Raw genomic sequence first — 69,860 nt, 5'->3', positions numbered from 1 at the left:
TCCTTGTTAGGGAACCCTGTTCCCGAGGCTGGCCTCTCTGAACAGGACCCAAACCCTATGACAGTATGATCCAGTTCTTTGTGCCACAGCAGACAACACTAGCTCTTTGTCTCCCCAGACTGGACAGGATGATGGGAAAGCGCCAGGCTGGGTGTTCGTCCTTCTTGTAGGGCTGGGGATGGGCCTGGGCCTGTGACTTTGGGAGCAAGTGAGAAGCAGTTTTCACTATAGCTCCTAGGATCTCCTGGGAGCGACACTCTGAGGTCCCCTTTTTTTGGCATCTGGGGTAAGGGAGGGAGACTGTGATGAAGCCCACTCACAGATCCTTTCTCCTGGCCTATACCCCGCTTGGAAGCCTGGGAGCTGGGTTCCTTGCTCATCTTAACCTTTCTGTGTGGTGAGGGCTTAGCCCTGCCTTACTCTGGGTATCTCCTTCCCCAGTCCACCCATGAGAACATGCGCCTGCCCCAAAGGACTGAGAGGCAGTGGGTAGCAGAATGAATAGGGAGCTCTGAGAGAGGGATGCACCCCTACTCTTTGGATGAGGGCCAGGGACAAATGATGGACAAAGGGACCCTCTGTGCCTCCTTAGTTTCTGCTCTCCATCATGGGAAGAAAGTGGAGACAAATCCTAAACCTGTAATTGGCAGCCTAGAGATAGGAGAGCAATATGGCTTGGCTCCTGGAACATTCTTTTCTTTTGGCCTTTCCTTGGTTGAGCAAAAGACCCCTCTCTATGTGTCCCCTCCTCCCCCAGCCACCTGTTGCTTCAGTTGGCTCCCCTTGTCATTCTTAGGACCTGGGGTGCAGAGGGAGAGGGACCCCTTCCAACTCCCTCCTTCATCCCCAGCCCTTAAAACTCTGCTCAGAGGTCCATGGCAGGGATCTGGGGGTCATTCTGTGAAGACCCTTGCTCTGCTCTTAGGTTCCTTCCTTGAGGTTGGTTTCTCACTGGCCAGGGCAGCTCCTCGGGCTACAGCTTCAGCCTTTCTCTCTGGGGCATGATGGCAGCAGAAGGGAGGAGAGTGGCTGGCTTGATTCCTACTCTTCCTCCCAACCCCCTCTCCCCCCTTCCCATCAGGAATCTTGGGTGATGTTTAACTCCATACCAGATCAGAGGGCAGCAGGAACGCAGGAGGGGGTGGTCAGCCACGAGGGAGGTTTGCCAAGGGCATTTTATTCATGGTCTGCAGTGGAGTATTACAGAGCTGAGGAGGCCCATCCCTCCTGACCCCACTTGCTTGGGTCTTGGGGAAAGGAGGGGACAGGAGCTCCCAATGTCGCAGAAATCAGAGGGATCGGAGAGAGCTGCATGGAGGGGCAGGAGAGAGAGGGGAGACCTTAGACTGATGAAGGACAAGGGCCCCAGCGAAGAAGGGAGTTGCCCTGAGACTCGGGGAACAAAACAACTCCTGACCCTTCCCCAACTTAGACTCTTAATTTCCCGTCTCATGTGGGCAGGTATAGGGTCTTTCAAATGATGGAAATCTATGGAAACCTTATTCTCTTTCTCCCTCAAAAAAGTTGAGATTAAGAATGTCTCCTTAATCTGATTAGCAATTTGGTGGGAGGGGGCACTCTGCCTCAATTTTCCCCTTCCCCACATTCGCTTTTTCCCTGCGATGCCCTCCACCTCCTTGGGTGCAACTCCGTTCCTTCAGATCGTTCTACAATTTAAAGCTGTTTCCAGCCAGGGGAAGGAGCAAAGCCAGAAGGGAGGTAGATAAGAGGTGAGATGGAGTTTGGGGGACACACCCCCACTTCACATCTTCCTCTCCCATTAAGGAGGATCCAAGGGCCACACTGCTTTGAAGTTCTGCAGATTGTGGGACACGGGACTTTCCTCTACAATGTAGGGTTCCTGCCTCTCTGAGGAGAAGCCCTCTCTGGGATCCATCGTGGGATCAGGCTTCACCTCCAGCCCCTCGGGCCTCAGGCTTGGGAGCCAGAGCCTCTCCCCAGCCCCCTGCGCCAGCCCGGCCAACAGAGGAAGGCCAGGAATATACCGGGCCCCTGGGGCCCCTGCAGCCCCTGCGGGTTCTGGGAGCAGGGTGTCCGGCATGGAGGACCCTGGGAAGTGCTGCCCTGCGGGGACAGGGGGCAAAAAAGGCCCTGAGAGGTGGGGCCAGTCAGAGGGGACAGGGGGTGGCAGGGGAGGGGTGAAGGAGGCAAAACGGGGAAGCTCGTCTTGGGGGCTCCCCAAATGGCAGCAAGGGCTGAGCCGGCAGTGGGCAGGGGCAGAGCCAAGTCCTAGAGAGGGAGAGAGAGAGAGAGAGAGAGACAGAGAGAGAGAGACAGAGAGAGAGAGAGGGTCAGTGAGTCCCCACCGCTGGAGATGTCTCCTTTCTCTGCCCACTTCCCATTTCTTTCTTTTTTTTTTTTTTTGCGGTACGCGGGCCTCTCACTGTTGTGGCCTCTCCCGTTGCAGAGCACAGGCTCTGGACACGCAGGCTCAATGGCCATGGTTCATGGGCCCAGTCGCCCCGCGGCACGTGGGATCCTCCCGGACCGGGGCACGAACCCATGTGCCCTGCATCGGCAGGCGGACTCTCAACCACTGCGCCACCAGGGAAGCCCTCCCATTTCTTTTTGCTCCTGCTTGAAACCTTCTCTCCCCACCTGTGCACCTTCCTTTTTTCTTTGCTTCACATCTTATCGTAAATGTCATCTCCTTGGGGAAGCCTCTGAGCCTTCCCAGCCTAGGTGAGAGCCCCTGGACTCCCCCCTCATCCTTCCTGGTACTCTCCTCCAGGGCCCTGTTGCTTAGAATCAGGAGTCATTTGTGTGATTATTAATATCTGTGTTCCCAACACTGTGGTGGCAGGAACTGTGTCTGTTTTATTCTGGATCCCGGGATCCAACCCAGCCTGGCATGTATTAAGTGCTCAATAAAAATGTGTTGGATGAATGAATGAGGATATTCTTTGCCATAACTCAATGGATCCATTCTTCACTCTCCTCGTCCCTGTAGCAAAGGACTTTAGTTCTATTCTAGCTGGGCAAAGATCTAGTTGTGTGACCCTGGGTCATTTAAATTCTCAGTCCTCAGTTCCTTCATCCATAAACCCCCTGCTCCTAGCTAAGATCAAACAGCATCATGGGGCCTGCTGAGCTGTGAGGCCAAGCATGTGGGGTGAGCCCCAGCCTTCCCCTTCTCTGGCTGGCTCTGGCCTATAGCTCTCCTCCTCCAAGAAGCCCTCCCTCCTTCCATTCCTTCCAAATCTGCCCTGTTTCCCCAGGATCCTGCAATAGAGACTCCTAGCCTGGGATCTCTGGGGATGATTATATAGAACTTCACACCACTTTCTATAGTTCAAAAAACCTAACTCCAGTTCCACATTTTTTCTTAGCAAGTATCAACCCAAGGTGATGACATCAGCAAGGCTATAGTTAGTAAAAACTGGAAAAACAACTTAGTTGTTACTTAATTCATCCGATTTATTTGGTAGGAACAATATTTCTGATGTTGGATCTGTGAAAGGGGAAAGTAGTGAAAATGATCCTTCGTGAGGAAGAGCGTGGAGACCCCTGCAAGAATGTACTTTCTCCTAAGTCACTGTCCTTTTCTTGGGTCCTTAGATGACGTGGAGACTGCTGTCTTCCCCCAGGAAGGTGTGTCCCCTGGGGCTCCTGGGGGCAGTGTCCCCCCTCAGGGCCCCACAGCTGAGTAGGCATGTGGAGAAGATGGTTCTAAGAGTCCTCCTACCCCTCCCCGCCCCTTCCCAGCTCTGGTCCTGCAGCTTCTGTCCCTGGCTCAGTAGTCCTGGCCGCTCTTCTGCCCAGAAGCTGCTTCCTCTCTTGACACCAAACGCTGTGAGTGAGGGTGGAGTGAAGGGCTGGCACACCCTTCTGGAATCCCGATCCAGAAGTGGGCATGTGGCTGCTGCTAGGCTCCCAGAGACCTGAAGCGGCTTAGGGTGCCCCAGGACCCAAGCACAGGCAGGGCCTGGGCACCCGCAGAGGGCAGGCAGGTGCAAAATACCTCAGGCCAAGCGGGGGCTCGCCAGGGAATATTTTTTGATTTCCCCCTCATAGTTTCCCAAAGAGTGCAGCTCTGTGCCCAAGGCATTCCCAGAACTGGGAAGGGGTGGGTGTGAGTGGAAGAACAGAGAGGTGTTCAGGTGCTGTCTTGCTGCAGGCTGCCAGACTTGTGGCCCTACGAGTCCTAGCAGGTCTTGGGCCGCCCTACGCCCACAGCTTTGGCTGCGCTCGTGAGGACCCAGAGCCAGGTGCCCTGCATTCTCTGTGAGGTGGGACCTCTGGGCTCTCAGCTGCACTTGGGTGGGGTGAGGGCCATGGGTCTTTGTTCCATGAAATTGCCAGAAGTGGAGGGATAGGTCTTGGGCCTCTGCAGAAGAGCCTTGTGTTGGTCAAGTGTCTCTGTTGATCTTTTTCGCAGAAAATCTGACTTTGCCTCTTCCCAGCTTACAGTCCTGGAAGAACTGGCCTCTGCCTGCATTTTTGCCGTGTCCCCCTCCATCGCCATGTGCTGTCACACTGGCTTCCTCCCGGTTCCTCTTTCCTGCCCCAGGACCTTTGCACACCTTATTCTCTCTGCTTGCCATGCTCTCCTCTCTCCCTCTGAACTAAGCCGGCACCGATTTACATTTTGGGTCTCAGCTCAAATGTCACTTTGTCAAGGAAGTCTTCCCGGCTGCACCCTGAACTTCCCTGTAGCAGTTAGCACAATTATCATTACTTATCTACTTGTTGGATTATTAACTGAATGTCCGCAAACCCCCTCTTGTCTACAAGCTCTATAAAGGCAGTCTTGCTCACATTGGCACCCCTGGCCCTAGGACAGGGCTTGGCACATTCAACAGGAGCCCACGAGCTATCTGTTGAAAGAAGAAATGAGTGAATAAGGGAATGAATGGGTGAACTTTATCTTCCCAATCTCTCTTCAGTTGGGCCTCCTTCTCCACCCATGGCCCTTGCCTTGGTTCTGTCCCCATCGTCCTCTGCCTAGATGAGCTTCAAAGCCTCCAACATCAGTTGTATGCCTCTCCCACCACAAACTCTACATCAACCCAAGTCGCCTTTGCAAAATGAACATCTGGATGTGCCTCTCCCTCTGGGTCCCTCCTGTCCACGGATCAAGTCCAAGCCCCCTCAGCATGGCTTCAGAGGCCCTCTGTGACCAGACGCCTGTCTGCCTCGCCAGCCTCGTCTCTCACCCGCCTCCTTGTTCCCACTCCCATCACGCACCTTAGTCTCACCATGTAAGCTGCCAGCAGATCTTCAGACTTACTACACTCACTTGCAGCTTTTTACTTCACAAATGCTGTTCCCTCTGCCTGGGCCTCTTTCTCCATCTTCTTCACCTGCTCAGGTGTAGCCTCCTCCAGGAAGCCCCCACTCATCTGCATTCCCATAGCACCTCGTGCTTCCCAGAATCTCAGCACTGGTCACTGACCATCCTCCCATCTCTGTTCCCTACTGATCTCCGAGCATCTTGAGAGCCATCTTTCATCTCTGGGTCCACACACTTAGTAAATAGCTGGTGAGCAATAAATGTTTGTTGAATGAATACATGACTTATCCTTTGACTCATGCCCCCTCACCCATGTGCTCAATCAAAAGGGTCCTCCCGGGGGCTCCCCTGGTGGCGCAGTGGTTGAGAGTCCGCCTGCCGATGCAGGGGACACGGGTTCGTGCCCCGATCCGGGAAGATCCCACATGCCGCGGAGCGGCTGGGCCCGTGAGCCATGGCCGCTGAGCCTGTGCGTCCGGAGCCTGTGCTTTGCAGTGGGAGAGGCCACGACAGTGAGAGGCCCGCGTACCGCCAAAAGAAAAAAAAAAGGGTCCTTCCGTCCTCTGCTTAAGATTCCCTGGGCCCACCCCAGTCCTGAGCACTCACGGTGGACAATGCTGCCGCTTCCCTTCTTGTCCCTGGAGGCCTCTGGTGGTCCTTGAGGGGTCCGCTGTCCAGCCAGCTGCTCTGCCATGGCCCAATGGGTGGACAGCCTGCTATGCAGGAGCTGGGGAGTGAGGAGAGCAGGCTCAGGGGTTGAATGGACCCTCCCTGGCGTGTATTCCCCAGTATACATTGTTTGTTTTAATGACCAGTCATTACAATAATGAAATACTCTCATAATGGTTGCTAAGTCAGCACTGCCCACATGTCCTGGGCCCTCCCCTGAGACCCCGCCACCTCCTTCCCTGTGATCCTGGCACAGAAGGAGTTGCCCTCTCTCATAGGCAGGTGCTCTACTGTAGGGATCGTTAAGTATGTAGGGGTGGTTCAGAGTATCACCCCCACCCCTGGGACACTCAGGGACTAAGGATGCAGGGGGAGAAGAACATTGAAAGCTGATGGGCCCCTGAGGCAGAGAGGCAGGTTCCGGTGGAGCTCTGGGGATGGGACCAGCTTTCATGCCTACCTCACTCTGTACACCCATGGGCACCAGGGCTGGTCGAAACAGAGCAGGGGCCCCCAGCAGCAAGTGGAGGGATGGCGGTGCCCACGACTCCCACAGAGGGTAGTTGACGACGATGAGCTTGCTGAAGTTGAACTTGTAAGTGAACCTTTTGCCTTTGGTCTTGTGCAGGATCCTCTTATTGTAGTAATATCTGGAGATTCCAAGGTTGAGAATAAAGGGTTGGCCCAGTGGCAGGGAGGATGCAGTCAGGGACGCAGCCACATCCCCCGTCCCCAAGCTGCCAAGGCAAACCCCAAGCTGCTCCTGGATAACCACTGGACATCTCACCACACTCCAGAGCATTTCCCAAGCCTTGGAGGGGCAGGAATCTGACAGGGGTGCCAGAAACCACGGCGCTTTCCTTTGAACTCTCCCCTGTCTGGCCACGTCGGCTGCCTCCTCTCACCTGAGGGCCCGGCTCAGCTTGTCATAATTCATCTGTGGTTTGCACTTCCTGCGGCCCCAGAGGCGGGCCACCTCGTCTGGATCCTTGATGACAAACTCCCCGTACTCTCCCTGCTGCCAGGCGATGACATGGCGGAACTCCTCCTTCTGCAGCAGCTCCAGGATGAAGTACCATAGCTGGATCTGCCGGGAGCCCGGGGACGACTCGGCTTTGCAGGCCCAGTCGGGGAAGGCCAGGCCTGGGGTGGAGAGGGGAGTGAGCGCCGCCCCACTGCTCCCGAGGCCTCTGGGGCACTGCTGGAGCACAGCTGGGACACCTGGCGGAGGCTCACCTGAGATCCAGAAGTGACGGGAGGTGATGGCAGGGATGCCCTCATCCAGGCAGCCGCAGTGCATTGTCCATTCCGGGGGGGCAAGAGCTGTGTCTGGGTCTTGGGGGGAAATGGTCCCCTCTTAGGAGGAAGCGAAAGAAGGCAGGAGAGAAGGAGGTGAAAGAGGAAGGAAAGAGAGAAGAGGGAAGAGACTAGGGGAGGAAAGGGAGACTGAGGCAGGGGAGCAGGGTCTGAGGCAGGAAGCTCCCCCCAGCCAGGCTGGGCCCAGCCTACTCTGGGGACCTCCTCACTGGCCAGGGGCTGACCCAGGGCTTTGGGCTTGAGGCTGAACCGCTTTATAGATGGGGAGGAATGCAGAGGGTCCTAGGTCCTGCCGCCGCTGGGGGATTTAGACAATGACACCTTTTCTCAGGCCTTAACAGGATGGGGGTTTTTCCCAGGAGGAGACAAGTGAAAATGTAATTAATCGCTGGCTCTTTCTAAACCTTGAGTGTTGGCAGATACACGAACCCGCACTTTTATAGTACTTAGAACAATTTTACATTTGAGAAGAGGAGGGATTTTTGTGCGTTTTATTCACTGAGGAGTCTCGAGTGCCTAGCAGAGCGCCTGGCATGTCATGGATGTTCAAGAAATGATTGTTGGTAGAATCAATGAATGGTGATGAAGTTATCAAGGGTGTCACTATGTGTTTAATATCTGTCTTCCCCTTCAGAGTGTCAGCTCCCTGCGTTCAGGAACCCTGGCTGTCTTCTTCCCTGCTGGCTCCCCGGAACCCATCCTAGCCCAGGGCCTTGTACTCACAGGGGCTCTATAAATATTTGTTGAATTAATGAACCATGGGCAAGGAAGATGGAATCTTGCTGGTTCCCAATTTGGCTTGGGGGTGGGATGGGGATGGGCCTTGAGATGGGGGGAAGACTGGGGAACGAGCCCCACTAAGATAAACTTGCCTGATGCAGGGAGGGGAAGAGAGGAAATGTCTAAGTCACAAAGCCTTCCGGATGGAACTGAGGATGGTGCGAAAAGCTGGCTTCTACTGTCACTAGCGCAAGATGAACTGATAGGCCAGAGGATGAGGAGGGATGGGAGAATGAGAGGCCTGCTCCTGGGGCTGGGCCCAGGCGCAGCGGACTGCTTGCGCACAGGGGACCGGCTCACACCACCTGGGCTCTGGGTTTCCATCTCTGATGCAGTTGGCATGAGGCGAGCGTTGTTCTCAACCAGAACTTATTAGACCGTCAGGTCTGGAGGCATGTGGGGGCTTACCTGGAGTAGCCTCCACACTTTCCAGATGAGGCTCAGAGAGGGAAAGCGACTTGACGATGATGTATGGCCGTCCCACCCTCCACTCCTAATTCACGGCAGTTTTTCATATACCGTGCTGCCTTAAGACTTGAAACAAATCATCTGTAGCCGTGCTTCTCCAACTCTAATGTGCATAGGAGTCACCTGAGGATCTCTTTGAAATGCAGATTCTAATTCAGTGGGACTTGGTGGAACCTAAGATTCTGCATTCCTAACAAGCTCCTAGGTGATGCCAGCGCTGCTGGTACGTGGGCTGTACTTTGAGTAGCAAGAATCCATGGGAAACAGCATTAAGGAGCTGTGGGTGTTGGAAAGTCAAGGAATCCCGAGGAATCCCAAGAACAAGGTCCTACTGGATAGCACAGGGAACTATATTCAATATCCTGTGATAAACCATAATGGGAAAGAATAGGAAAAAGAATATATATATGTATAACTGAATCACTTTGCTGTACAGCGGCAATTAACACAACATTGTAAATCAACTATACTTCAATAAAATAAAATAAAATTAAATTAAAAAGTCAAGGAATTCCAACCCTGCCCTCCTTCCCCCCACACTAAGAGGTCACTGGGTCTCTTGCTCTCCTTTTCCCAAGGAACACTCAGCTCCAGGTGGGCCAGTGGACAAACCTACAGCCCGCTGGGGGCAGGTGTGTCCAGGGGTACCCAATCTGGCCCCAGCAGAGAGCATCTCTGGAAATTAAGGCAGACAGGGCTATGAGTAGGTCTGTGCCCACTCTGAATCTGGGTGAATAGGTTTTCCCACCCATCCATCTGTCTCTAAACTGATAGCTGATATTCTGGAATCTTCTCTCCTTCTTTTCCTCCCCTGAAGCAGATGCCCCTACTCCTCTCCCACCTTCCTTTCCTGCTCTGTCCATTGGGAGGTTCCTCCTTTGTCTAACCTCCAGATGATTGGGATGTCTCCTACCTCATCTTAGGAAAATGGGTGGGAAAATAGGGGGAGCAGAAGTGAGAGATTCCAAAGGAGGACTGTTCCTTGGAGGAAGCAGATAGAATTCCTAGGGCTGCAGTGCCTCCTGCTGGATCTGATGATGTTTCCTGGTCTGGAGGGTTTGAGACCTCAGGGTAGATTTAGAATCTGGCAAGAAGAGAACAATAAACCCAACGCAGAGCAGACACTCAGGGCACTCTGCACTGTGCTGAGAAATTGACACACCCTGAACCTCACAGGAAGTATCAGATGAGGTGGAGCTCAGAGGGGTTGACTGACTTCTCTAAGGTCATACAGCTCTTAAGTGAAAGAGTGGAAAGCAAGAACTTAATACAAAATACAAAATTTATAATATTCAGCCACCTAGGTAGGCTACCAAACCCTCTCTCCTGCTCCCTCAAAGAACAAAATCTAAAATATGAAGCCAAATATGACGCGCAGGCTCAGTGGCCATGGCCCACGGGCCCAGTCGCTCCGCGGCATGTGGGATCTTCCCGGACCGGGGCACGAACCCGCGTCCCCTGCATCGGCAGGCGGACTCTCAACCACTGCCCCACCAGGGAAGCCCCTGATTACTATTAATAGGATTAATCCCCTTGGCCCACACAAGCGCTCATTACGACACATGTAGGTTTTAGGTAATTATTTAAGAAAAGCAATAGCGATAACGATGATAAAAAAGAGAGCCTTAACCTAGATGTTGGAGCCAAAAGAAATGTCCCAAGCAGATTTTAGGTTTTAAGACTTTAGTGAATATGAGCTGGGCCCCTATCATGAACCCAGCATTGGGCTTGACTTTTTTTTTCTTATGTTACTTCATTGAATCTTCACAACCCTTCGTGGTGGGTATTATTATCTCTGTTTTGCAAGCTGAGGAAATTGAGGTTCAAAAGATTGGAAGACTTGCATAAGATCCCAGGGCAAGTGGTGGAGCCTGATGCAAACAGGTCTGACTCCAGGCTCTGAGCTGTAATTAGTCAATCAGGGCAGAAAAGTTGAGGATGAAACTTGGGAGCAGAGGCAAGGCTTAGGAGGCCCTGGGTCCTGAAGGAGGTGCTCCAGTCTAAACCTGAGAGGTGGGCTCTTGGCCAGAAAAGTGATCAACAGTGGGGGTCGGGGGGAAGCCAGAGGACCATCAGATGGGCAGAGTGGAATACAGAGAGGTGAGGAGGACAGGAACACGCCCAGGATAAACAAAGGTCAGAGCTCAAGACAGGGCTGCCTCTATGCAAAGTAGAAACTTGCATCCTAAGTCACCGTGTCGTTGGCCCTTCTAAACTGCTAAAGGGATTGTCCCCATAATCTGATTGATCGGACACAGCGAAGTCTTCTCAGTGACTGCTTGATGGATGAGCGGGAAAACGGACTGTTTATAAATTCAAAGGCGGCCAGAAAGAGGGCAAGAGGGTCGGCGAGGAAGAGAGTGAATCAGAGAGAATGAGACAGAGAAATAGCATCGCGGAAATCGGGGATGCTGTGGACACAGGTGAGGTTCAGATACAGCCCTGGGAGACTGAAAGATCAGAGTGGAGAAACCAGCCCTGAGGGGCAATGAGGGAAACACAGAGATGGCAGTGTGGGGGGATGTGTGCGTAATATTTTCTGCTTCTTAGCGTCGAGCAAACTGCTCATCCCCGCCCCGCCTCCGACCAAATCCCCAGTCTGATTAGAAGCCTCTGGTCTCTCCCCTTGATCTCAACCCCAAGTGGAGAGCGGTTAGTCCTGAGACCTCCCTTAATGCTATTAGCGAAAGCGGCTTAGGATGGAGAGCAGGACCAGCTGGGGGCCTCAGAAGGGCAAAGCCAACACCTCTTCCTTGGGGAATTTGGGGGAAGGGCAGGGATCGATGTCCTTCTTCACCAAGGGCATCTTGTCCCTTCTTCTGCCAAACCCAGACAGCCTAGGGCAGAGAGGAGCCCTTCTGGACGCTCCCTGGCTGGGAATCTGGCCAGCTAAACTCCATCTCCCTCCCGCAGCCTCAGCTCTTGCTGCCATCAGCCCATACCTGGGAGAGGCGCCTCCCTCTCTGCCACTGCCCCAGCGGGGTCCACCCTACTTCCCCTGAATCCCTCCTTCCTCCTCCTCAGCCCTGAGCCCCCTCTCCAGGCTCCCTCTCAACCTGCTCCCATTGCCAGTGCCCCCTCATCGGGTCTCAGATATTTATCGCCTCTTTACCCCGCCCCCACCCCTCCAGCCCCTTGCAGACTTGTCTCTGGCTCTTGTCTCTGTGGTCCCTGGGGGCCGTGGGATTTTAAAAGGTTTGTGTTACTCCATGGAGTCGAAATCCAAACCCAGACAGCCCCATGCTCCACCCCCAGCCCTGGCAGGAAGGGCAGTTAAAAGTCATGGGGAAAGTCACAGACCCCCCCCCCCAAGGACCCAGGGGTTGGGGAATAGGAATTGGGGTGTCAGGAGACCAGCTTCCAGCCTCACACCCACTGCTCCCTTGGTCTGGCCCCGCCAAGTCTCTGTTTCACTTTGCTTGACCTTTAATCTTCAACTGTTTCCTCCTTTCTTACAGTTTCTCTCCTCTCCCCTCTCAAGTCTTATTCTTCCTTGTTTCCACTTCCCGAACCAGGCTTCTCTTGTCTTACTTCCCTAGCTCCTTTCACTTTCCTTTTTCTCTGTTGTCCATCCTTTTCTGTCTCAGTTTCTGTTGATCTCTCCATTCCTGTCTTTACGTCTTATGTCTACAGATCATACTGTCTCCTGTCTACAAATCAAGTGATCTGTCTGTCTTGCCTCCCCCTGTGCCCGTTTTCCTCCTTAGAGGGTGTCCCTGCCTCACCACCTCTCACCCAGCCTGCCCTCTGTTGTGCTGTCTCTGTCACTCTCTCTCTTGGTCACTTTCTGTCTTACCTCTTTCTGTCTTTCTCCTGCCCTCCTGTCTCTCACCTATGCTTCAGAGATGGAAACTAAAGCCCAGGCCCCCAGCTTCCCGACCCAGGCTCCTCCAGTGCCCCTGTCCTCCCCCCAGCCTTCCAGCGGCCCCTTGCCCTCTCTCCCAGCACAAATTCAGTGTCAGTTCCTTTCATCTCCTTCCCATCAGCTGGGCCCCAGGGGATCCCCTTGACTGGACACCCCCCGATCCTTCCCTTCATCTCCCCACCCAGGGGACAAGAAATCCCCCCCAGTAGGTGGCTGGGGAGTCTGGCCAGCTTCAAGGAAGTGAAAGCTCTCAGCCCAGTGCTGAGCTGGGATGAGCCGGCAGGCCCGTCTGGGGCTGAGTAACAGGACGGACGAGGAATGCAGCAGGCAGCGGGCCTCCCAGGGCGCTCTCACCAGCTGGGGGCCTCTGACGCTGTCTCACTCAGTCGCCAGCCCTCAATGCCATGTCCGCTTCCAGCTTCCGCCTCAACCCTGGCCCTCGTACCCAATCTTACCATGAACCCTGAATTCAACTTCCACTAAGGGCCAAACCGGACTCGAGACTCCATCCATGTGCCCTGGACTCTCCCCACGGGGCCCCACTGCCCTCGAGCAGGGTCAGAAAGGGGTTGGAGGTGGAGTGGCAGCGGCACCACCTTCTTCCCAGTGCTTGCTCTCTTGTCTGTTGGGAAGGAGGGTAAGACCTTTCTCTGCCATGGGAGCATCGCCGTCTGTGCCTCTCCAGCCTCACACAGCCCACCTCCGCCCCAGCTGTCACAGGGGTGCGCCTGACACGGGGCACCCAAGCTCTTAGATTTCGGGCTTCTTGGACCTCGTTCTTTGGGAAGAAGCCAGGAGTCTGAGGAAGTGAGGGAAGCGGATGGATGGGGCAGAATCCCTTCAGTCCATCAGAGATGTCACTTCATCCCAGCCCGGCGCAGGTGGGAGCACAACCTTAACTCTGCCCTCCCTGGGACCACCTCCTACTCCTTCCCATGCCCACGCTGTGATGCCCACCCCCTCAGTGTCAGTCCTCCCCCCACTACCCTTCAACCTGGCCACACGGATGGCAGCAGCGAGCTCTCTGAGCCGCTGAAGTCCCTGTAGGTACAGACAACAGGGCACGGGGATGGCTGAGACTCATTCATTCAGCCCCGAGAGCCTGACTTGGCCCCATTTATCGCAGGAGTCTTCTCTGCCCCAGTGAGCCGACATCTGACCCCAGCTGTGCCCCATCTGGGGAGAAGAGCCTGGTGCCACGCCAGACCTGCTGCCTTTCTGGGGTCCCTGCCTCTCTCTGCCCTGACTGCCCTACGCCTGCCTCTGCGCTGTCCCACACCTGGATGGAAGAGCCTGGCCCCTCCTAGGCAGCTTCAGTGTGGCCCTCGGGCTCTCATGTTCACCCCGTGCCTGTGTCTCCTTTCTTTTCCTCTTCCCAGTTGCTCTGCGACTGGCTCCACAGCTGGGGTAGGGGTGGGGGAGGAGAAGGGCTGTCCCTCTGGCCAGCCCCAGCGGCAGACCCGCCACCAGAGCCCCTTACCTTGGTGCAGTAGCTTCTCCGGGCTCCATCCAGCGGCTCCTTCTGGCGCACTCCTCGCCCAGCGACCCCTCGCTCATCACGCGCTGAGTTAGGGTTACTTAAAATGAGAGCGGGATCTCCAAGCTCCCAGGGGAGCTGATGTGGTTTTTCAGACAATAGCATTAACCCTTCGGAGGCCAGTGGCACCACGGCCCTGAGCCCCCTTCACCTCTGTGGGCGGGTAGGGTGGGAGGGAGGGTCTTCCACTGGGTCCTTTGCATCCAGAGCCTTCCTCTGGAGCAGATGGCTCCTGAAACATCTGACCAACAGGGAGACTGGTGAGAGGGCTACACCCGCTTCAGTTTTAGGAAAAGGGACACTGACCTGCCGGGAAGTCCTTCCAGCTGTCTACTCTTCCCACTATAAGTCAGCCCTGCTCTCATAGAACGTCCTGTGGAGATGAGTCCAGGCCTGGACAAGAACCCCCTCTTCATAACCTCTGACTCTTAACACTACCTCACTCCCTGTTTTCCCCTCGGAGTCCCAGGTCCCACCTCCGCTCACATACTGGTGTTGAACCCTCATAATCTGTAACTTTCCTCTTAGTCTCAAATACTACAATGAAACCAATAGTTTACCCAGTCACCTTTTCTCTAAGGTTTTTAAAGCACTTATTATGTCTCTTTCCTCTTAGGGCTCTAGAAAACAGATTTTTCCTTTTCTTTGTAGATACTACTCAAAGTTAGACAGCAAGAAGAACTGCCCACTAAGTCATAAACCAGACAGGAGAAAGTAACTGCAGGGGCATCAGACACCCTGCTAAATAAATAGCAGGAAGAAGATAAGGTGGTAGAATTCCGGAATACACGGGGGAGGGCATGGAGAATTTAGGTAACTGACCTCAGGGGAAACTAGAGGAGAGAGGCTGTCAAAGACCAGCCTCTGTTTTGAACGTCCTGGGGACCAAGGGACCCTGGAGCCTGTTGGGCCTGTGTCCAATCTCCCCAATCCCTAGTGGGGAGGAAAAGATTGATGGCTGTCATTGTGGAATCAATATGATTTTCTTTTTTTTTTTTTTCTCCTTGACTCTGGGAGGCCAAGTTTCTCTCTCCCCCACTACTCCCCCCATCATTACACAGCCCCTCCCAGCCTTGAGCTGATCGAGATGGGAATGGAGGGCCATGGAATTAAATTCTGGGGGTTGTTTTCTGGTTAAATCAACCGAAGCTAACATGATGGAAAGGTGAGAGAGAGAGGCTGATTGCTGGAAGAGACAGGAGCTAGGGGCCACGAAGAGAGGGTCCTTGTTGGGGGAGAGGCAGGAGGACCGGGCTCCGAGCCCATCGAGGGCAAAAAGGAAAGAGGTTACAAAGGGAGGGATGGTCCAGAACACTGTTCCAGGGAGTTGGATGCAGGGAGAAGGGAGGAATATTAGCCAGGACGAGGCAAACTGGATCTCCATAGAGGACAGAGAGCTATAGCCAGGAAGACTGAGGTTAGTGCCAAGACGTGTTACCCCAGGCATCTCTCTCAGATGTCACTGGTGTTTTCTCACTGGAAGAGCTGGCTCTGCCCCTTTGCTCACCTTCACCCCATCCCATTTCCTTCATTTAAGGATTTAGGACCATGTGAGTTCAGAGCAGGAAGATGCCAAGGCCAAGGAGAGGATTCTGGGGAGGTAGAGCCATTCCGTCCTCCCCCTCTCCCACGAAGGCCCCATTGGAAGAGCAGGTCATGGCACAATCTTTAGTGGGAGAACTGGGACCTACACGGTGGGCCTGGACTCCACAGGTCCTTCAGACCACCTGCTGCCTCCACAGACTCTCCTGGGAGGGTGACATGTGACAGGCCTCCAGGGAGGGAGGCTCAAGGCTTTTCTGCTGTCCCACTTCCTGTCACTGTCCCAATTCCCAGGGAAGTCCCTCACGTTGCTAACTTCAAGTCCTTGTGAGAACCAGAGCAGCTGCTTCTGAGACTATTAGGGTTTCACCTTTTCTCTTCTGCTGCTCCACACGCTGTCCCTGCCCACTTCCTCTCACATGCCCGTAAACCTGGTCACAGCAGTCCCCCCGCCACCGCCCCTACCCTTTCTGTACAATTCACGTTTTGATGGCTGGCCCTCGTAGGGGAGGCTCGGCGTGGGATTAGGAAGCTGGGCACTTGGCACAGACATTGGCTTCTAGGGTGGGACCCTGAGCCTCTCTGTTTCTTCCTTGAGACACAGGCAAATGGCCTAGTGCCCTTTGGGGAGGGGAGGTCCCCTGACCAAATCCAGCCCTTTCCTTTGCTCTTTTGAGCATCTCTGTGTGCATCCGGTGCCTGGACACGAGGCTGCTCTACAGATGATCGCCGAGTGAATAAACCAACAGGTACCCGACCAGCTCCCCACACTCTAGCTAATCCAACTACCCTAAGTTGCAACAGGAAGCCTCAGCATTTTAAACTGCCTTCAAACCCACAACTTCGTAGCTAGTAACTGTACCTGGCCTGATGCAGCCCCCTAAACAACGCTGACACGGTAACGGGGCCCATTGATGGAGGGTGGAGACCCCATCCCTGTCTGGGGACAGGAGTCAACAAGAGGCAGCCCTTCCCACTTTGCGGCGTAGAGCTGGCTCTGGGTATCTCCCAGGGTCACTTGGAGAGGAGTCTCTCAGGGCTGGTCGGGGCGCAGGGCGGGGCTGGGAGGAGCCCCTCTCCTCAGCTCCCCTGCCAGCCCCCAGGGTGTGATGGCACAGACTCAGGCGCGCAGACTGCTTTCACAGCAGCAAAGCCAAGGATGCTCTATCTGAGCTGCAAGCAGACTTTTCCTGTTCTAGTTCGTGGCTTTTTTTCATACTTGAGTAACCAGCACGATAGGCTAAATTCCTAGTCTACCGACACAGTCTGACATACTTTGTATCAAGACCTCACCACCCTGAACGGGTCCTCTCAGGTCTCACTTGTGCCTTCATAATCATCTGACATTAACATGGGCAGGACCGAAGACCCACAGATGGGAGATCAGGCCCTGCGGAGGGTTTCCCCAGGCACTGTAGGGGGTGAGGGGCTTGCCAGGTGGGGTAGAGAGGAGGAGGTGGTGTTATCTCCTCCACGAGGAACAGCGAGAGGGAAAAGAAAAAGACTTCCTCACTCTCTCCTTGTTCTTCTGCCAGGACCTGGCCTGGGGTGGTGGCAGCCAGTGCAATGAACGAAGGTGGGGGACTTGGCTGGTTCCAGGAGGGTCCGTCTGGCCAGTCCAGGTGTGACAGAAGGAGACTGTCCCTTGATAAGCACTCCTTGCCAGCGGTTGGTGAAAGAGGGATGGTTCCCACTGGCTCATTCCCGTGAATCCCCCATCGCTCCCCAAGACTGGGTGGGGCCCAGTGCACCCCCATGGGGGACTGATGGTGACTGAGACTGGACCCAGAGGAGGGAGAGAAGAGGAAGTGAGGGGAGGGAAAAGGGACACCCCTGAATGGAGGGATAAGGTCCTTAGGTGGCCGGAAAGGGGGGAAAGAAAAGGAGGTGCTGGGGGAAGCTTTTGGGATCAGACTCAGGGAGACAAAGAAGAGGCCGAAGGAGAGGAAGAGGAGGAGAGGGAGTGGATGAGGCAGAGGGAGGAGGTGAGGCTGGGGATGCGGGAGGAGGCGGGGCTGAGGCAGCCTGGGATGCAGCTTTGGGATGCGGGGGCAGGGGAGGGGAGCCGCGGGTGAGTGTGTGCAGCCAGGGGCTGTGGTGTTGGTGGCGACTCTTCATGTCCCATTAGTGGCGATGGAAGGTGACACGCGGGGATCGATACCAATCGAGGCAACAGACTCCCAGTAATAAACCCATTTCACTCACACTTCTCCACCCCCAAGAGAGGGAGCCAGGGCTTCCCACGCCCGACCCCCTCTCCAGAGAGGCTGCTCTCAGAGCTGTCCCCAGCCCTGGCACCGGCGCGGGGGCAGGGCCCGCCAGGCAGAGGGAGTCTTCAGCAGGGTGTGGGGGGGGTGCTCTCTCTATCTGGTTCTGTGAGCCTCAGGCTGAGGTCCCCTGAGACCTTCAGGCTGGGCCCACCTTCTCCTCTGGGGCTGAGCCCAGCCAACACCCCCAATCCTGTGAGCATTTCCAAGGCAGAACAGGGAAAAGCTCTGGAATGTGTGGATTGGCTCAGTCTGTGGGCGCAGGTGAAGGCATCTTTGTGCTCCTGGGTCTTATTCGTGCCTCTGTGTGGGCGTCTGAATGTGTGTCTGTGTGTCTCTGAGGAGTCATACAGTGAGCGTCTCTCTGTGGATGTCTGTCTCTATGACCGTGTGTTGTTGTGCGTAGGCGCTTGTGTCAGTTTTTGTGTTTCCGCTGTGCGTTGTTGGTGTACCGTGCGTGCCTGTGTGTGTCTACACACACCTGTCTCGAGGAATGTGGGTGTGAGGCGGGGTTTGTCTGTGTGTGAATCTGAATGCGGGTGTCTGTGTTTCTGTGGGTGTCTGCTTCTGGATGTGTGGGCTGTGTTTTTGTTTTAGAGACTGTTTATGGATATCTCTGTGTATATGTGTGTGTGTCTGTCTGTCTGTCTTTGTCTCTGTGGACACGTGGGAAAATACAGCTGGCCTTTTTGTATTTGTACTCAAACCCTGCTCCCATCTGGCTTCTCGAACTGGGCCTCATGCGGTATACTACCTTCCAGGTAGGGTGCCCCACTGTCCCTGGGACAGAGAGGTTCCCCCAAACACAGGACTTTTTTAGAACTAAAACTGGGACAGTCTCAGGCAAAACAGGACAGTTGGTCACTCTTCTTCCAAGCCCGGATACAAGGAGGCCAAAGTGAATGAATGCAGGTGTCAAGGAAGGAAGGATGAGAGAAAGATGGGGCGTGGAGAGTTGAAGGAGAAGCTGGAAAGGTTGAGGCATTTGAATGGAAGAGGAACCTAGAAAAGAAAAACAAAAAAATGCTGTGGGAGCAGCAGGAGGAATGCTGGTTAGACTCAAGGAGGAACTTTCCAGAGCACAGAGATGGGACTCTGGAAATTAAGATGAGAAGGAAAAAGGATCAGTTGCCCTCTGCTCTGGAAAACTCTGGTGAAGAGTTGGGTTGGGCTCTGTGGAGGACATTGGCAGAGAGTGATGGTACTTGCCAGCTCATGGAAGGTAGGATGTAGCCAGATGGACCCTGTGGGGCTCCCACCCTCCTGCACACCCGCCACTGCTTCCTCTGGCTCCTCACTGGGTGGGATGAGTTTGTGGGGCTCAGAGATGGGACCCCCCACCCTCAGCACAGATGGTGTCTGGACGCCCTGCTTTGAGTCCTTCCCTCTCCCCACCTGATGGGCTCCCTTCCTCAAAGGGGACAGAGCGAGCCTGCAAGGCCCTGGGTGGTGTGCATGGATCGGGTGGGAGATCCTGAAGGCTGTAGGAGGGAGAACTGGTTTATAATGTCCTAGAGTCTCTAAGCTCTGTGGGGAGAGCCTGAGCCTTATCCATCATGTTCACCATGGAACTCCCAGTTCCTACTTCAGTGCCTGGCACACAGTCTCAGTAGAAGTTTAGAAAATAGAGCTCCAATGCTAAGAATCTTCACACCCTGGGCCCGCTCTTGACATTGCAGGCGCCTGTGCAAGACAACAGGTGGACAGCTGTCCCCTACTCTCATACTCAGGAGGGTGCGTCCAGGGTGGAGGCGCATGCGTGCCTGGACACAGCTCTGGCCATTGCACAGGGAATTCCAGGGTTCCAGGAATCCAGAGTGTGTGCTGGAAGGAAGCACCTGGTTGCAGGTGGATGGATCCCCTTGGCCCCATAGACTTCGCACCCAGGCTCGGGGAGCTACTGTTGGCGAATGACAGTCTCAGTATCTGCTGCCACTCTGCCTGGCTGGTCTGTGAGCTAATCTGGGGCTGAGCTTTGCAAGATGGTGAGAGAGCTGAATCTTGCCCAGGATCTTCCGGCATTCACTCCCCTCCTGGGACATTGTCTATAACTTTTGTGGGGGTCTTCTTGTCCTGCCCTCAGATGGGTCTTGTCCCTTCTCTCAGACTGGAGGCTTCAGGAAGACAAGAGCCCTTGCTTCTCAGGTTGGGGGCTCCTGGGAGGAACAGTCTGTGGACTCCCTGGGGAGTGGCTGAGTCTCCTTCCCTAGTTTTCCTTCCTCCAGCTGAAGGACAGGCTGCCTGAACCCTGAGGTTAGGGGATTGGGCCAAGGCCAAGGATGGGGAGAGTGGGAGAGGGTGAGGAAGGTGGGCAGGAAGGACACACATTGGGCCACAGAGGGGGCAGGGGACAGACTGGCAGGACACATAGTTAAGAGCAGCCGGAAGGACAGAGGCAAGACTCTGCAGACTTAGTAAAGGGACGTCCAAGAGCCTGGCTGAGGAATTGGGGTTTCCAGGTCTTGCAGGGGAGGAGGATGGGTGGGGCGGTGAGAAGAGACAGATTGAGACCAAGGCCTATGCAGCCTGTTTCCCCCAGTTCTTATCTGGACCTCGGAGAACCTGGGGTGGGCAGACATTTCCACTATCTGGAGCCAGGAAGGGTTTCTTAAAAGAGAATTTAGGGGCTCCAAGGGCAGGCTGGTCTTACCTTCCTCTATCCACCCCTGTCCCCCTTCCCAAACACCAACCCGGGGCAGGCTAACCAAACCTTTATGTTCATATATATATATATATATATGTATATATATTTATTCTGTGTTAGGGAGCCTTGTGTCAGGCTGATAGGAAAAAACAGGAGGGAGAGAGACGGGAAAGTCAGGAGAATGCGGAGCTCAAATGAGACCCGAGATAAGGCAATTACCTGATCAATACGGGTGAAATTGAGTAATCTAGCGGATCAATACCATGGGCAGGAGGCTGGGCGGTTGGGCGGGGGGCGCTCCCTGCTGTCAACCCTGCTCCCCTGCCCACCCCTTCTGCAGCCCCCGCCCACTCGCTTCAGTTCCCCCCACCCCACCTCCTTGGGAATTCATCTCTAGGTCTTTCTTCCACCGCTGCCTCTGCACTCTGTCCCCCAGAGAACCACCCCCTGCCCCTCCCAGCTTCCAGAGAGTGCTCAGGCCCCCGGCCCAGGACTCCGTGTCCGTCTCATCGCCCCTCACCCATGCCCTCTCCTCCCTTCCCAAACTGCTCCACTCTCAACAGTCCTTCCAGGTTGATGCCTCACCCTCTCTCTCCATCTTCCCCATCCCCACCCTGGTTCCCCCTTGGTGGGGTCCACAGCCCAAGCCAGTTGGATAGCCAGCTGCCCACATCTCTGTCCTGAGGCCAAGTGTGGCTAAGTGGTCCCCCCCACCCTCAAATCAGGTAGGAGCTCTCTAAGGACCAGAACTAGGTTTGCAAGGACCAAGCCTTCCCCATCAACTTTGACCTGACTGCTGGAGAGGGAGTTGTGCCTCCTGCTTCACTGTTACTGGCAATACAACCTACCTACTCCATCTATAGAGCACTCCTTATGTGCTAGGCGCTGGCTGAGCTGGACTCTGGGGTCAGGAGGCTAGGAGGAGGACCCTGGTTCTCGCTGATCCAAAAGTGGTGGTGTAGGTGCTGCCAGATGGACACCAGTCCATCTGAGGACTGCCTGTGTTTAGAAGGGATCTTGGGGCCCTGTTTTTTTTTTTTTTTTTTCCCTAGAAGGGCTGTGGAGGAGAGTGAGAACTCCCCCAGTGTTGTGGGGGCATCTGAGTTCCTGCCTGCCCAAGTCAGTACTGAAAATTCTCCGGTAACCAGAAAAGTCACAGCTCGCTGGGAGATGAAGGGAAAGGCTGTGGCATTGTGGGGAGAGCCCTGGAGCAGGACCCCGAGCCTTCTAATTACCCGTCTTTGAACTGGAGGTTCCTGATGGGTTAGGAGTGTCTATATTTGACTGCGAAATCCCAAGACAGAGTCTAGCATCCAGCAGGCACTCAGGAAATGTTAGATGAACAAATGAATGAATATTGTCACCTGGCCACAATCTGCCTTGTGTTTCAGTTCATTATGTTGGCTTGTTTCCCTCAGTAAACTGAGTCTCTGTGAGTCTCCAGAGAGCAGGGACTCGCTGTGTCTCCTGGCACGTGGCCACGTCAGTTTCAGGAATGAACGACTGACTGAAAGCATGTGTGCCTCTCCCTCTCTGGCCTGGAGGTCATTTCAGGGGAGCTCACACCAGTGATGATTCCATAAGATTCCCTTAGAGAAATCAGGGGCCTCTTTAAAGCAACTCAATCTCCCGTCCCTTTCTTCTAGCCTCTGTGTGTCATCACTGAGGGGCAGGGAGGTGTTTGAGAAAAAGCATGGAGCTTGGAGTCAGGAACTCTGGGTGAGTCCTGGTTTGGTTACTCACTAGCTGTGTTGACCTTGGGTGATTCACTCAACTTCGTTGACCTTTGTTTTCTTCATCCCCCAAACGGGGATAATAATAGTCATAAGAATCCACAGAGGGCAATGTTGTGGATCAACTCGTGGATCAAGTAAGTTAAAGCAAGTGACAAGAACGTACAAATGTTACTTGCAGTTGGTCACCAGAAGTCCAAAATTTCAACATGGGCGACAAAGATTTTTCCCAGCTGGGCCAGGAGTGGGAGAACTAAAGCAAACTTCCTTTACTGTGATATTCTGAAGACAGGCTTATACCGCATACCTCAGTTTCCCCTCCCTTTTCCTTCCAGTTAGTTGCCTGGAGGTCAAAATCATACAAAGAATCTCTACCCCACTCTCTGCCTGTTTAAATTACTCTTTGAGGGATTTGGGGGAAAAAACCCCAGAAGGCCAAAAAAGACACACTGGAACAAAGGGCCCTGAAGCCAGAACCATGTTTGCAAGGCTGACCTCTGTCTCCTGGACAGAGGGGTCCCTCCATCCTCCTCCCTGGTCAGGTTCCTGCAGAACGTGGGGTGAGAGGTCAGAGACGGCCTCCCTCACGGACCCTTAGCTCTCTGGGACCAAGGTTGTAAGGTTCTGACTGTTCTCCTAAACCAGTCTTTGGGCTGAAGCTGGGATGGAGCCAGCACCTGACAACTGAGGCAAGGGGCAGTGTCACTGGGGCAGACACCTGCTGCCTCTTGGCTCTAGACCTTCACTTCTCAGTCTTAGCCCATTGTTGGGCGGCACCCTCCCCATTGTCTCCCTAGACCAGATTCCCAGATCCTGGAGCCCCGGAGTTTGGAGATGTGGGGCTTCTCCCCTCAACCTGGGCCCTGGGAGTCAGGGTGGGGCTCGTCTGCATTCTGGGAAGGCTTTAATCTTTGATCTTTATCCCTCCATGACCAGTCCTCACAACCCAGCCCCAGGAGCCTGTTTGTCCAGAGATAGAGGCCCCCTCCCCTGGGCCTGCTGCAGGTGCTGGCTTTCCTTCTGCACTCCTGATTGGGACACAAGGCCTGACTCCTGGAGAAATGCTAAGGTTGGGGTCCCCCACACCACCCCTAATTCTGCGTGTCTGATTAGAATAAAGTGTCTTCACCCTTGTCTCAGAGATCCAAGGCCATGAATGGGCAAAGTATGGGATTCAGACTCTTGAGAAAGGTTTGAATCAGTAGGACAGGTCACCCACTGTGGACCCCTACTTTCTCATCAGTAAAACAGGGATCATAGTGTTAGGGGAACCACTGACTGAAAACTGCCTGCCCTGGCCAAGCCCGATAGTAACCACTTGCATGAGTTATCTTACAACAGGAGGTCCTGGTAAGGAACGTGGAACTAACAAGCTACCACCTACTGGAAGAATTTGGGAAAGGTTAAAAGGAGAGAGGAGACACCAGTCCATATGTCCTATCAACCTCCGAGAATCCTTCTCACTAGAATCTATTGGCTGAGCGATGTGCGCGCCACCAGGAAGGACCCTGAGCCAGAATGATTGTCCAGAGACAACCCAGAAGCTAAGCCTATTACCATAAAACCCGAGACTGCGAGCCACGTGGCAGAGCAGTCCTCCTGGGTTCCCTTACCCTGTGGCTCTCTGCCCCAGCGCCCCTTCCCAATAAAGTCTCTTGCTTTGTCAGTAAGTGTGTCTCCTCGGACAATTCATCTCCGAGTGTTAGACAAGAGCCCACTCTAGGGCCCTGGAAGGAGTCCCCCTTCCCGCAACAATAGTATCTTACCTCCTCTTGAGAGGGGCCGACGGAAGTGATGTGAAGGCAAAAGCCCTGTACAGAGTACAGGCGTAAATGTCTCTGTCATGTCATTTAAAAAAGGACTTTGAGTACTAAATGCTTTATGTGCGTCATTTAATCTTCAGAACCATCTTCTAAAATAGAGAAGTAGAGGCACGGAGAGCTTCCATAATCTGCCCAAGGACTCACAGCCAGCAAAATGGCACGGGTGGGACTATGGGATTAGAGCCAATTCCACTTTATCTCCCTTCCTCAGGGAGTCAACACACCCAGCTCCTGAGAGAGGAGGGAAGCAGAAGCTGTGACGAGAGGGGTTAGGGGTGGTGGAGTCGGGGGATGACTGAGACAGCAGTCTTCCTTCTGTCCTCAGTATTCCAAACTGGCATTCTCTATCTGGACAATCAAACCTCCTTCCTATATTTCTTGTTATTCATTTATCCAGCAAATACTCATCAAGCATCCTCAGGTTCCGGGCAGTGTGCTGGGCACTGGAGAAAACGAAACGACCCCTGCACCAGCCCTCGGCTTCTGGAACATCCTGCGAGAAACCGGACCGGCAGAGCACTGACAAGATTGTCTTAGGGTGGTGGCACAGAGGTAAACACGGGCTGCAATAGCACACAGACGAGTGCCCAGGAAAGGCCCCTGGAGGCAATGACATCTGAGTTCTGGAAAAGATGTAATTGGTCAGGTGAAGTGGAGGAAAGATGTCTGTCTCCAGGCAGTGAGTTCAGCAGGGCCAAGAGGCCTTATGGCATGAGTGGTTAAGAACACAGGTGTTGGGGCTTGAACCCCGGTCATACCAGTTAATGTCTCTGTGATTTAGTGCTCCCCTTGATGAAATGGGGATTAATACAAGTAAGCCCTTAACATGCCTGGCACGTGGTAACTGCTGTCTCTGCGCTGGCTGTTACGGTTGGATCTTAGGTTTTACGTGGGCTGACAGAGTGTGTGTATGCATGTTTGTGTGGTTAAGGATGAGGCTGGAAGGGTAATCTGAAGGGCCTTCTAAACTAAAGTAAGGACTGTGAACAGGGAGATATTGGGGAGGCTTTGAAGGGGTTATTCCCTACTCGCTCATGTCACAGGCTCTGAGACTTACTTTCCCCTCATCCTTCCTCCCCTGCCCCCCCCAAAGTGTTCTCACCTTGAAGCTCCATCTCTTTCCTCGCTTCTTCCTCCCTGCTCACCACCACTCACTCCTCTTTGCTCAGAATTTGAATAATTCCCATCCAATTCTATGCACTGAATGGTCAACATGGGGTGGCAGAACCGGTGGCCTGGAATCCCGAGCTCAAAACTATAACCAGTTTCATGCCTAACAAGTCTCACTTTGCTTTCAGCAGCCTGAGGAAGGAAAAGAAATCAGGAGGCTGTCCTAGCAGGAGGGTCTGCACCCAAGCCCATGCATTCATTCCCAGCCTGATTTGGGTTGCTTCAGGGAGTCAACCAGTTAGCCTCTGTCATTTCACCTTTTCCTGCCAAAATGAGTTAATAGTCTTCTTAAGCAGAAATGTTAATTTGACAAGCGGGCCTTCATGCTCCTCTGTGGTCTAGCCCAAACTCTTTTGCGTAATATTGGGGATGGCCATTGCTAGCAGAGTAAAATGTGAACTCTCGGCGTCTCCTACGACCCTTCATAATCCATCCTAGTTTGCCTCTTTAGCCTCACCCCTCATCAATTTCAGCCTTTCTGAACTCACAGGACCCTTCCATAGAAGTCAAATTTAACACCTGGCTGTGATTCTACCAACGTTGATATCTTTAGAAGATCACTTTGCCTTATCTCAAGAGTAAAACGAGAATACTTAGTCCGGCACCATTTTTCTTAGGGTGTGTCGTATGATACTCAACACCCCATGAAGATCTCCTACTCCTCTGGATTCCTGTCCTCTACCAGGAAATACTAGGTTTCCCTAGCACTGGCTTGTCATGTACTTAAAAACAAAACAAAATCAATCATCCCCAAATCACCTTTATTGGGATGATTATTCACATGGCTGAAAAGTCACCCTTTTAGAGTGATTTTAATTCAGTGGCCTTTCTATTCAAATTGTCGTACCACTATCACCACGAACTCCAGAACATTTTCATCACCCCAAAAAGAATACGTGGCCCATTAGCAGTCACGCTTCACTGCACCCACTAATCTATGTTGTCTGTGGATTTGCCTATTCTGAACACTTCATATAGATTCATACAAAGTGTGGCCTACTGGGTCGGGCTTTGCCATGTACTCTTAATGAATCCTCAAATCAATCTTGAGGTAGAAATTTCCCCACTAACTCGTGTCCCTGGCTTCAGTGGTCCTTTATCTAGCAGCACCTATTGACTCAAGGAAATTGACAACCTCCAAAGCTGTTAAGGGACCTACCCTCGCTGTGTTGGCCCCTGCACAACAGGAATAAAAAGTGTGGAGGGGGGTGAGCTAGCATGCACGCGGCACATTCTCTGGCATGACCACCCTGGCTTAGTGTCTCAACAACAAAACCAACGCTCCGCAAACATTACTTAAACGTATTTTTTTAAAATTTTATTTAACTTTAATTTCTGAGGTAAAATACTTTTTTTTCTTTCAACTTCCATAACAAAATACAGAGCTATCAGATACCCCTGGAAAAAATATGTATATTATACATATATTTCTATAACATTACATCATATATATATAATATATATATGCAAAAATTTGAATTTATAGAAAGCGGAACATCTAAAAGGCACTGCACAATGGAGTTAAGATTACTTACATTTTATGTACATATACACACTTTATTCTGCTTAAGCGGGTAACTAGTGAAGTCATCTTTCACATGTGAATTCCCCAAAATCCCTGCATCGCAATTTTATAACTCAAAGAATGCCTAAATATTTCAAAACAAATTAACTGGTAACTTTTTTTCCCCCAAGAAGAAACAAAAAAATGGAACAGTTCTTGAAAGATTGGATCAAAGTTTTTTTTCTTTTGAACAAAATTTAAAAGTATGTTCCATTACTGTCTACAAAACAAAAAACACAAACATAATTATGGAATAAATAAAAAACAAGGGACAAACAGCCAACTGACTCTACCCGCTTGGTGAGAAGTGGTATACTTCAACTATTTTTTTTTTTTTTTAATGCTTCTGAAAGTTTCTTGGCCCACTGAGGACGAGGGTGCAGTAATTCCCTGTGTTAGTTAGCGAGCTGGGTTTAATGCAGTGCAGCTTGAAAACTGGGGGTTGAAGGGACTTAGTGAATTGTTTATATTTCACTCCTAGCCGTTCTTAAACAAAAAAAGAGAAAAGCTCAGCAAGGCTGGATGCCCTGAAGAGATCTCTACTGTTTTCTTCTCTAGAGTCAAAAAAGCAAACAGTTTGAACAGGTTCTTAATACATGTTCAAGATCTGTATTTGCAAAATGTTAAACATTTGGCACAGCAAAAGGTGGAAAAAATGGGGAGGCAAAATACGTCTGGTGTTGTCCCCCCCTTTCCACCTGCTGTTCAGTGATGAGATGCTCGCGGAAGAGAAAGGCCTGGCTTTGTGCCAGGCTGGTGACAGGTGCTGCCCAGAGTGGGCTCGGGGAAGAAAAACTATCTCCCACCCCTTTGCTCCAGGAAATATCAGTGACCTCCACATCCCCTGGTCCACTTCCCTGGCAAGCCCAAGTCTGGCTCTGTGTAGGACCCTCCCCCCAACCCCAGTGTGCAGTGCAAATCAACCAACAATTTACTGGTGGAATGGCAATCAAAGGAAACAGTTAAACACCAAACAATTTCTTAAAGCCAAAAACAGTTTTCATGGAGTTGAACATTTTTTGAGTGTTTTTTTCAAGTGTAAAAGCTGTGACTTTTTATTCAAACAGAAGCAGCATCTAGGAATTAATTCTGGCACTTGGGTTCTAGGGGGTTACAGGTTTGCATCACGGATTTTTCTCCCTCTTATTTTAAAGGCCTCATGTTTCTATTCCTGAGTTCATACTGACACCTGCCGGCCCTCCCCTCTAGTGGACAGAGACGGTGGGCAGCCAGCCTCCCTGGTTAGATTGGGCAATGCCAAGCAGAGATGCCTCTTCCACCTGCCTGGGCTTGCTTTCTGATTCGAGGTAAGTCGAGGTACAGAGAAAGAAACCGACAAAAACACAACCAACCAAAGGCAGCCTGACCAAAGCCTGAGTTGTTAGGGACCATTCTCCTAATCCTTTTCCCAGGGAAAGACAAGTCACTCACGGAATTTGAATCAAACAAGGGGGAGGACAACTGCCGAAAAAGAGCATGATGGACTCAAGTCCTCTTAAGCCACCTAACAACTCACCCACCGGCTCGAACCTCTCCTGGGCCCCTCTCTCACGCACGCACTCCAGTTTAAAACAGACGCCCCCCCTCACCATGAGAAGACAACCCTCAAGTGCTTCTTGGTACACTGAGTTCACCTACGCTGAGATGGAGCCGGGAATCTATCTCTCCAATTTCTAGACAACATCCCTGTGCCCACTCCTTGCTCCTATCAGAGACGCAGTTCTTTCTTCTCTCTGCTGCTCGTGGATCTGAGCCATGTTTGGTATTTCTGTATACTACTGTGTACTTACATGTGCACGTGCGCACGCACACACACACACACACACACACACACACACACACAGTTGGCTGTGGCTTCTTTCTCTCTGCCCCTAATCCAGGCTCCTTTCGATTCATGTAAGATCAATACTTTCCCATTCCTTTGAAGTTGCTGGAAGGGAATTTCCCATGAAGAAACAATTCCTGGGGTCTCATGCAGGATAGTCAATTGATCATGAGAATTAGTACAATCTAGGGGAATGGGTATGGCAAGAACGGCAACACCACAACAGGACAGACACCCACTGCTTCACTTACACCAGGCCTCTTGGCATCTGTCTCCCTTCTGTCTCCTGTCTACCGCTTCTTTCAGCTTCCTAAACATCCACTTGTACCCCCAGCTACCTTCTGTGTTTCCAGGTTTCATCTGCCCTTAACTCCCACAATCCTGCCTTTTTGCTACCTATCCCAATACATCAAGTGGGGATGATTAAATACCAGCTTAAAATTTAACCATCTTCCAACACTCCTGGATCATCCGAAAAGATGTCTATGCCCTTTTACAGGTTTACGTTGACAGACCCGTATCATGTTGAAGTATGTTCATTGTTAAGGCTTTGACTTAAGAAGACGATAAGAGAACCAGACACTGCAGAAAGACATCTTCAACTCTGTCACGTCTCTCAGTCAACTCGCTCAGTCACACGTTGGTTTGGCTCCCCAAACCCACGATGGAAAAAAAAAAAGAGCATTTTTGTGTTTTTGTTTTTAAAGGCATTGGGTTACATCCTCCTGCCCTCTTCTTTCTTCCCTGAACAAGAGTTTATAACTCCTCATGGCTTCTTAATAGGTGAAGTAGGTGAAATGTCCAAGAAATTCACAGCAGGGCTTCCTGTCTCAACAACGAAGCTGAAGGCTCAGCGCCTGTGCCTTGCCAGCCCCGCTCTAACTGGCAGTACATTTCACGTTTCCTGAAAACATTTTATAAAAGGAAAAAAAAAAAAGAAGCCGAACAACAACAACAAAGGGAAAAAGAAAAAGAGCAACACCTGAACATCCTCCTGCCCCCATAAGACTGAGATTCTTATTCCTCCCCTGAAATAATTATAAAGAAACATTTCAGGCAAAATACTTAGTATTAATGGTCTCTCACTGCTCAACCTCCCAACCACGCCCCTTTCCCTTTTATGTGTATGTCTCAGAGCAAAATAAATTCATTAATGGCTTTCCACATACAAATACAATAGAAAAGAAACAAGTCTGGAACCTGAACTATCATGGGACCAAACAGTATCTTGGCCCTCTGGGAGTTTGTCAGAAAGTGTAAGCCTCAACAGGAAACAGAGGCTCTTTCTTCTTTCAGTTCAATACCCTTCCCATGTCCTACTCACCAGGAAAAAAAGTGTGTTCACATCCCATCTAATTTACAACAGAAGATACCCCCATCCTATCCCCCAAACATAAAAATACAAGTCTATGCCCCTAGAAGGATCAAACCAGCCTAATTCCCTCCCACCCCCCCACCCTGAAATCTTGCTACATAAATACATGTATGTGTTTGATTATAGTATAAACAGCTCCCAATCAGCTTCCAGTTCTAAGCGTCAGCAGCAGCCGTTGCCAAGCCCCGGGGTCCTGACCCATTCCAGAGGAACTTGCCATTCTTACTCAGCTCCCGGGCTTCAGGGTCATCATTCCAGCGCCGCTTCAACCGAAGCTTGGGGGGCATCAGGGCATCTTCTTTCTTCTCAGGTGCACCGGGCTCTTTGCCAGGCCTGTCCTCACTGTCTTCAGTCACCTCTAGGGGTTCTTCACTTGGGGTGCTAACGGGTACAGAGGGCCAGACAGGCGGTGCAGCTGGGCGGGCAAAGATGGTGCCTTTTTCCTCTTCTGTGGTCCTGCTTGGCACACTGCCCTCTTCTTGACAGCGCTCCTCCTTTTCTCGTGCCGACTGCCTGAGACTCTCAGGATCCTTCTCAGAGGCTGGTTCCACCTTAATTCTCGGGGGGACAGGAGCCAGCGTGGGAACAGTGACAGGCGCTGCCTCCTCGCTGCTCTCCACCCTCTCCCGGTTCTTCCGCCCGACAGGTGGGGGCTGCAGCTTGATGGAAAACTGGGTTGACTCCTCAGGATGCATCTGGCACTGCAGCGGTGGAACCATGAGCCCTGGGTAACGAGGAAATGTCCGCGGACTCAGATGGTAGTTGAACACAGAACAGGCTTGAGAATGAAGGTAGTGTTTCATTTCCTCAGGGTTGAAGGAGAAGCAACTGCTGCTGGTGAAGGGGCTCAGGCCTGGCGACGGGCTATAGGAGAAGATGGTGGGAGTCAGGGAGAGGGCTGGTGAAATGGGGACATTCAGGACGCCTCCACGGCCGGGGATGGGAGAGATGGCGAAGGGACTATGGGGGTCAGGGTACATCCCTGGCCTAGAGAACAGGGGAAGCATGATGTCAGGTTTGCGCTTCTGATGGCCAATCCCTCCGCCGACAGCATTTCGGGAGGACATGAGATCCACACCCCGGCGCCAGTCAGCGGCCGAGCCATCCTCCAGCTCCGAAAGCTCCACCTTTCTATCAGTGCCAGTGCTTGACTCCTGGCCAGAAGCAGTTAGGGAGCTAGCAGAGAACCGCCCTGGCTGCACATCACTGGTTGGAGAATGGGTGTCCAGAGGTGGGAAGTGGAAGCGGGAAGAGGCTGTTGGCACTGCTGGTGCACTCTGAGGAACCACACCTGTGAGGGAGGAAAAGACAAAAGGCCACTTTGGAGGTCCGGTCATTCATTATCAGCAATTTTACTTATGCTAAACAAGTACAAGATGTTGAAGAGCAACAGAAAATAAACATTCCGGCTGGACTGAATCCCTCAGCTGCCTGTCTCCTCAGCTTCCTATACTCAGTTTAGTCGCCACCTTTCTCTAGAGTCTTACTGTCTTCACAGTACTCATTACTATCCAAAATATCATTTACTTGTCTATCTGTATTCTAAAACATAAATCCCATGAAGGCAGGGACTTCCTATTATTTGCAAGTAGATTTCCAGCAGTTCAGGGCTTAATAATTAGTAGGTGCTTAATAACTACCAGTTGAATGAATGAATGGGTATTACAGCCTTCTCCTCTGCAACTCTAAATACTGTATATATATCACCTGCTTTAACTCTCAGCTTTGCAAATCATCTTTTCTTATTTTCATAACTTTGGCCGTATCTATAAAGTAAGCAAGCAAACCAAAGGCAATGAACGAAACTGGGAACGATATGTATGTAAACAATGCATTAAAAGGCCGAAGACCCTGCACCCCACATATATGAACACAAACAAGACCACATTTTAAGAACAAAAACAGATCACAAAAAGAGGCTATGTTTGTTAAGGTAGGTTCTCATGGTGTACCTTTTATCATTTCTGATATACAATCACTACTTTGTAGAGATTCAAAAATTTTTAAATCTCTCCAATCTATTTTCTATTATACATATACTGTATAATGATCTCCACTACCATCCTGCTTTCAAGCACTGAGGACGCTGCGAGAAAGTCGAGTACCTACCACTTCTCCCAAAATCAGAGTAAAAACTGAAGCTCTAGGCCGAAACCAACACTGTGCTACACATGTCAACTTCAGAGCCTCACGAGTTAACTCCCCCGAAAAGGTCCTCCTGACAATCAGAGCATAAGAGAGGTATGAGGCCTCAGGGACCCTTTGGGCGCCTGGGAGGCATCAGTGGCTTCTATCACTGATGATGTCAGGAGGGCTATTTTTACTCTGAGGGAAGGATAAATGAGAAGAAAAAATAAGAAAAACCCAAATAAGTGAAGTGTGGTGATCCAGGAGAAGAAACAAAAAAGGTGCACGAGATACGATGTGGGTAGGAATTGCTTGCAGTCTTCTATTCTTGTTATAATTGAGTCATCCTCAGATAGGACTCTGGAGTCGGTAGGTATGTGCAAGACTGTAGCTTTCTTGGCACATATGCCTGAGTAACACTGCGCCAGCGCAGCATTTCAAAATGATGTTCCACAGAAAACTGGTCTGCAGGTCTTTTTTCTAAAACCACTGATTTAATTGCACAATTAGGAAAAACAGATGGATGACCTTGAATATAATTTGAGTAGAGTCAAGAGGGTCTCCAAAGTATCACTTCTACTAGCTTATTACAATGGCTAAAATTCTATTCTTTTTTGATTCTCCTGGATCTTTATTTTGTATTAAGAGCACATCTATTCAAAAGCAAAAAAACACTTCTATGTGTTCTGAAGGACTGAATAAGTATAATGTGTGGGGGGGAAGGGAGGTGGTAGAGAAGGTCTCATCTCCTAAACAATTTAGTTTTTTGCTTTGTTTTTTCTAAACTGGAGGCTATCTCAGTCCCTACACAGGCTAAGGCACACTGTAAATCTGCAAAAAGGAGACAGAATACATAGCATTTTCCAAATGCATTTAGAGGGAGTGAAGGAAGGCAATTTGTAGGTGGCATTCTGGATCCCTCACCTCTGAGTAACTGCAGCAGCCCTATTTTTATATGTTGTATCAGTATGTTGAGATAACAAATCTAAGACTTTGTCTGAAAACTAAGTTTGCTGCTAAAAGAAGTATGAATAACACTGCTTTGAAGAAGACAACCTTCGTGGAGCCACTATGAAATCAGAGTAGTAGTAGTAGGTAACCAACTGGTTTTTGAACCCCTTTAGCAAAATGGAATAAGGCCCTTGTCTAAGTTCAAACCCCGGCCCTACCACTTAATAGCTGTGTTACTCTAGGTAACTTACTTACTTTTCCGTGCCTCAGTTTCATTACCTGTAAAATGGATAATAACAGGACTAATCCTCATGCTATGAAAACTACAAGAGTTAATATTTGTAAAGTCCTTAAACTGGTACCAGCGCATAGCAAACTGCATGTGTTTGTTAAAATAAATAATTTTTTATTAGACAATGATCATGATTAAAAAAGCAAAACTTTAAAAGGCATGTATCATTTAAATATGGAACATATATTAGATAACAGTATTAGAGCATGTTAAAACTTCCTGGGTATGGTAATGTTGTGAGTAGAAGGAGAATGTCCTTGTACTTGGGAGATACATACTGAAGTACACAGGGATGAAGTGTCACATCTGCAACTTAATCTCAGAAAATAGAAAAAGTATATGGAAATATAAAGCAAATGTTTATCTATTGATTAGTGAATCTAGGTAGAGGATATATGGGTGTTCGATGTTCAATTTTTTCCTCAATTTTTCTGTAGCTTTAAAGTTTCCTAAAATAAAGATAAAAAAACTGGGGTGGGGTGAAGTGAGGTCTCAAGTCCATCCTTGAACTGGTCTGCTCTCTCCCCACACCCTGACAGGCAGCATTTTTACTAGTATCTTCTGTATCTTTCCAAGGTTTCCTATGTAAGTACATTTAAAAAATACATTTTAATGTAAATATTAAAAATACATTTAAACATTAAATATTAAAAAATAATAAAAAATTTAAATGTATTGCTTCTATTTTTAAAAACACACAGTTCAAAATAGCCCAACTGTATCAACCCACCATCTAGACAATATCTCTCTAGCCTCCAGGATCTTAATCCACATAGCTCTGCTTCTTCGAGCATTTATCACATTCCACATTGTATTCCGAATTGTGTTAAACCTCATATATCTTATCTCTCCTGCTAAATTTTAAGTTCCTTGAGGGAAAGAACTCCCCCATAATCTTTTTCTTTTTCTTTAGGGCTTAACACATTATCTGTTGAACAAATGAATGAATCGAAAACCAGAGAAGGAATGTATGATCTATTTCAATAGCTCAATCTCTCAAGAATTGTTTCCTGAGAAAGTGTCCGACAGATAACTGTATTCAAGCCACTCTGATCAATCTTTGACTTTGCTGTCATCCTTAATTTTTTTTTTTTTTTTGCGGCATGCAGGCCTCTCACTGTTGTGGCCCCTCCCATTGCTGAGGACAGGCTCCGGACGCGCAGGCTCAGCAGCCATGGCTCACGGGCCCAGCCGCTCCGCGGCATGTGGGATCTTCCCGGACGGGGGCACGAACCCGTGAACCCGTGTCCCCTGCATCGGCAGGCGGACTCTCAACCACTGCGCCACCAGGGAAGCCCTGTCATCCTTAATTTTATCATTTGTAAAATGAGGGTACTGAGATGTATACTTTATTTGGCTAGGAGAGTTGCATGAGTTAATTCACAAAAACACTAGGCAAAAGTACCCCCATTAAGTAGATGTTCAATAAATGTTACATTCCTTTGTCATCATAAAAGTTAACCTGAAACATCTGGTCTATCTGCGTAAAAGTTCTCTATGAACTAATGACTCTAGTTCTTTGGGGTTATCTGTAACCAGGATGTAAAAACGAAGTAGTATCCCTAAAAGTTTTGCTTTCCCCATGACTTTTTGATTAGGATCTTGAGCTTAGTTAAGGATCAATGTTGGTTCAACCACCTTCAGGCACGATAGGCGGTGCTAGGCCACTACTGTTAGGTTTCTAGACCAGAGTCTTCATATAGTGAGGGTCCAGATTTCCTTTCCCTGGAAAAGCATATTACTCCCAAGGGCTGATGAATGCCCCATTCCAGGTTGTCCAAGTGGCTAGACTTGTGGGTTTTCAATAGAAAAAAAATGGGTCAAAGACAGAAGAACAAGACTCACACACTCTGGTATACCCAGCTAGAGTCAAAATTCCTCTAGGTACACAGGAGGGGGGTAAGGGTGAAAAATAGAGGAAACAAGATTCCAGTGGTTAGAACAGGTTTGATTTCCTAACGCCTCTCCCTCAGGCACAAGGAAAGAAAACAGGTTGTAATTAGAGAGATGCATTCCAATACCACTTTTATTTTTTTTTAAATGCATGCCCCAGGGACAGAAGGGAGTGGTTACAGAAGAGATGGAACTGTAATGATAGCAGCATCAAGCTAAAACTGCCCTAACTTGTTGTGTGTAGTAATTACATATCTGCCACGGATCTCAGCATTATATTCTCTCAGCCACACCCCTGCTCTAATTTTTCAGGTTTCTTCCAACTTTTCTCTGAGAAGTTGTAATACTACAGAATCACAATCAGATTTCTTGGCCTTGTACAATGCCACAAAGACAGAGCATTAATGGACTGCTCAGAAACTAGTTAAACACAATCTATTTTCTTAGGCAGAGGTCTGATTTGCATCTTAAAACAAACAAACAAACATCCTTATCAGAGACTGCTTTCTGCATCCCTGAGAGGCAGACCCAAAACCTCTGTGAGAAGCTGTAATGGAAACCTGTCCTGTGGAGAGCCTAGAGGGGAAGCCTTGCAGCACTTCAGAGGAGAGAAGGTCAAGTAACCCCAGAGTCCTGTTCTCTGAGGCGTTGTTGGTGCAGATCAAAGACACTGCTTTTCACTGCAAACATATGAACCTCCTTTCTGTGATCAAGGATGCTGTGGTTTTGATGATATTCACTTGATAAGGGTGAGCTTGGTTGTTTCATAGAAAATCGGAAGTGTTTGTAGAAGCTAGTTCTTGTCTATGAAAGAGCCACTGGGCAGGGTGTTAAAACTCTGAGTCCTGAACTTAAAGATCAACACAAACCTATGGAACACCATTCCTAAAGAGGACAATGCAATAATATCTAGGAGATGACAAATAATATGCAGAAAAAGGAACCAAATAAACCAAATCTATCTTGATGCTGCAGAGTCTATCACTTCCTGTGAGATGAATGGGAAAACTTGAGCAAGAACGCAGAGGAAATCCAGGGGATCATATTACTTCGGTGTTTCTAAATACCCCTTAAATGTGACAAATCCTAGACCTGGGTTGTTTTTTTTTTTTTTTTACACTGAAGGTCTCTCTCTTTCTGATCATTTCTACAACTGTCCATTCAAGGATAACTCAAACATGTGTATCTCAAACTGAATCCTCCTCCAGAAATTTAGGTTCATATTTGACTCTATAAACACATGTCTCTAAAAGTCCCATCAACTCCCTAAATCAACATATGCTTCTGGAATCCTGAACCCCTGCTGGGATCACCTTTCCTTTTCCCAGTCACACTGAGCAGATAACAGAAACCATGGGTGTGTTTTCCCTTCATAATGTACCTATGTCCTAGATTTCGGTTTCTGAGGGTCCAGAAGAAAGCTTCTGAGAAAAGCAACCAACTAGGCAGGGTATTACAGCATTATATACTGGGACTTACATTTTCACATATTAGACCTGGGTTTTAAAATTCCTTTTCAACTCAAAATTTATTCCCCACCAAGAGAGGTTTGCATCTTACCACTTGACCGTATGTTGATGAATGGGTAGTTGGGCATCACCAGCTTGTTGAAGTTAAATTTATAAGTAAACCTTTTCCCTTTTGTTTTATGAAGAATCCTCTTGTTGTAATAGTATCTGTAAAAACAGGAATGCACGTCAATTTATCTTCTAGCTACTGACAGTTTTTGATATACTTAGGTAACGACTAAGATCAACAATTCTTGCTGAGTATTACTTGCAAACATCACTATCATTCTTTTGCAGCCTTGCCCTTAGGTTAGAGCTGGGAGACCTAAGAGCATACTTTTCCTATTCAATTTTCAACTAAATTCTAGTCCTTTACAAAGACAATCTCACTTTGAGATCCTGAACACCTATCCTAGCCCCAACCACCTTCTTCTCTCTCTCTCTATGGTTTCAATTCTTTAGCCCATTTCCTTCCTGTTCCACTGTATGTCACTGCCTTGTTTCTCCTTTCTGCCTTGCCCAGGTGGGGGCAGACAAATCTCTTGGGAGACCTGATGTGGTTAGTCTGGAGGCCTAAGCTCAAGGCATAGACAAAGGAATGTAGAACTGTTTTATGGTGGCAGGTCAAACAATGGTACACCCTGATCTGGAAAACAGCAGTCAGCCTGGCCTACTTCACTTTCAAAAGGAAGTGAGAGGCTCCAGCGATGCTGCTGCCCAGATTTTACATTCAGGGTCACTAACAGTGAAGGAAGGCAAGGGGATTTCAATGTACGTAGAACCTTGAGGCTTGAATCTATTCAGTGGCATAGGTTATAAACTGGCCCCTGGAGGGCTAAAGGGTTATGAAATGTAAAGACTGACAAGGGGAAAAGAAAACCTGCAGAAACTTATAGTGACCAATCTTTAGACATGCTGGAGCAACCTATGAACTGACAACTCACTGAGCTCGCTGACTGGTTCCTGAATAGCTAGGGTACTACCATGCTGTGAGTGCTCTCTTGTGTGCTTGCTTCACGCTTTTTCTAGTTTCTTCCAGGAGAGCCTAAAAAAGAGAAATTCTAAGAGATTTCTAACAGGGAAGTGTAAATTAATCTTTTGGATTATAAATGAGCTCCAATCCAGGTTTCACCACACATTCTCGCCCACTACAGAGCAGAACTGGCTGTCAGGATCCAGTGCCAGCCACGTTGGAATTCCCTCCTACATATAACCAAAGATATGCCTTTTCTCCTCCTGTGCCTGTGCTACCCAGATTCAATAGCTCCCACTCCCACTTTAAAGCTACACCTAAAAAAAAAAAAAGCTACACCTATTCACTAGTGTAGTCTCTTATCACCTGATACCTTTTTTATCTAACATTCACCAAACTACTTAAGTCTCCTTCCAATCTGTTAACACAATGGATTTGGGAATCCTTTCCCTCACCTCAGGGCCCGGCTCAGCTTGTCATAATTCATCTGTGGTTTGCACTTCCTGCGGCCCCAGAGGCGGGCCACCTCGTCTGGATCCTTGATGACAAACTCCCCGTACTCTCCCTGCTGCCAGGCGATGACATGGCGGAACTCCTCCTTCTGCAGCAGCTCCAGGATGAAATGCCATAGCTGGATCTGCCGGGAGCCCGGGGACGACTCTGTTTTATAGGCCCAGTCAGGAAACTGATACCCTTTAATATGAAAAGGGCAAGATCAAGGTAGTCAGGAGCTAGGAACATACATACCTGTATCCCCAACCTCACATTCCAATGCTCAGAATCTCTAGAGTGCTGTGCAAACATGCCACAAACACACTTTCGGTCAGCTGGGGCTAACCACAATAGCCGAGAGGAAAGCAGAGAGAAGTTACCTTTCCTTGTGGCAATCATTAAATCTGATAAGAGCTGGGCAGCAGCACCCAGGTGTCTAATCTCTTACCGTTTCAGATCTTACTAAATCTCATGCCTACTTTCTGTAAGGACATGAAAGTTCCAAAGGGAACAAAAAGGAAAGATAATGTTTTAGGAAAATACAACCTTACCCTCAAGGTTGGAATTGTGTCTCTAACAGGAAAGAGATGCTAAAGCTCGGGATAAGGGTGTGGTGACCAGACATGTTAACATTCATCCATAGGAAACAAGCCTACAACTGTCCTAGCAGTATCTACCCTGTCAAGAGGCTGGCAGCCATGGTCTGGCATTTGTGAACCAAACCCAAGTGGAGAGAAAAGGAACCACTGAGGGACATTCCAGGTATGTCAGAAGATGATTAACTTCTGCTCACCTCCACCTCCTTCTGGCTTTTCCACGATGCTACAGCCTGCTTTCATTTTCACCCTCCTGCTGAGAGATACAAGCCACATCAATTACTTTAAGGTGCTATTTATTTATTATCCTCCCAATGTGTTCTGGCACAGCCTTTCCCCAAACTTCTTTTTCCCTGTCTTTCCCTCCTTATGTAACCCTCTTTCTTCCAAACATGTCACCTCCAAACTGCTAATCCCCAAGTCATCAAATGATGCGTGCTCAAGTCATCAGCTTCAAAGGCCATAATTATCTCCCACCTGACTTTAAGCCACAAATTGTAAACACTGTTTTTAATATTTGCTTTCTTCCCCCTGACCAGTCCTTCAAATGTAAAAAAGGGTATGGTGAAATGAGTCCAAAAACGCAGCCAAAACAAGTCAAACAGTTTGTCTTCTATTACTAGACAGGCCCAGATGCCAAGATACACAAGTCTGAGTTCACCCAGATGTACCAGTTTAAAGAAGAGTTAAAAAAAAAAAATCCAAAGCCATCTGATTGCCACTCAGGAATGAACATCTGATTTTGATTTACTTTCCTGAATTATGTGAGATGGGAGAAGGAAAACTTCTCCCAGTCAGAAACTGCCCCTTCCTCCTTGAAACAACACCCTGGGATACATTAAGTAAACACACCAAATGTACAGTTACTCTATACAAACACACACACACACTCCCCCAATTTTTCTTTGAGAAAACATTTTACGTTTTCTCCCTTTAACAGGAAGGAAAAAAAAGCAAGCATTTCTGGGAACCTTCTGTTCAACAAGTGGAGGGAGTCTGGCTGTGATTTGAATTCATTCCACTCAGATTTACAGTTCCTTAATAAATTTCCTGTTCCCAGCAGCAAGCAGCCTGTATCAGTCCATCCTTTAACAAAAAGGAGGGAAGGGTAAAACTGCCAGAGGGATATGCGGGCAGAAGGCAGATCTACCCTCAGCCAGGCAGTTCCCCAGGGTGAATGACAGGCCCTCAGTACCAACATTAGCAGGAGTCTGGAGGCAATGTAGGTGCCTTAGTGACCCCAGGGTGGGGTGGGTACAAATTCCTAATCTTGAAATTTCATCTAACCTAGGATTCCTCTAGATCCTTTGAATCTTTTTTCTCACCATACACATCAAGAAGACCAGCAAGTTTCGGGCTATGAAACTACCAGGGAATGAGGATGAGATACATACCCCAAAGGAAGGAAAAAACAAACATAAACACAGACACAGAGTTACACACACAAGATACACAATAACAAGGCCCCAGAGCTGAGGCAGGAGTTTCCTCTCCCGGCTGCTTCCATCTCCGTGACAATGAGAGAGGAAAAACACTAATTTCCCCACGGCTCCAGGAAGCTGCCCTGGACGCTAACAACTAGATTGCTCTGTCGGATCGCGGGGTCTTTATTCTGCCACCGGAATGCCTTCACCCACCACGACTCTGCGATCCAAACCCCGCTGCAACAATGACTTGCCCAGGAAGCTCTCTCCCGACATCCCAACTCCCCGATTTCACCCATAAAGGCCTCCCTCCCAGGGGCCCGTAGGCGCCTCTCCATGCCTTAGGCAAATTCATTCCGAGGACACTCTGTCCAAGTAGGATCACTCATCTCAACTCTGCAAAGCCCGGCAGGCCCCTCGCCTCCCTCCGACCGCGACCATTCCCCAAAGAGTGAGGCTTGCAGAGTCTGGTGCCGCGGATCCCCCGCTGCAGCTCCCGGTCCCGACTTCCGCAGCCCCGGAGCCTCCTTTCTACCTGCCTCCCGGCCGGGCCTCCCTCGCCCCGTGGCCTCGAAGCTCCGCGGAGCCACCGCACGAACACTGCCTGGATCCCCGTCGCCCCTCAGCCGCGGGGCCCCCTCCCTCCCCCGCCCCCCGCACTGGGGGAGGCCCGGCTGGGTTGGTACGTGGCTCGCCGGGCGGCCCCGACCGCAGGGACGCCGTCCACGCCGAAGCCGGGGGTTCTGCCCAGAGGAACCTGGCGGCGAGGCCAGGACTCACCTCTCCCCCGCACGGTCCGCCTTCGGTCCGGTCTCCTCCGCGGCGTCTCCGGCTCCTCCTCATCCACCCCAGCAGGAAGTGACCTCCTCGGCTGCTTTCGTCACTTCCATCCTCAGCGGAGAGGGCGGGGGAGGGGGCGGCGCCCTCCTGCCGGTCTCGCAGCCGCGCCGCACCGCGCCGCACCCAGCCGCGTCTCCCTTTCCTTTCTCCTTTCCGCAGACGCCGACTTCCGCCCGCACCCAGCCCTCGGCGCGCGCTCCTCCCGCCGCGCTGCCCGCGCAGCCACCCCGGCGCGGCGCGTGCGTCACGTTGCGGGGGCACGTTAGGCACGCTCGCGGCGGGCGGCAGGGCGGGATTCGGCGGGACTCGCAGGGGGCCAGCGGGGCTGCTGGGGGCTCTTCCGCCGGCTTGGTGTGGGCCAGGCGCTGACCCGGGGGTCACGCCTGTCTCGGGAGGGGACCTCGCAGAACCCACGGGAACGGGCCCAGCGCCGGCATAAAGCTTCCCCCAGACCGCTGAGAGGGGGTCCCCCGTTTCTCCGTAAAAGGGCCCTGCGACCTCCCAGAGAGGAGCGCCTTCACAATGGGAAGAGATACCCACAGACCTCAGAGGTCGTTCGCTGCCATCTAAGAAAAGAGTCTTTTCAGATACTTACAAAAGAATCCGCGAGGCTTTCTGTGAAGCGCCTTGCTTAGTTAGGCATTACACCCTCCACCTCGGGAGTGTGACGTTTCCTCGCTGACCCCCAACCCCCTGCATTTAGTCTTCATTTGTCCACATCTAAGCAGCTTGCAAGTTTTCTCCCTAAGTCATTCAACTACATCTCTCCTCTCTTTGTCTTCCGTCTTTTGTTTGTGCTCAAGCAGTTATAAGCATGTTATCCAAAGCATTTTTTGTTCTTCCTTTAAGGTTCAGTAATGGTTAAGGATCTCAAACATCTACTTTATCTCCACCCCCAGCCCCATATGCCTGAGTGATGTCCAGGCCTGGTTTCACTCCAAAAGGAGAAAAGAGGGAGGAGTGGGGATCAGTAAAGGTGAAGTAAATTAAAATGAGCAATAAGAGTGCCAGAAGTGAAATGGAGTTGAAGGACAATTTGGGATAAAGGAGTAAACTTCTTTTTGTACCGCTGTTGTAACAATACCTTTATATCCTGAATGCCAGGAAGAACATGAAACATCACCATTAGTTTTTAGAAAAGTTGGCTTCCAGTTTTGGGTTTGCCACTAGCCATTCTCCAGTTACTGTAAATTAACTAGTAAGTTGGTCCCCTCTGGGCCTAAAGTTGCCTTTCCTGTTTAAAAAGAAAGGATAATAGCATTGGTGATACAAGGTCTTTTCTAGTGAGAAAATCCTATGTAGGTGAATAAAATGAGCAAAATGTAAGTGCTCTCATAGAGAGGACCACTGTAATAGGGAAGAATACATTACTTTAACCTTTGTATCTTATCGCGTTTGCTACAAGTTAATCACTAAAGGGATGTTGCCTATAACCTTAAATTATACATAATCGACTATCTCTGGGAACTCTGCCTCCCATGTAATGAGCGTTAAGCTAAAATACCTTTCTTTAGCTCACAGGAAACCTCCTGACCAGGTCCACCTGGAAACGGCTGCAGGAAGGAAGAAATTAATACATCCTGGAAGCAGGACTTTACCCCCCTGCCCTTTTAGTATAAAAGAAGCATGAATTCTAACTCAGGGAAGATGGTTCTTTGGGACACTAGTCCACCATCTTCTCCATCTGTTGGCTTTCCAAATAAAGTTATTCTTCCTTGCCGCAACATCTCATCTCTCGACTTATTGCCCTGTTGTGCTGAGAGCAGTACAAACTTGGACTCGGTAACACTACCAATATTTTTAACTATACCATGAGCTCTTTGAGTGCAGGAACTTTGCACTTCTGCAACGTTCTCCTTCACCATGGCACTGCTGCCTTCTTCAGCCACTGCAGACAGGCTTCACAACTTGGAAATTCTTGTTCCTGAAATGTGGAGAGCATGAGCTTTCTGAAAGCACGGGGTGGAAATGCTCAGATACAGTCTGGGAGTCAGGACAGGTAATCTCTCTTGAATTCCCACTTGCTCAAAGCCCTCTTTGTCCACTGAATGCCTTCTACCCCCTTCCTACCCATCTTTATAATTGTTCCATATGCCTAAGGATACATTTCTGTTTTAAATCTCACACTCTTAGGTCTGCTCCTGCCACAACACAGCTAATCCACTGCTTCTTAAAAAAGAGAAAAAAAAGAACTCTTAAACATTACTTTTCTTCCAAAAAACCCTTTGTGAATTGGTGTGTGTGTGTGTGTGTGTGTTCCTTCCCTGGCTCGCTTTTCTTTATTTCTCCCATTTTCATTTATGCACTTACATTCTCCACATCGCAAACTTAGCTAGCCATGTATGTGATATAAATGCTTTCCTCTCTATTCTTGTCATAGATCACTATGGTAGATCTACTGTAATAGATACCATTGTATGTCATGTACATATTTGTTCTTCTTAGTGTGTTTGTCTTAGATTGCAGGCCCTCAGAGGTTAGAGCTGCAGTCAGTAGGTCCCTACAGTGCCCAGAGCAGTTCTGTGTCATCATTTGAAATGCTTAATGATGATTATTTCCTTTTCTGCGAATGTGCTTCTGAGACTGGCTTCTTCCCACCTCCCTCATAGTCAAGTCTCCCAGTAAAAATCAGGTAGCCTCTTTTCCCCAAAGTGTGTCCTCACTAAACTTGGATTCAGAAGACTTGAGTTTCCATCTCAGTTCTGCTCTTTGCTAACAAACTGTTTTCTGACTAGCCTCTGAGTTTTGACCTCCTCATCTGTAAGGATATCCTTGCTGAGGACAGAGTGTAACAGCGTCTGTGGAGCGCTTGTCCACTATGAAACCCTTTATGAAGGTCAAGGATCCCGATTACTCTTGCTACCACCCCATACCCTACTGTTCTTGGTATCAAGAACTCAAACTTTACTTATCTCCTAATTTCACAAACTTCAAGTGGATTTAATGTTTCAATCTTGGGTAGGAATCTAATGGAAAAAGAATTTTGCCTTGAGAATTAGGCTTCTTGAGTTTCTCATCTAGGCACTATTTTATGAAGGCTACACTGAGGCAATACATTTCAATCACTCTGTGCCTTGGTTTCCCCATTTATAAAATGATCATGACAAGAACTTCCAGAAAGAAAAATACTGTAACATTAAGACTATTTACATTGATGAGGTCAAAGACTGAAGGGTATATATGAAATCAACTTATTTCCACTCTGTGTGACTCAGTTTCCCCTTCAGTAAAGTGAAGATAAATGATTATAAGTGGATAAACTTTGACTACATATTATTTGCATTTACCACATTGGACTCAAGTAGCTCATAAGATTTTGTGTTTTGGTTTATTTTTCCCATTAACTCAAAGTTGTTGTGAGGCCAGAGGACTTAATGTCAGTAATATGAGTGGGGATCCCCAGATTAAAGGTTAAGTGAGTCCAAAGCAGAAGTAACTTTGCCCAAAGTCACAGCTCAGCCAGGAGGAGCAGAGAGCCTGACTGTTATTTAGCAGTGACTTATGGACTCAAGGACTCTCCCCGATTCCACGTCCATCACAGTCCACAAATACCCCTTTCTCTCATTTCCCTTTTTTAGGTCTTGGTTCCCTCATCTCAAATCAGCACTGTGGAGAGGGTTGTGAGAGATCACGAAGGAACAGAACAGGAGAATAGGATTAACATGAGGAAATGATCACTTAAGCTATTTTGGCTTTTTTTTTTTTCCTGGCAGCCTAGGAGATAGTTTCCCCTAACCAAATGTTTGATTGCCAGAATCTTTTTCTTTCTTTCTTTCTTTTTTTCCGGGCCACGCCGCATTGCCTGGCTGTGGGGTCCTAGTTCCTGGACCAGGGATTGAACCCGTCCCCAAGACAGTGAAAGTGTGGAGTCTAACCGCTGGACCACCAGGGAATTCCTAGAATCTATTCACTTATTTCAGAAAGCCTGCTGAAGTTAATTGGAGCAGAGGCCTAGATTTCCTGGTCTTAACTTATCTAGGATGTTTTTTTCCCAAGACCCTTGTGTATTTGTTCCCCACTTATAAGCCCTGAGCCTTGACCTGTTTGCCACATAAACCTTTTTGCTGTCTTTTGTATTTATTCACTGTTCATATCTGGCTCTCACTGTATTCTCTTTATGACTGTCCACATCATTTGTCATCTGAAGAGGGCAGAGACTGTGTCTATCTAATGCTCATTATATAATGGCTAATAAAAATGATAATCACTGTAATAGACTTGGGGTTCATAGTCTAACAAACACCAGTAATGGTTGTCACGAAAAATGGAGCGAGGCCTCAGATCCTATTAATTAACAGGCAATCACCTTAAGAATATTTTTAAAAGCTTTCCTTTAATAATTGTGCACACGTTTTTTGAATGTGTAGAATCTTAGAGATGGAATGAATGTCAGAGGTCATCTATCCCATCCTCTCTCTAAGTGCTACCAGCCTCTCCTGGAACCCTCATGATGATGAGAAGGTCACTGCTTTGCCCAACACCTAGTCAACCTAGATTTTTAAAATATATTGTAAACTACATCATAGCCACAAAAGAGTATATGAAAATATACGTGTATCAGTTGAAGACAATAATAACACAAAGTACCTACAACCCAGGCAGAGAATAGAAATTACCATACCCTAGAAGTCTTCTTTTGTCCCTCCTGATTCATCCAAGTTCAACGTTTAGATCACCCTAATTATAGAAAGTTCTTCCTTATATGGAGCTGAAATGTGTTCCACTGACATAACTACCCATGACTCCTAGTTCTGGCCACTGGGGCTACACAGATTAAATTTAATGTTTCTTCCATGTGACAGCCCATCAGCTCTTTGAAGACAGGTATTATGCCTCCCTAAGTAGTTGCTGGAAAAAAACAACCTTAGTTCCTTTTCTCTCCAAATGTGGCTTCAATAACTAAACACAGTCCTCCACAGACCTGGTCTCAGCAAAGTAGAGAGTAAAACTATTCTCCCTCCTTGAGTTGGTTGCTCTCCCTGCCCCCTCTTTTTTTTAAAGGTGGCTTTGGATAGGATTGACTTTTTCAGAGGCCGTAGTACACTGCTGAGTAGATAGTCAAAATTCTCATGGCTTTCTTTTGGGAACTGTTAACCCAGGACTCTTCTGTTAAGCAGTTTTAAAATCTAAATGCCAGACTTTACGTTACATTAATTCTTGTCAGTTTTATTTGGTTGGTTTTGGTCTGTTATTCGTTCCAGCCTGTCTATATCATCTTAATTTATGAGAATGTATTATAGTGTAATTTATTGATAGATTGAATTTGGAGCAAGTGTGAAAAAAATGCAGAATACGCTGAAACGCCCATGTTAAACTACTCTAAACACAGTCAAATATTTTCTAAATGCTTCAGAAGTCACTGCAGTGTCTCCTCAATTATTATACCTTTGATCTGCGAGATGCCAGTTAGCGGAGTTGCAGGTAATGGGATTTCAAATAGCAGAGTGCTTAGTGCAGGAGACTCTGGCAGAGAGTTAAAGCCACTGTGGAAAGCAGAGAACATCAAAGCGAAGCTAGTCATTATGCTGGCAGGCGGGAGAGGGGAGTGGGAGTTCATGTACAGTAGTTGGACATCATAAGGAACTGGGAATCTATCATATTTTGGCATCAATTCAGAAGGCAGAACTTCTAGATACATGTACTGCCAGGATATTTTTCTCTCAACAATAGATTATTGTAATGGGCTTGGCTAATGTGCTTGCAATAGTGCATTAAGACCAGGTTCATTGGCACAATTAAAACAAATCACCATCATTATAATAACAGGTCTTGATTTTGCAGCAAAAATCTGGGCTGCTAATACTTTAAGGAAAGAAGAAAAAGTCAAAACTTGGAAGGAAAACACCCTAGCACGCACGTTCTTCTCCTGGCTGTTAGCAAAGCACCTGGGGCACAGAGAACAGGCACCGCAGAAGCACAAAGACACACACAAGTGCCATCTTGTCCAGCTTCTACGTTATGCAGATGCCGTTTGCAGACCAAGTCCTCTCCTGCCCCTGCATGTCAATGTGGCCCAGAACAGTGCTAGTTTCTCTTACATCCCTTGTGGAAAATATTTTGCCCTAAGACTGCCCCTGAAACACTAATTGAACCTGAACGTTTAAATTGAACCTCATTACTTGAACTGCGTGAAAGAGATGTGGGTCCCTTGGGTCTGAAATAGGGCGAAAGGAGACTGAACTCACGGGTACACAGTCTCATGGTGCCAAACTACACACTGCCTCTGGGAACCTGGTTACTTGTGGCAACTTTGAGTTTTCGCCTCCCTTGCTCCACACACCTTAGCTGCCTGGGTTCCTTCTCCTTGTTGCAGAGAGGGAAGTTGGAATTAGATGGAAATCCTCAGAGGCTTTCTAACATTGGGGAACTGCCACTAAATCAGTCACTTATCCCCACAACTAATGCCATTCATTAGCTAGGTGCCTGGCTCTTCCCTATTCTGTAGAACATGGAAGATCAGATACTTGGGGATCAGTGCTTTGTGGGGAATTGTGACATGATTCCTGCAACTCCACAGAACCAAAATCAAACATCACATAAATAGCTCAGTCTTATATTTGTTAGTCTATCTTTACTTCTCAGATGAAATTGGTCTAAGCATTATGGGCTCATTGGCCAATCTCATCAGGATCATTCTTTGTTAGAATAGAATAGGTGATATAACTACCTGGTGATAAAGAACCTTTAGAAATACCAACAGAGCAGAAGGGATGCCCAGTTCTGGAAGACATTTCTCTAGAAAACATAATAACTTCTTAAGTACGTAACGATATTTTTTCAAAGCATTAAATATATTCTAATTTTTAAATATTTTAATTTTTTTATCCATCGATCATTCATTCTACAACAATTCACGCATCAGTCGCTATATACCATGCACTACGCCGGACTTTGTGGAAACAAAGCTCATGGAGCTTGGTCTCTTCTGATTGAAATAACAGTTCCATTAGCCATACTCCCTACAGATATTTAAAGGTGTGAACCACAGACAAAGCAAGCCAAATATATGAACAGAGTTTAATGTTGTAATCAAATATAACATAAACAGGTTCATCTAGTTCATTAAACTCTATTTGTTCATTCTTTCAGTAGATATTGGCTGAACACCTACTATGAGCCAGGCACTGTGCTAGTCATTAGGGGTACACAGATGATTGAAACACTGGTCTCTGCTTCAAAGAGCTGAGAACCTAATGGGAGAGACAGACACATAAGCAGACAGCCGTGACACACGTGGGGGAAAAGTGCAACAGACACTTTGGTAACCTACTCAGTAATTCCCAACCTTTTCTTTCTGTCTGGCAGAGCCCTCTTCCCATTATAAAAGTGAAACTGCTTTCCTAGCCTCCCCTTGTAACTAGGAAAAGGACATGCTACCAAATCCTACTCTGTAAATCTACTGGAGGGATACTGGGAAGGATTCTTCACTTGAAAAGTGATATTCCCAGAGGGGAACTCCTATACCTGCATCTCCTTCTGTTATGGACTGAATTGTGTCCCCCCCCACCCCCCCGCCAGATTCATGTGTGGAAGTCCTAACTCCCAGTATCTCAGAATGTGACTGTATTTGGAGATAGGGTCTTTAAAGAGATAATTACATTAAAATGAGCCCATTTGGGTGGACCCTAATCTAATACAACTGGTATTCTCATAAAGAAGAAGAAACTTGAACACATGTATACACACACACACACACACACACACACATACGAAAGACCATGTGAGGACACAGGGAGAAGATGGCCATTTAAGATAGAAGAGAGACCTCAGAAGAAACTAACATGGCCAACACCATGATCTTGGACTTACAGCCTTCAGAACTGTGAGAAAATAAAGTCCTGTTGTTTAAGCGCTCCCATCAGTGATACTGTTATGGTAACCCTAGAAAACGAATAGCTCTTCCCTGAATTTGGATGTTGTCAAGAGTTTGGATCCACTGCAGAAATCTTGCAAAAGGTCCAAAAGAATTGCAGAGATGCTAACTTAGTCCCTGATATCACTGAGCCAATTCAGGAACCATCTTCTTCTGGACTTCTTGTAAAGAGACAATAAGCCCCTATTGTTTAAGCTGCTTTAGGTGTAGGAGTTCTGTTACCTAAAACCACAAGCATTGTGATCGATACATGCAAGGGTAGAGGCATTGTGGTGTGGAGATAGGGTACTGCAGGGAAAACAAGGAGAGTTGTCTAGGTGACAACTAAATCAAGTAAATGGCCGGACAAAGGGTACTTCAGAAAGAGAGGATCATAAAAAGAGCAGAAGCCACCAGCTATGAGGGAGAAACTTAGTAGCAAGAAGCCTTTGGTGTTGTAGGAATCCAAGCGTGGAGCCAGGAGGGGCAATACTTAACCCATGGAGGTTGGCAGGGTTTGGATCGTGCAGTGAGTCTTTGATTGCTGCTAAGAGCTGTGACTTTCTTCCTGTTGGCTTGGTTAAAATGATGTAAGTGAAGGATAAATTTGAGGGAATATAACTGGAAGTGGGGATCCCAATGGAGAGTTTTATGAAAGTTCAAGAGAGAGAGGAGAAAACAGAACTAAGGTGGTAGAATCAAGATGAAGAGGAAGAACTGATGCCTGAAAGTTGAGGAGACACGGAGTGACCTGCCCATCATTGTGCTGTATGGCAACTAGGCATAGATGGTAAAAGACTAGAATTATAATGTGATGGGTGGGCCAAAACTTTTGTTCGTTTTTTTCTTTCCTGTAAGATGGCTCTAGTAGCACTTAATTGTCTTTAACTTCATTCGAAACAATTTTGTTAGATTGTATGGGACCGCTGTCATATCAGCGTGCATTTAAGAAAAGACTTAACAAAATTGGTGAATTTTTGTGTAGCTATTTTAATATTGAAGATGGAAGAAAAAAAGTAACATTTTTGGCACATTATGCTTTATTATTTCAAGTAAGGTAAAAACACAACTGAAAAGCACAAAAAGTTGTGCAGTGTATGGAGAAGGTGCTGTGACTGATTGAACGCGTCAAAAGTGGTTTGTGAAGTTTTGTGCTGGAGGTTTCTTGCTGGACGATGCTCCACGGTCGGGTAGACCAGTTGAAGTTGATAGCGACCAAATCGAGACATTAATTGAGAACAATCAACGTTATACCATGTGGGAGATAGCCGACATACTCAAAATATCCAAATCAAGTGTTGAAAATCATTTGCACCAGCTTGGTTATGTGAATTACTTTGATGTTTGCGTTCCACATAATGTGTTTTTTTTTCGCGGTACGCGGGCCTCTCACTGTTGTGGCCTCTCCCGTTGCGGAGCCCAGGCTCCGGACGCGCAGGCTCAGCGGCCATGGCTCACGGGCCCAGCCGCTCCGCGGCATGTGGGATCTTCCCGGACCGGGGCACGAACCCGTGTCCCCTGCATCGGCAGGCGGAATCTCAACCACTGCGCCACCAGGGAAGCCCCGTTCCACATAATTTAAGCGAAATGAACCTTCTTGACCATATTTCTTCATGCGATTCTCTCCTGAAACATAATGAAAATGTTCCGTTTTTAAAACAAATTGTGATGGGCGATGAAAAGTGGATACTGTACAATAATGTGGAACAGAAGAGATCATGGGGCCAGCGAAATGAACGACCACCAATCACACCAAAGGCTCGTCTTCATCCAAAGAAGGTGATGTTGTGTATATGGTGGGACTGGAAGGGAGTCCTTTATTAAGGAGTCTCCTTCCGGAAAACCAAACAATTAGTTCCAACAAATACTGCTCCCAATTAGAGCAACTGAAATTGGCACACGAAAAGAGTCCAGAATTAGTCAACAGAAAACGCATCAGGATCTTCCATCAGGATAACGCAAGACCTCATGTTTCTTTGATGACCAGGCAAAACCGTTACAGCTTGTCTGAGAGGTTCTGATTCATCCGCCGTATTCACCAGACATTGCACCATCGGATTCCATCTATTTCGGCCTTTACAAAATTCTCTTAATGGAAAAATTTTCAGTTCCCTGGAAGACTGTAAAAGGCACCTGGAACAGTTCTTTGCTCAAAAAGATTAAAAGTTTTGGGAAGATGGAATTATGAAGTTGCCTGAAAAATGGCAGAAGGTAGTGGAACAAAAGAGTGAATACATTGTTCAATAAAGTTCTTGGTGAAAATGAAAAATGTGTCTTTTATTTTTACTTAAAAAACTGAAGGCACTTTTTGGCCCACCCAATAGCTGGGAAGAGAAAGCTGAACTTTATCCTAAATGCCAACCTTTGTCTATCTGTGTCATCTTTAATAAAAAAATTTAAAAAATGTATTACTTATTTCCCTGTCTCATTCAACAGAGTCTACTAGGTGTAAACTAACCTTTTCTTAATGACTCACAGCCCTCATTATGAAAAAGGAGGCATCCTGATGTAGAGGAAAAGGCTGGGTCATGGTGTAGAGAGAAAGGCCTGTGTTAGACATCATAAAACCTGGGTTTGTTCCCAGCTCCAACGCTCGCTGATCTGTGTGACCATGGAAAAGTCACTAAGCCTCTCTGTGTAATTTTTTCTCCTTGGCGTCTACTTCATAGGCTTGATGCGGAGTTGAAATGAGATAATGTGTGTGAAAGGGCTTGATAAACCATCAGACACCAGACAATGAGGCATTATAATCCTTTTTCTAAAGTGAAGTGACATACAGCACAATGCCGCGTCTAATTTCGAGTCCTGTTGTCCTTTGCTGTTAAATGGTTTGCTGTCTCTTTGCTCTTAAAACACTTCCCTCTCAGAAGGTCTTTCACCCACACCCACCTTGTCCTCCCAGGGCCATGGGTTGGGAAGCCAGAGGTCAGCCTCTTAGAAACTTTGTTCGGTGTAACTCAGTAAGGCTCTGTGTGGAGCGCTAAGGATCTGCTTTTGGTTCAAGAGCTTTGTGTTATAGCTAATTTGGGTGCTTAAAGGCCTTTTTCACTTCTGGATTTGGGGCCTCATTCCACAGAATTGGGGTTGTCAGAGCCTGACTTCCAGCTAAGCGAGGGGTAACTCTGGTGCTATTATGCTGCCAGCTGAACCCCTCAGTTTCCCTCTTCCTGCTTAGTTCTGTTTTATCTCTCTGTAACCAGTTTTCTGTGGTATCACGTACAGATTTCTCCTCACCACTGACTCACACGCCATGGCATAAATTAAGACAGAAACCTTGACCATAACTTTTCAACAGAGAATATTCCTTGCATTCCCATCTTTAAGGATTTGGGGTCCCTGAGTTTCCTCCTCCCCTCTCTTGCCTTCTAATGGGGTCCTCGTTTTAGCATGTTGAGGGCCTTCCAACCCTCACATCCCATAAAGACACAGATGGGTCATTTAAATGGTAGACAATTGGAAGAGTAGATGTATAACCTGGTAATTAAAGGCTGCACTTTTGAGTTGGAGCATACAAGCTCAGGTGTGTTGCATAATCTCTCTGGATCTCCATTTCCTTATCTGCAAAATGAGAGTAATGCCTTGTTGCGAGGAGTCAACGTAATAATGAATTTGAAACACTTAGCACAGACTCTGGTACAAAGGAAGTGCTCATTAAATGCAAGGTGGTGATTACTGGTTAGAGAAACTAGTCCTGGGAGATAGTAAGGATAAGATGTACAGGGTCTGAATTCCTTAGGAGAAAAGGAGAAGACAGGAGGTGATAGGAGATGGGGAATAGAGGATCCTAGAAAAGGGGTAGGCGTTTGGGTAGAGTGGGTTCTAGACCATAGGCTGGGTTTTGAATTAGCCAAACTCCTGGGATCTTACCAGGATAGGCTAGGTTTGGGGTATAGAGAGAAGAGATATCCAGGAGGTTGAGGTATTTATTACCTTCTTCGGCGACCTCAGCCAAACCTGAAACTTCAACTTTTACGTCAAGAAACTCTCCGTAGGCTTTTTCATCCCAGGTCCCTCACTTCCTCTCCCACACATCCTTCCTTCTAAGTCCCCATCAGGTTACTCTGGGTGGTGGATTAAAGATGGCCACAAATTCTTGGATACTCCTCCCTGGAGAGATGGGATCTATTTCCTCTTCTCCTGAATGTCGGCTGGCCTCTGATTGCTTTGACCAACAGAGTGTAGCAGAAGTGACACCGTGAGAGTTCTGTGCCTGGGCTTTGAGAGGATTTGCAGCTTCTACCTTTTTCTCTCGGAACCCTGAGCTACCATTTAAGAAGTCTGGTCCCCCTGCTAGAGAAAGCATGTGCGAAGACCCTGAAACTACATGGAAAGAGAAAGGCACCCAACTAAGATCAGTCTCTCCAGCATCTCAGGCAAGATACCACACATATGAGAAAAGTCACCTTGGACCACCCAGCTGAGCTGAGCCCCCAGCTGAATACCACTGGGTAACTCCATTCAGTGCCACGTGGTTCCTGACCCACAAAATTGTGAGATATAATAAAATGGCCCTTGTTTTAGACAGCTGAATTTGGGGGTGGTTTATTATATAGCAATAAATAACAGAACCACATAAGCACAAAATGAGGTTTATTTGCAATATTTTGATTGGGCACAAAGAATTTCAGGGATAAAGGGCTCCCTAGGATCTCTCCATCAAAATATTCTTAGAGATCATTATTGGAATATGGAATACAGTCAATCATATCATTATTACTGATTGAAGGCCTAAAGTTCAGTTGACCTGGGAAAGGCAACTGACTGAAACTCACCTCACTGCTGCAAGACTCTACTACTCAAATTATTTCATGTTTAGATGGAATAAATGAGGGAAATATTTGGGAGAGGGGGTCTTGCCCTCTCCTCCCACTGACTATTGGAAGCGGGTGGAAGGGATCTGGGATGAAAGAACAGGAAGGTCTGTGAAACATAGTTCTCAGATTTTGACAGTTTCATTTAGGGCCAGCTCTATTTTCCTACAATCATAAGTGGGCAAATAAAAGTTTCGCTCAGGCTTAAGGGATCTTGGAAGGGGCAGCCATGTAAGGTCTGGGATGTATAGGCACCAGCCTCGGCACTCAGGAAAACTGAGTCATGGAGAAGTTCTTTGCTCAGGTAACCCAACATGTCAGGAGTGGAGCTGGAATCAGATCCTGGCTCTCCTGGGCTCTCTTCCAGAAGGATTTTTCTACTGCACCATGATGTTCCTTCACGCTCGTTGCTGAGGACAGAAGCACATTTAAATCATGATTATCTTGCTGTTCTCTGGATCCCTGATTCCCAGATGTTCAGCCTTCTTTTCTGAGTTACCTTCCATGACTCTGAGAAGGTGAGAAGGGGCGGGTGTGTTTCACTGTCTTTGAAAACAGAGCAGGAGAGGTGGGCTTGCACAGAGCTCATAGCTCAGAAAGAGGCATTCCGATGCGATGCAGTGGGGAGAATTTTAAAGGGGCCAGGTGTCTGCCCTCAGGCACTTACATTCAAGATGGGGGGTATGGCATCTGCTTCCTCCAGTGGGTGGGGAGGCAGGAGGCCATGACTAAGCAAGGTCTGAACGACTGCAAGGTGAGGCTGCCCCTGGAATCAAGGAGAGGAGTAGAGAGGCCTAGTCAAGAAGGCCTCCTGGAGGAGGTGATAGGCACGTATTGGGAAGGAGTGAGGGAGAATATCTAGGAGCGAATGTTTTGTGCAAAGTTTCAGAAGCAGAGACAAGCAATGCTTATGTTGAAGACATGATAAGAAAACTACTGGAGATAGAGCACAACCCTTGCTGAGGAGGCAGGAGAGGTATGATTAGAAAAGTGGAGGGAGGGAAAGGGTAGTTAATAATGGCGGGAGGCCTGGACCCTTAGGAGCTCTTTTCCTGATCTCTGGACCCCAGGTATGAGTTGTCTGGTCCCAAGGCCAAACCTCCAGCCCTTTCCAGCTCCATGTACATTCCCAGCTCCCATCTGTGTCTCCCATCTCAGCAATAGTCACAACAGCACCCACGATGGCTGCTCTGCGTTGAGTGCTTACAATGCGACAGGCACTGCATGAAGCTCTTTACGTGCATCTTCTCACGTGGCCCTTGTGGAGACACTAAGGGGAATCTGCTCATGATAGATGAGGAAACGATGGAACTGGAAGACAGAGCTAAGAGCCTGTTGAGAGAGGTCAGCGAATTGCCCCAGAACTTCCTTGTCACTCATAAGTGGCAGAGCCAGGAAGGAGCCCAGGCTATGTTTTCACTTTCATTTGCGGGGACCTTCTGAGGGCTGGACCCTGTGTGCCTCTGTGTGGGTTACCAACTCACGAAACCCCGCCTGATTGTGTGGGTCACTGCAGAGACACAGGAGGGTCAGACACGTTGGGCTTAAGTGCTGTCAGCGGCCCCTGTGTGCCCTCTCTGTCCCACCATTACCCCTCTCCTCCCCTCAAGTAAATCTCTTAGCACCCTCGTCCAGGGAGGATAGGGAGGGAGGGAAGGACAAGGAACTGGCACTGCCAGTGGGGAGGGGACAGTAAAGCTGTCCTCTGGTTGATCTATCCTCAAAGGACCCTAGCTCCCAGAATCCTAGGGAGAAGCTGCCTTCAGGTGAGGTTTACGCTTGTCTGCCCAGGGTTACATATTGTATAGATATGCATCCGTACAATAAGATACGAAGGTGATTAATCATCTAGGAATTCCTGCCTCTTCAATGCCTTTTATATCTCTGTTTATTTAAGGAGCACTTGCTGTGTGCCTAGCAGTCTGCGCGATGGGGGGAGGAGACAGAATAAGTGAAGGGAAAGTTAAGGTTCTTGCACTCAAGGAAGTTTTGCACTGATTGGGGATATACGATTTCTAAATATTAAATAATTAGAAGACAAAGCCAAATAATATATAATTACACTGTCATTTAAATATGATCAAGTGTCAAAATACATGCCACAAATGTGCTATGTGCTGTCTGGAAGAGACGCCAGGGTGGGCTTGAATGAATCAGTGTAGAGGGCTTCCAGAAACGCTGGGCCTTGAATGGTGGGTGGGAATCTGAGCAGTGGAGGCGGTCAGAATCAGAGGTGATGTGGAGAGTTGGTGGGGGTGGACATTAACAAGCGTGGTGAACAAGCATGGTGACTGTGTGAGCTTGGGAGGTGAGCAGACAGGCTGAGCCACGGGAGGGTGCAGGGCAGAAGAGAACACTCTGGTGTTGGACAGACTTGGGGTCAAGTTTAACTCTCCAGGGACCTAGCTGCATGACCTGGGGCATTACTTAACCTTTCTGAGCCTCCTTTTTCTTACAATATGATAATATCTGCCATTCAAGGTGGTTCTAAGGATTAAATGCAAGTAAAGTTATCAACATAGAGCCTGGCACAGAGTAGAGCTCAAAAAAAGAAAAAAGTTAGTTATTATTACAATTATTTTGAAGATGAACTTGCATAGGTGAATATGATCGTTATGAAACAATGTCTTGCATCAAATCCCGGCATCAGTCCTTTTTAGCTGGGCTCACTCCGGCAATGTACTTAACCTCCCCGAGCCTCAGCTTCCTCATCTGAAAATAGGGATGATTGTATCCCATACCTCACAGGGGGCTGCAAGGACAAGATGACCTGTTACCTATAAAACACTTAGGAGAGGGTTTGGTACCTAATGAGAGCTGATAAATGTTAGCTATTATTACAGTTAATCCTCCCAAATCCTGCAAGGGTTTTTTATCATTCTCCTATTGTTGTTGAGGAAACAAAGGCTCAGAGCATAAGTAACTTGTCCAAGGCCACCCAGCCCGTCACTGGTGAGTCCAGACTGTCTTCCTCATGTCCTCAGTGGAAATGCATCTCTCCAACTCCAGGGCTCTCTGTGCTTCCAGTATAAGACTTATTATAGTGCAACTAACACTGCGGTGACGCCCTCGAGGGCAAGGCCTGGGCCTTACTCATCTTTTGTGTATCAGCACCTGACACCAGTCAGGCCCTGGCAGGTGATCAAGAATGCTTGCTGACTTGAGATGAAGTGAGGTGACTGGGGTTGGAGCACTGGAAAAGGCAGGGCTGGATGTGAGCCTGTATCTGGGCTGTCGGAGGAAGGAGTCAAGATAACGCCAGGTTTCCAGCCTGGGTGGGTGGGAGAAGGGTGGAGCTGTTAACTGAAAACCGGAAGTTGGGAAAGGCTGATGGCTTGGGTTTGAGAAGAAAGTGGGGAAAGGGGAGATGCAAAGGTCAGGCTTAGGCAGGTTGTGATGGAGAGATGGGGACCCTTTAATTAGGATCGGGGCTATGAAAATCCACTGGCGGCTCCCCCACCCCCTCCCCACATGGACTGGCTTGTGACCTGACTTCAAGGTCCCTGCCCTGGACTTGTTACTAATGGGAGACCCGAGACACACCCAGGAAACCACAGGGCTTGGAACACTTACACAGCCACCTATCAGCGCCCAGAAGAGAAAAGGTTGTCTGGTCATTGTGGCCGGATTGAAGAAGAGCCCTGGAATGAGGGGGTGTGGGGAGGTCAGTCTAGGAGAGCTTCCTGGAGGAGGAGGGAGGAGAAGGCTCAGCTTTGGTCAGGAGGGCAGTTAGCTGCAAAGGAGGGAGACAGAATGTGGGATGGGGGTGCTCACTGCAGGGAAGACGAGGCTTCCCGCCCTTGGCTGGGATTCTGGGCCTGGTCCCCTAAGCCGTCAGCAGGGGAGCTGGAGGAGGAATACATCACAGCTGTTGTGAGGGGGCCCGAAGGAGATCTCTAGGGAAACAGGACAAGAATAACCATTCTAATGCCCAGCACCACCCCATGCACGCTGCCTTCTCTCCTGCGGGGGCTTCGCTTTCTGCCACGTGGACACCCCTCTCTCTCACTCTCTCCTTCCTCCCTTCCCCATCTTCCCACCCCAGCCGACTGTGAGGGGAGGAACGGCGGGACCACCAGTCCCAGCGCTTGGGGGAGAGTGGGTCTTGCCAGCTGTCTCCTCCCTCCCCTTAGCCCATCACGATCCCTTCCTCCCGGTTCTGACAGACAAATCGGGCACCCGCCCCTCCCTGTCTCCAAGCCCCCTCCCCCTCCCTCCACTGTCCGGCCAGCCCTCAGCCCCTCCCCTGAGCGGGATGTGAGTGATGCAACCCCAAACCCAGAAGTGAAGGGGTGAACGAGGTCCCCTCTCCCTCCCTCTTGGGCCTCTGACCCTGCTCCCTGACGTCCCCCCAGCCCCTCTCTCACCCTGTCCCGCCCTCGCCCCTCCCCCCGTGCCCTCAGCCCCTCCCCCCGCCCCCGCTCTGCCGTGGGAGGGCCCAGCAGCTCCCTGCCCTGGCCTGGCGGGTGTGAGTCCCTGGAGGTCAGGGGAAGCTCGGCTTCTGGGATTTCCCCGGTCTCTGGCCAGCAGGAAGTCTTCCTCTGGAGAGGGGAAACCTTGCTCCTGGCCTCGGGCCAGCTGCTGAGCAAGACCAAGGTTCAGGGGAGGAGCCTGTTTCCCTGGTCAGCTGGGGACTCCCGCTGACCTCTGCTCCTCAGGTTTGGGGGTTTAGGCCTCAGAGGCCCAGAGAGCGAGGTCAGGGTGGGGGAAGAGGACGAAGGAGACGCTGGGGACAGTGGGGCAGAGAGACTGGGCGCCGACCCCCACCTGTATCAGCCGTCCTGGCTTTCCCTCCCGTCCCCGGCCTGTGGAGCGGTGGGGTAGGGGCTCTCTGGACGTTTCTCCTCTCCCCGCTGGGTGTGTGTGCCAGGCGGGTGTGGCCTGGGCACAGGGCGTTGATAAGGGGCCGCGGCAGCACCGCCCGCCGCAGCCCTGCAGGACCCAGGGTGGCCTAGAGCAGAGCGCTGTGCGGGCACAGTCCACCCCGGCCTCGTCCTGACACATCCGGTAACCGGGGGCAGGGAAGGAGGGTGCCTGGAAGTCTTTCTCTGGTGCCTCGGTCTCCGCCTCTCCGAGGCTGTGGAAGGTGATAAGCCCTGCGAGTGGGGCTGGGGGGGGGGGCGGCCTCCTTTCCCAGGGGCTCTGGCGGGCAGAGGCCCCCGCTCTCCTCTCCGAATCTCGCCTCTGCCCTTACTCCCCGGTTGCCCTGTTCCCGGGCTCCAAATGAGCCCCTGGGGACCCCTCAGCAGCAAACACAACAGGGAGAGAGCAAGAGCCAGCCCCCGGGGAGCAGGGCAGACAGCACTCGTGACTGTGCACATTCCACCCCGCCCCGCCCCGCCCTCAGCCACCCCTCCCCATCTCCCACTCCTCCGCCCCTCAAAACCCAGGCGGGGTCCCCTTCTCAGAGATCTTCTTGGGGCTGGGCTGTCCTCCCCCCCCCCCCCGGTAGCTTGGGAAGAGGGGGGAGGGGAGGGGGAGAAGGAGAGGCAGGGAGGTTGGTTGAGACAAAGGGGGCAAGCCTGGGTGGGAAGGAGCCGCTGCGTGGGCTGGAGTTGGGGACAGAGCCAGGTGGCGACAGCCCTGCGGAGCCGAGATCAGGGAGTTTCCGGGGATGAAGGGAGAAGCTGCGCGCTGGGCCAGCGCCCCCTGGTGGACAGTGCTGCACCGGCAGCCACCCAGTCTCCCTGCCCTGCTGCTGTGGCCACTGGGGTGGTCTCTCCTGGACACGTGGACAGAGTGGAGAGCACAGCCCTGCACAGGACCCAGGCAAGGTCCTCACTAGCAAGACCTGGCTTTGAGAAGCTGTACAGGAACCAAGTTCTATTCCGGTGCCCATCGACCCTGTCCACCTCATTTTCTCACCTGACCAGCAAGTGGTAGGTTATCATGCAGTCTTTGAGGCCCCTTCTGGCATGGGCATCCCGAGATTCCAGGTCAAGATGGATCTGATCTGGCTCCTCGTTACCTGTCTGATCTCAGGATCTCCTTCCCCTCTTGCCTGCACTCACATCTGCTCCAGCCACGCTGGCCTCCTGTTCCTGGAGCACACCAGGCACGGTCCCCCCTGAGGGCCATTACAAGGGTTGTCACCTCCACCAAGGAAGCTATTCCTTGAGATGTCCACTCCGTCACCTCCTCCCAGTCTTTTCTCAAAAGTCTTTCCTTGGATGAAGCCTGTTCTGACCTTCTGATGTAAAATTAAAACCACTCTCCCAGGCCTGGATCCTCCCTACCCTGCTTTTCCCAGAGCCCTTATCAGCGTCTAACACACTATGCCACTTCCTTATTTATCATGACTGTGGTGTAGTGTCTTTCTCCTTCTAATGGAATGATGAGGGTAGAGGGTTTTGCTGGATTCTTTCATGGATGTATCGTAAGCACCTGGAGCAGTGACTGCAACATAGTAGAAGTTTGTTAACAGTTTGTTGAAGGAATGAGTGTACCATTGAGGAGGGTCTGGGCTGGGGGCAGACAGGTTGTTATGGATTGAGTTGTGTCTCCCAAATTCATATGTTGAAGCCTTAACCCCCTATTTGATGGTTTTGGAGATGGGGCATTTGGGAGGTAATCAGGTTTAGAGGAGGTCATAAGGGTGGGGTTCTCATGATGGGATTAGTTGCCCTCATATGAGGAGAAACCAGAGAGTTGTCTCTGACTCTGCCATGTGAGGACAGAGCACAAAGGTGGCCTTCGAAAACCAGGAAGAGAGCTCTCACCAGGAAGAGTGTTTAAGCCACCCAGTCTCTGGCTGTGTTTTTTTTTTTTTTTTTGGCCATGTGGCTTGTGGGATTTTAGTTCCCCAACCAGGAATTGAACCCGGACCCACAGCAGAGTGAGCATGGAGTCCTAACCACTGGACCGCCAGGGAATTCCCTCTGGCATTTTGTTATGGCAGCCTAAGTAGACCAAGAAGAAGTTTCGCCCTAATAGCTCCTATTTAGTGAATAGAAGTGGCTGTGCTACTAAAGTAGGGATTCATCGAAAGGATCACATTGCTGGTGAGCTTTTCACAGGCGGGGAGGGCGAGAAGAAGGCGAGGATTGTGGAGAGAATACGACATAGCCTGGCTCCTGCCCTCACTGTGTTCACAAACTGACACCCAATTTACCTGTGTCAGAGATTCTCAGTGTGCTCCATGGGACATCGGTTCTGAGAAATGCTCCTCAAGAAAGGTAGGCAGAGATCAGAGAAGTTTAGGAAATGTACAGACTGATCCCTTCTGAGATATTCATAGTCCCTACTCCAGTGGGAACATTAATTTAAATTCTTCAGTCTGGTGTTTCACAACATGTATGACCATGGGATTCACATTCCTTCTGTCTTTTCTCAAGCAGAAGCCCTAACTGTCGTGCTAAATTAGCATTCTGACATCACACACTTTAGAAATGCCGACTTACAAGATAAACCTTTTTTTTAAAAAATAAATTTATTTATTTTATTTATTTATTTTTGGCTGCTTTGGGTCTTTGTTGCTGCGTGTGGGCTTTCTCTAGTTGTGGCGAGTGGGGGCTGCTCTTCGTTGCGGTGCGCGGGCTTCTCATTGCGGTGGCTTCTCTTGTTGCGGAGCACGGGCTCTAGGCATGCAGGCTTCAGTAGTTGTGGCTCGCGGGCTCTAGAGCACAGACTCAGTAGCTGTGGCGCACGGGCTTAATTGCTCCATGGCATGTGGGATCTTCCCGGACCAGGGTTCGAACCCGTGTCCCCTGCATTGGCAGGCAGATTCTTAACCACTGTGCCACCAGGGAAGCCCAAGATAAACCTTAACACTGTGTGTGGCATCCAAGGCCTTCGTGGTGTCTTCCAGTCTCTCCAGACTAGTCTCAAACGTGCCCGACGTTTCAGCCATTCCACACAGTTCTCTATTTGCTCACAGTTCTTTTAGCTTCCCCCGCCCCCCTACACTCCTTCCTGGCCCAGCTCAAGTGCTCATTTCCCCAACCCTGCTTGTGTGTATTGTCTACCCTCCATCACTGTGTGTGTCCCATCCAGCCGTGTGTCTCAGTTGCCTTGTTTTGTTTTGTCTGCTGCCCCTCTGGACCTGCTCCTCTCAGGCAGATATGAAGTCTGCTCACTGCATCCCCAGGGCCTGTCCCATGAGCTGCTTCAGGGGACACAGGATGTGTGGAGACAAACAGAAAGGATTCTCACAGCTCTGCGTCTGCAGCCTGGGGAAGGAACACCAGCTGCTCCCTCTGGTTCCCCCCGCCCCTTTGGTATCTTTAGTATCTTCCTCCATGGACACCTCTCTGCCCTCAAAATGCCGAGGATTCAGCATCCCAAACAGGACTGGATTTCCCCAAAGGGTAATATTCAAAGATATGTATAGGTCATTCACAAAATAAAAAATACAACCAACTAAGAAACATTTGAGAACATGTTGTAACTTACTAGTAGTCATAGAAATGCAAATTAAACCGTGAGATCACATAGGGTCTGCGATATGTATCAAGAGCTGTAAAATGTTCATACCATCTGTCTCATTACCCACATCTGTGATAAATCCTAACAAAACCCCACAAATACTGGAAACACTTAATGCCCAACAGTTATCCACAATATTCTTTTTTTTTTTTTTTTTTTTTTTGCGGTACGCGGGCCTCTCACTGTTGTGGCCTCTCCCGTTGTGGAGCACAGGCTCCGGACGCGCAGGCTCAGCGGCCATGGCTCACAGGCCCAGCCGCTCCGCGGCATGTGGGATCCTCCCGGACCGGGGCACGAACCCGTGTCCCCTGCATCGGCAGGCGGACTCTCAACCACTGCGCCACCAGGGAAGCCCTAACATGATATTCTTTTGTTAAGGACCTTTTGATTGTGAAAAATAACACCCACAAAGTGTATAGCAGTAAATGTATAGCTTAATGAATTATTATAAAGAAGTACTCAGTGTAAGCACCTAAGGTCACAAGATGGAACACCCCAGTGCCCCAGGAGTCTGTGTGTCCTTTAAAAATCACAAAGTCCCCCTCCCCAGAGATAAGCACTTGCTTTTCTCCATAGTTTGACCACCTCAGTAGACATCCATGAACATGGTGGTTTATGCTGCCTGTTTTGGGGGTTCACACAAGTGAAGGCACAGAGTTTGTGTTCTCTCCTCTCTGGTTTCTTTCACCCAACGTTACGGGATCCTTTTTTTTTTTTCTTTCTACTTTACCCTCTTCCTGTCTTCTTTTATTTTGTTGTTGTTCATTTTTTGAAAATTGAAGTATACTTGCTTTACAATATTGTATTTGTTTCAGGTGTACAGCAAAGTGATTCCATTATTTTTTTAAAGATTATAGATTATTACAAGATATTGAATATAGTTCCCTGTGTTGTACAGTAAATCCTTGCTGCTTGTCTATTTTATGTGTAGTAGTTTGTATCCCTTTCCCTTTTGGTAATCGTAAGTTTGTTTTCTATGTCTGCAAGTCTGTTTCTGTTTTGTGTAGAGATTCACTTGTATTGTTTTTTAAGATTCTAGATAGAAGTGGTATTATATAATATTTGTCATTCTCTGTCTTCTTTCACTTAGTATGATATTCTCTAGGGTCCAGGAGCCTTTTTCTTGGGTCACCTGGAGCCAGGCGCATACATTTCTGCTGACCAGGTAGTTAAGTTATAGGGATTATGAGGGAGAATGTATATAAGCTCCTGTCACAGTGCCCTGCACATAGTAGGCATTTAATACTGTTTCATTCTTACCCTCCCTCTATGACACAGGCCCAGCTCCATTTCTAAGCAAGATTCTCCACGCTTCCAACCCCAGTGTTGATCTGCTTCCTATCCTTCTACCACCACTTTTTACCACCGCCTGGAATCCAGATTCTATCCCCCTGGCCACCAGGGACAGAGCAGTCTCAGCATATTATCGTCTGTTGTTCACACAGCTCCCCACTCCTGTGAGGGTTCTTAGGATTTTCTTCAAGAATAAGACAGGCAGAGCCCACCCCTCTATCTCCCACCCATCATTCTTCACTAAGACCCTTCACTGACGAGGCAGGGCTGCTTCACATTTCAGTAGGTGGGTCTTTGCACAAGGATATGGGAAGATTTAATCTGTATTTCGGAGGAGGGTGACTGCCCAGACTTTCTGACAGTTTCTCAAAGAAGTTGAGGCAAGAGAATGAAACCGGGAAAGGAGAGTCCAGATGAACGTGTGGGGTAGGAGGCAGGGAGGTGGGGAAGCAGGGAAGCTGCCTGGCTTGGAGAAGGGCAGTGGTGGGCAGAACAGGCATCTGCAGGAGCAGCTTTTAATCCCCCCTCTCTTTCATTTCATCCCCGCTTTAAAAATCACCGTTGTGTCCCACTGCTCAGTTCCAGAGTCTTGTGCCATTTTGCAAGGTGGGTCTTTTCGTTATTGCCACAACCGCATATCAGGTCCCAGGAAGAATTCCTGAAAATTCATATGATTAAGGAACAGACTTTATCAGGAAAACTTTTGCCAAGAGAAGAGGAGAGGAAGTGACCCCGGCTCTCTCATCACCCCATGGAAATGAGTGGCTGGGCCTCAGTGATTTGCTGGACGCACAGATTGGGGCTGTGCTCCAGAGGAAGGACCCCGCTCCCTTCTTACAGGGCAAGGGGTGAGAGCAGCCTTGACAGTGAGGGGACAGGCAGTAAGAGTTACGTGCAGCGATTTATAATAGTTTTCTGGGAGTGCAGGCAGCCCAGCGCCAGGGACCTGGGGGACGTGGGACATTTGTAAGCCCTCTGTCCCGGGGATAGAGCTAAGGACCTCATGGGACGTTGAGGGTGGGTGCAGACTCTCCCAGGAGGAGGATGAACCCCCAATACCAGTTGGGATGGTGTCCAGGAAAACCAGAGTATTCAGTTCTGCTTCTGGCTTTCTAGGAGACCTGGGCAACAGGCAACCAGTGTTCACTGAATCCGTGGATGAAGTCGTGTGTTCAGGTTTGAGGGAAACACCAGGCTCTTAGCCCGCAGTCACTGTCCCCAGTCCTGAGCCTGCACTGCTCCTGGGTCTGGGCCGTGCTGGGGCAGGGGTGAAGCTGGTGCTCAAGGGGTTAGGTCAGGAGAAGTGGGGCGAGGCAGCCTGGCTGTTAGGACCTCTGGGAACTGGGTGGTTGGCAGGCCGAGCAGCAGAGTGCAAAGCAGGCAGGCGCCTCTGAGCACTGACTGGAGTCAGGAATTCCTTCGGGGGAAAGGCTAGCTCAGAGGCCAAGGGGCCTTTATCTTCAGTGATACCTGGTGCAGGAATTCTTTGGCGGTTTCAGGTGGAAGCTGCATCATCCTCACATCCAGGAAGCATTTGTTCGGCACCCGCTACCTGAAGGGCCTGTGGGAGGCCTGAGGACACAAGTGGAGCCTCAGGGCTCCCTTTCCCATGGAGGCTACAGACCCCGCCTGCAGCTGGACCGGGACCAAAGTCTTCTTGCTGGAAGGTGTTAGTCTTGCTGCTCTCCTGTGTTTTCATGACGTGGATGTGGCTGTGACACTGGGCTCTGTCCACATTCCCTGGATCCCGCTGGCCCTGCTCTCCTGGCCTCAGCCCCAGTCTGCTTGGCCCGGCTCTGCTGCCCTGCTTGAGGGGCTTGTCCACACCCCTCTGCGTGGCTGGTAGAGTCTTGATCTGAGTGGTGGGTTTACCGGGAACTCACTGCTGCTGGTTTTGCTCATTACCCTTGCCTTGACTCCTGCCGTGAAAGTCCATCCTCTTAAGGCCTGGCCACGCGACCCACCATCCCCCGCATTCACATCAGCCCTCTGCACACTGAGTTGTATGGCTGGAAGGGGCCGTGGAGGGAGTCATTTCTCCCCCACCCGGTACCGTTTGCTTCTCTCCCCAATGCTGAGACCCCCAACCTAACCTGAACCTTACGAGTGAGGAGGGATCTGGGGAAAACCTAGGCAGGCAATAGGCTCACTTACTCCCCTTTTGTCCTTTCCCCCTCAGACTGTCATGCTCCTGGTAAATTTTGATGCCTGAGAAGCTCATTTTTTCCTTTTTAAATTAACCGTAAGGCCATTGCTTTTGCCATTTCTCACATGACTAAAGCACTCACATGCAGACTCAGGAGGCTGCATCCCACACACAGCACGTTGGACCAGTCTCCTCCAGTTTACATCTGCCTTGGCTTCCATCAGGAACAGAGACCTGGGCCACAGGCCCCCCCAAGCTACATCTCTTTCCATTCCTGCAGCCCCTTCCTCTCCCGGTGTCTGTGTGTGCTCCACCTGCCCCTTGCGGGTCATCCTGCGTGCTTCCTCCAAGAGGCCTTCCTGCTTTATTCCAGTTTTCACCTGTTGCTTGCTACGGTCTCCTAGATGATAGAAACTGTACTGTAGCACATACAACCTGCGCTGAAATGATTTCTGCTTATACCTCCCTGCTAGACTACGGGCTCGTCTAGGACAGTGGCTTTGCTTCCTGTCTCTGTATTCAGGGTACTGCACACAATAGGCGCTCATCACGTTTTTTTTTGTTTGTTTTGTTTGTAGAATGTCGACGTGCTGTTGGAAGGCCTCCTTTCGGGAAATCACTAGCGGCAGTTTGATCTTCAGCCGCCAGGTGGCACTAGTGCCCAGGCGCTGCGCGGCCAGTCGGGAGGGCGGAAGGATGCTTTGAGGGAGGCTTCGGTGCTGGTTGCAGGTGGTGCTGCGAGGTCCGTGAGTCTTTTCCTTTCATTCTCAGATTGAGCACAAGGGTCGAACCAGAGAAACGGGGAAGGGGTGGCAGGTTGATAGCTGGGGCGGCAGCACAAGAGTAAACCAGGATTCAGCTATTAGGAACTAAATCCTGGGCAAAATGAGCTTATTTTGAGTGAGAGATCCGTGATCTGGGTGAGAAATCAGGGGCAAGGTCCCGATGTGGGAGAGGCCTAGGCTAGGAATCAGGGTGGGGGGACCTGGAGGTCCACGTCTCAGACTGGGCTGGGTGAGAATTATTTTGGGCTAAGAGTGGGGCGGGTTACCATCGAGAAGGGGGGACCCTTGAGGACCCTATGTTTCAGATCTGAGTTCTTGATCCAAATGAGAAACTTCTGAGGTGAAACAGCTTCAAAGAGGAGAGTGGGGGAACTTCTGCCTCACCCCTTGAGACAGACTCTGAGAGGTGAAGGCAGATTGCCTGGGGATGGGACACAGGGGCTTTCCTGGGGCTGGGGTTCATTCAGGGGGAAATGCCCAGCTCTGGAGCATTTCCCTGGAAGTAAGACTGCTTTGAAGGACTGAGAGAAGACCGCATGTCAATATCAAACCCAGCTGCCACAATTTCGTATCAGGCACCCTTTCCATCTTCACTTCTTCACCTCTCTGCGCTGGTTTTCTTCTCTGTAGAGTGGGGAATCCTCGCCTCCCAGGTCAGTTTGGAGACAGCCTGAGGTGAACAATGGGCAGTGCTTTGGAACCTGTAGGGCACTTCCCACCTGGTTCTCATTTGGAGCACTCACAGCTGGGCACCTGCTGGGGTTGAAATCCTGGCTTTCCCCTCCCCCACTACGTGACGCTGGGTAAGTTACCCAACCCCTCAGTACCTCCGATTTCTCATGATCCCAATGACGATGTTAATAAGGACAGACCTCATGAAACTGCTGTAAGGATCTTTAAAGTGGCTCCTAAAAATGGCCTTCATAGACTGTTTTCATTTCAAAGTTTCTTCATCTTGTTCTTCTGAATGTTGAAATATTACAAGTGTGCATAGGTGTGGGTACCAATCAGCACCATCTCTATGTATTTGGGAAGTTACATTTGAAAGAAATCTCCTGGAAGGCATAATTATATACTGCACACGTGGCCATGGAACGCATCTAACCTTCTGGAACATACCCAGCTGACTGGTTTGGATTTAGGGGACTCTGTAGTCTGCTAGATGGAGGCCTTCAACGTCACACAGATTTCACGTTAACCGTTCCCACAGGCTGCTCATATTTTCCAAGTCATTAGAGCTGAGGCCCCTTTCTTAGGCATGATGCCACCAGACAGTGGCCTGAAGGGGATAGCCAGAAAATTGATTAGCATCATTGAAACTCCCGTGGCAACAACTTTTTTCAAATTTCTTAAAGATACCCTGGAAGAATTGCCTTCCAGAAATTAAAAAGCCCAGAGCCACAGTTGGAGCTGGACCCCCCCAGAGATCTTCAGGATGTAAAGGTGGGTCTGTCATTGCAGGAGCTGAACTGAAGTTGGGGTGTTCCTTGGAGAACAGATGCAATAGGCCTCATTTTCATTTTTTGTTTGAAGCAAAAAATGCCAAACAGGACTCTTGCCACCTCGGTGTGGTACCTGTCCTCCATGATGACCTTGGGGCTCCAGGAGGACTTGCCACCGTTTCTTCTGATTCTGGGGTCAGTTGGGACCATGGTCTCCTCCATGCCTCTCAGCCCCTCAGTGAACCTGTCCCAGCCTTTGGGACAATCTCCCCATTCTTTATAAAGACGTGGCTTCTCTCTTCCTCCTGTACAGACCATCCCCAGCCCTTAGAGCTGTAGGCTGGTAGGTCTGGGACTGCCGTGGATGGGTGGTCTGCATTCAGGGAGGACCTGCATTTGGGAAAGGCCTGACGTGACCCTGAGCTGCACAGTAATCCGAGGCTCCCAGCAGCTGTGTGGTCAGCACTGCACTTTCCAGGCCAGGCTACCTGGAACACTTCTTCCTAAAGCTGTGACATGTCACTCTCCCTATCGGCCAACAAACCCACTGACTCACCTCCATAGACTCCCTCACCCTGCTCACTGCAGAATGTCACATTTCATCACAATCATGGTTTCCCTCCCAATACTTTCCCCACACAGCTGAGCACCACAGACGCTACAGTTTTCACCAGTGACCTCAGGAGCTGCAGGTGCTTAAGACTGAGACACTCTCCTACTTGATGGCTGTCTTTCCCACAAAACCTTATCCCTGCCTTAAATCAAAGACGGCTTCTAGCCATTCAGAGTCCCTGATGGGGGAGTGGGAGAGGGAATAAACAAAGACAAACGCCTCATTGGAGAAATGTATTCCCTACACATAGAGTAGACAGATAGCTATTTTCCACAGTATACCGGGAACTCTTATAAATAAATATGAAATAGACTAACAATCCAATAGAAAAGTGTGGAGAGAATATGGAGGGTCAGAAGAATAAATACAACTGGCCATTTAACAGATACTAGAATTTTTAAACTTGCTAATATTTAAGGCATGAAAATCAAAGCAATGCGCTATTTTCACAGAGATTGGTAAAATTAAAAAATTAACAAGGTTGATTACTGATTACTGAAGGTTGATTAGGGTTTAGGGAAACTGGCACTCTCCTATGCTGTTGAGTTTTAATTTGATGCAAAATTGAGAAAAACTTGACAATATTTATTAAAATACATATGTCTATACTCTTTGCTCCAGCAATTTACCCTTTAGAAAAATTTAAGAAAGATCACAGTAATAAATACACAAATAAGTTCAGTGTAGCTTTTTTTTTTTTTTTTTTTTGGTAATAAGAAACAATCCAAACGACCATCAATAGGGAATTGTTTAAAGAAGGAAAGAATGTCATTGTTAGGACAAATGAGTAAACCTAGTTGTACCACCAAGTGAAGATGTCCAAGATAGGCTTGTCAATGGATAAATTTACAAAACTATGCATTCTATGATCTCATTTCTGCAAAAACACATAGGTAGATACACACATGTAGATAGATACATGCACAGGAACAATCTAGACTATAATTGTAGTGGCTCATTCAAAGATAAGGAATTGATCAGGGTTTGCTCTTTTCATTTTATGCAGTGTACATTTCTATGCTATTTGAATCTTTTATAGTGCTCAGTCGCTTTTTGTAAAAAAATACTTAAAAAAATTTATGTATTTTTGGTTGCTTTGGGTCTTTGTTGCTGTGCGCAGTCTTTCTCTAGTTGTTGCGAGCGGGGGCTACCCTTCATTGCGGTGCGCGGGCTTTTCATTGTGGTGGCTTCTCCTGTTGCAGAGCACAGGCTCTAGGTGCGCGGGCTTCAGTAGTTGTGGCTTGCAGGCTTTAGAGTGCAGGCTCAGTAGTTGAAGCGCACGGGCTTAGTTCCGCGGCATGTGGGATCTTCCAGGACCATGGATCGAACCCGTGTCCCCTGCATTGGCAGGCGGGTTCTTAACCACTGCACCACCAGGGAAGTCCCTACTTTTTTTTTTAAAGAGCAGTTTAGGTTCATGGCAAAATCAAATGGAAGGTACAGAGGTTTCCCATATACCCTCTGCCCCCACCACATGCATAGCCTTCCCCATTACAACATCCCACACCAGCGTGGACATTTGTTACAACTAATGAACCTACGTGGACACATCACAATCACCCGAA

At 49.2% G+C, this 69,860-nt stretch overlaps 2 protein-coding genes and 2 long non-coding RNA genes across 7 annotated transcripts in view; 1 reads left to right on the top strand and 3 right to left on the bottom strand.

Moving 5' to 3' along the window:
• Positions 1 to 1,780: 1,780 nt before the first annotated feature.
• On the bottom strand, positions 1,781 to 7,223 carry LOC115844629 (ETS translocation variant 3-like protein). Its single transcript, XM_030841932.2, has 5 exons — positions 7,160 to 7,223; positions 6,829 to 7,066; positions 6,384 to 6,573; positions 5,861 to 5,981; positions 1,781 to 2,250 (listed from the first exon to the last, which is right to left on the bottom strand). Exons 1-5 carry the CDS (start codon positions 7,221 to 7,223, stop codon positions 1,781 to 1,783), a joined length of 1,083 nt encoding a protein of 360 aa, XP_030697792.2.
• A 22,698-nt stretch (positions 7,224 to 29,921) lies between these two features.
• LOC115844788 (ETS translocation variant 3) lies at positions 29,922 to 41,084 on the bottom strand. 4 transcript variants are annotated; one of them, XM_030842249.2, is made up of 5 exons: positions 40,870 to 41,084; positions 38,863 to 38,921; positions 38,033 to 38,270; positions 36,657 to 36,772; positions 29,922 to 31,124 (listed from the first exon to the last, which is right to left on the bottom strand). In XM_030842249.2, exons 2-5 carry the CDS (start codon positions 38,906 to 38,908, stop codon positions 29,989 to 29,991), a joined length of 1,536 nt encoding a protein of 511 aa, XP_030698109.1. In that variant the 5' UTR covers positions 38,909 to 38,921; positions 40,870 to 41,084; the 3' UTR covers positions 29,922 to 29,988. The 4 variants fall into 4 exon arrangements, with proteins under 4 accessions (XP_030698109.1, XP_030698110.1, XP_069902530.1 ...); XM_030842250.2 differs by having other exon boundaries at positions 38,863 to 38,918; XM_070046429.1 differs by lacking the exon at positions 40,870 to 41,084 and adding an exon at positions 40,625 to 40,650.
• A 12,290-nt stretch (positions 41,085 to 53,374) lies between these two features.
• LOC115844773 (uncharacterized) lies at positions 53,375 to 58,902 on the bottom strand. Its single transcript, XR_004036220.2, has 3 exons — positions 58,360 to 58,902; positions 57,166 to 57,233; positions 53,375 to 54,002 (listed from the first exon to the last, which is right to left on the bottom strand). It is a non-coding gene; the product is annotated as an uncharacterized lncRNA (long non-coding RNA).
• Positions 58,903 to 66,123: 7,221 nt separating this feature from the next.
• The window catches only part of LOC115844762 (uncharacterized), a 20,799-nt gene continuing 17,062 nt past the window's right edge, over positions 66,124 to 69,860 (top strand). The window contains exons 1-2 of the long non-coding RNA XR_009559368.1: positions 66,124 to 66,197; positions 66,871 to 67,043. This is a non-coding gene — a long non-coding RNA (uncharacterized lncRNA). The remainder of the gene's footprint in view (positions 66,198 to 66,870; positions 67,044 to 69,860) is intronic.

This window comes from Globicephala melas, chromosome 1 (genome assembly GCF_963455315.2).
Source record: "Globicephala melas chromosome 1, mGloMel1.2, whole genome shotgun sequence".
NCBI classification, from domain to species: domain Eukaryota; kingdom Metazoa; phylum Chordata; class Mammalia; order Artiodactyla; family Delphinidae; genus Globicephala; species Globicephala melas.
Note: the sequence above shows the minus strand (reverse complement) of the source record. Positions and strands in the feature narration are given on the sequence as shown.

What these genes read in the sequence shown, in the direction of transcription:
- LOC115844788 (XM_030842247.2), bottom strand. Translation starts at nt 38,941, where the DNA reads ATGTGGCTTGTATCTCTCAGCAGGAGGGTGAAAATGAAAGCAGGCTGT. An exon ending in AAAGCCAGAAGGAGGTGGAG is followed by an intron (nt 38,271 to 38,862) that starts GTGAGCAGAAGT and finishes TTCATATTAAAG; the next exon opens with GGTATCAGTTTCCTGACTGG. An exon ending in AAGCTGAGCCGGGCCCTGAG is followed by an intron (nt 36,773 to 38,032) that starts GTGAGGGAAAGG and finishes CTGTTTTTACAG; the next exon opens with ATACTATTACAACAAGAGGA.
- LOC115844629 (XM_030841932.2), bottom strand. Translation starts at nt 7,223, where the DNA reads ATGCACTGCGGCTGCCTGGATGAGGGCATCCCTGCCATCACCTCCCGT. An exon ending in AAGCTGAGCCGGGCCCTCAG is followed by an intron (nt 6,574 to 6,828) that starts GTGAGAGGAGGC and finishes TGGAATCTCCAG; the next exon opens with ATATTACTACAATAAGAGGA. An exon ending in AAGCGGCAGCATTGTCCACC is followed by an intron (nt 2,251 to 5,860) that starts GTGAGTGCTCAG and finishes CTCCCTCTCTAG; the next exon opens with GACTTGGCTCTGCCCCTGCC.